Source organism: Callospermophilus lateralis, chromosome 4, assembly GCF_048772815.1.
Source record: "Callospermophilus lateralis isolate mCalLat2 chromosome 4, mCalLat2.hap1, whole genome shotgun sequence".
Classification (NCBI taxonomy): domain Eukaryota; kingdom Metazoa; phylum Chordata; class Mammalia; order Rodentia; family Sciuridae; genus Callospermophilus; species Callospermophilus lateralis.
This window is the reverse complement of record NC_135308.1, coordinates 63,091,553-63,163,641: the sequence shown is the minus strand read 5'-3', so window position 1 is coordinate 63,163,641 and position 72,089 is coordinate 63,091,553. Positions and strand designations below refer to the sequence as shown.

The following is a 72,089-nucleotide window of genomic DNA, read 5'->3' as shown; positions in this document are numbered from 1 at the left end:
AGAGGTATCTCCATTTTCACTTTTTTGGTACTATTATTCACAATAATAAAGACATGGAAACAATTTATGTGTCTTCATGTCTGCCAGTGATTGTGTGGATTAAAAAAATGTGGTATATACACACACACATACACATACACACTGAAATATTACTTGGTTCATAATAAAGGGATTCTATGTTTTTCTTCTTTATTTATTTATATATAACAGCAGAATGCATTACAATTCTTATTACCTCTATAGAGCATGGTTTTTATGTCTAGTTGTATAAATAGTATATTCACACAAATTCATGTCTTCATACATGTACTTTGGATAATAATGATTATCATATTCAACCATCATTAATTCCCTCTCTCTTTTCCTCACACACCTCTGCCTTATCTAGAGTTCATCTATTCCTCCCAGGCCCCACCACCCTATCACACTGTGAATCAGCCTCCTTATATCAAAGAAAATATTCAACATTTATTTTCTTTTTTTGGAGGGGGGGTGGGGATTGGCTAACTTCACTTAGCATTATCTTCTCTAACTCTACCCATTTACCTGCAAAAGCCATGTTTTTATTCTCTTTTATTGCTGACTAATATTTCATTTTGTATATATGCCACATTTTTTTTATCCATCATAGCCTGGAGGACATTTTGCTAAGTAAAACAAGACAGACACAGAAAGTCATATGCTGTACAATCTAATTTATATATGGAATTAAGTATTGTCAACTTTACAAAAGGGAAAGTATATAGCAGTTGCTATATACAAGAATAGTGAAGTGAAAATAGGAAAACATCAATTAAGATTGTAAAATTTTAGTTATGAAAAAATAATTTCTGAAAGTTTAATACACAGCATAGTGACTACAGTTAACAGTACTATATTATACACTTGCAGTTTGCCAAGATGGAATATCCTAGATGTTATTACCCTGGAAGAATGAAAGAAGAATGTATAGAAGACAGGAAAAAAGAGGTAAATATGTAAGGTGATGGACATGTTTATTAGCTTGATTGTGGTGATTATTTCACAATGGATACATATACAAAATGATCAAATTTGTACACTGCAAATACAAACTATTTGTCAATATATGTCATTAAGTTCAGGGAAAATAAAATATTTCAAATAGGATTATACTGAAAATAGAAACCTGAGAGTAAATAAAACCTGCCAAATAACAAGTAATTGGGAAATATAGAATAGAGAGCTGAATTTGCCCAAATTGTTTTTGTTCACATAAAAAAGTATTATATTATCAATAATAAAAAGCATAGTTGTTTATAGGTAATTATAATACTTTGAAGAGGCCTTCCATTGTCAGTATTAAATAATTATTTAAGAAAAAATTCTTATGGAAAATTCCTTTGCAAAACTAAATATTCAAATCCTGTTGATAAAAAAGAACAGAAATCATATTTTCTTCAATAATATAAAATCCATCTCCAAGGAGGACATTTAACTTTGCTAGAAGTGGGACTTACCTGAACAGATGCTCTGATACTTTTATTTGAAGTAGCAAATGAGGTCACATGTATTTGTAGAATTAGCACATGTAACAGATGAAAATTGGATGCTGTGCCTATTTTCACTGTCATAGGGTTATGCTATGAGAAACCCCAGATGCTACTCTTTGGCAGACAGTTTTTATTTTTGTTGGGAGCTCAGAAGAATATTGTATGAATTTGGATATGTCCCAAACTTACTTTCCAAGTGTCTGGTCTAATTTAGTGAAGCAGATAATGCAAATAGACTTTCTTACTAGCAAGGTTATGTGTAAGATGACAGTTCACATGGTTTGGGAATACTTCATGAATAATGCTGCCTTCTCCATGCAGGGTGATGTTCTTCACTGTTTAATGAATGACATCTGTTTGTTGAACAGAAGTTTCCACATTTGACCTAGAAACAATTTTTTTATCTTTCTTTCTTTCTTTCTTTTTGGTACTAATTTTTAAGCATAGGAGCTTAACCAATGAACCACATCCTCAGTTCCTTTTATTTTTTATTTTAAGGCATGGTCTCACTAAGTTGTTCAGAGCTTTGCTAAATTGCTGGGGATAGCTTTGAACTTGTGATTCTCCTGACTCAAGTCACGAGATTTACAGTCAGGGGTCACCATGCCAGGTTACAAGTTTCTTAATCTACACTCTATGTTTTGCCTTCTAGTGGGCTCTGCTTGCTCTCATTTTGTATAAGATTATAGTAGTTGTTGAAAAACGGGTTGATGTTTACCCAATGATATTACTTGATTAATTTTGTTTCTTTTTAAGAGTTTATGATGCTACATTTCTTTCTATAAATTTAATGTGTTTTGAGGTGTTTTAATTTTTTTCATTTATTCACCTAAGATTAAACTGTTCTTTTAAATCTTAAAAGTAAATTAGGTTTCATAAGTACATTAGTGTTCCATTATTCTTCCATTTTTGTTGTATTATGAAGTTGGCTTTGTCTAGCCAAAATATGTCAAATACAAATACTTTAATTTCTGTCATCACTCATATTCTAAGAGATGAGGTTCAAGTTTTCATATTCTCATGGCTACAGAAAAAAACAGAAGTAATAGTATAAGTCTCTTAATAGATTCTCATGTCATACAAAATAAAACAATTTTTTGACTGAAATAGTCTCTTTTTTCTCAGTGAACATTTCCTTCAATAATGAAAGAAACACTCTTAATATAGTCCTGTGTGATGATGTGAGAGACTGATGTTTGGACAAGAAAATGAAGATGAATCTTTGACTTCTGACAGATCAAACTATTTTGCTTCATGGGGAGATCAGGTCTTCACTTCTGGAAAAAATTACTGGGAGCTGGATGTGAGTGACTCTTGGTTCTGGGCTATGGGAATCTGTAGGATAAGGAAGAGCCACATACTGATTAAATTTGAGTTCATGTTTCTCCATTTATGTATAAAGAAGGATAAACAATTCACTCTCTTGACCACCTCCCCAATATTTTCTCACTATATAGAGAGATCTCTTGGTCTTGTTGGTGTGTTCTTTAATTTTCAATGTAAAAGTGTGAGTTTTTCTTCAATGTTGCCAAGAGTTTCCATATATAGAGTTATCCTGCTGGGTCCCTGAATTTCCCTGTCAGGCCATTTTTCTCTTACAAAATTAGGGATGATTCAGATACCTAACATTTTTTTTTGTCTAGGACCTCCATATTTGAGGGACTGCTTCTCCATTGAAGCAAAGCAATAATACTGTGGCTGTCTTTTTTCCTCTCTTACTGTAGCCTCATTTTATTAAATATGAAGATATGATACAATGTAAAATTTTGTTGGCTTAATTTTTCTTTAATAAAAGCCATCATTAGTGACCCATTATGTATAATATAGGCTGTGGTTAATTCAATGTTTTGTGACCTTTGTGTGATTACAAAAACATAGATTTGTGATTCCAAATAAAGATCTAAGAGAGGATCACAAGAGTTGGCACATATAGAAAGATATGGCTATCCACAATGCAACCATCAGTTTGAAATCTCATTCTGGATCTGATAAGTCCTATTAATCAGTTCATGCTAATGGAGGAAAAGTAGTATAGTTGTGTGTGTGTGTGTGTGTGTGTGTACGCACGTGTAAGTGTATGTTAATATCATAGTAGGCACACATAATTCTCTATGTTAATTTAAAGGCTATAGCCCAATAATCAAACACAATAATGCAGTGTTTGATTTCTAGCAGGAGTGGCTGTGTGTTGTGCAGTTTAAAATTTATATTCAACTCCAGGGCATGAGACACGAGTTGGGAAGATAGCACAAAATAAAGTAAGTCATCAAGAATACAGACTTGTACTTTCTACTGACTTTTCCATCTCACCATCACACAATACTTTGATTTTTAATTGTTGTCATGTCATACTTAATCACATAATCATCAATGTATTTCTGCCATCAAATATTCTTCCTGAATGTATCGTAGAAAAAAATTTGTTTTGTTTTTTTAATGAAAAAAATAAAAATTTAAAGCTTGCTAGACATTGCTGTCTGACATACCTGATAATGAGTGTTCAGTATGTAGCCGTGAAGTTACCTACATTCAAATTGCCAGTTCAATTATTTATTAGTCCTGGTGGAAAGACTTATTTATTAATCATTTATTGTGTGGCCTACATAACAATATACTCTGTATGATTGAAATACAGAAACACATATACTTTTGGGCTTGGTGGAGTAATTCCAGTGAATTGGGAACCTGAGGAAGCAAAGTTGCTAGCTCAAGAACAGCTCTATCAATTTAGTGAGGTTCTAAGTAGCTTAGCAAGACCCTGTCTCTAAAGTAAGTAAAAATTGGGGGTGTAGTTTAATGGTTAAGTGCCCTTGGTTCAATACTTAGTACCAAACAAAACATAAAGCAACATGAAACAGAAAACACCACCTATACTGCAATTATTATAAAGAAGATGAGACAGGAGGGATGAAAGAGATTTCAAGTAATGTGATGGTCTCCAAATGAACTTTAACTGTGAGTTCCCTCTCAAGTGAATCAGCTGTGTGTTCCCTCTCAAGTGAATCAGCTTAATTGACAGACAAATATTCATTCCAATGACTTCAAGTTCAAATAATGTAATGCAAGTGGAGTTTACCTGAGTTTTCTAACAGAGTATAAAATTGGCTGCAAATATTAAAATATTATTAGTAGAAAAAATTCACTATTTTAATTTTTTGATATGCATTTTCTTCAATACTTCCTACTATGAGCTAATCTACAATGTCAAGTGCTATCAGCAAGCACAGTCTACCTTCTTTATTCTCAGTAGATAAACTTGCAGCCTACCAGGATAACAAGATTTATGCAGTGTCTTACATTCATCTTCATATGTGATATTCTTAATTTGACAGTAATTTCAGTGCTGCATTTCAATTGTGTGCAAAAAAGTAACTTAAATTTAGTTTATATTTTTCATATGGAGTACATATTAATTAAAATGCCTTCCTTAGGCTTAACATGAATTGTTATGTCCTAGATCTATATAGTATTTAGTATGCCCCTTCTCACATTAGAATGCCCTAATATAAGCACATATTATGCTAGATAGAGAAAAGTTTCCAATGTGCTGCTAACATAATAGGCTAGAAAAATATTAAAGGATAATGTCAATGAAAAGCAAGAAAGAGAAAGATTTTCAGATTTACATGTTAAAGAGGGTGCAATATTTTAAAATTAGAAATTATTATCTTATTTTATGCTGTAAGGTCGATGTTGAAATTTCCCTGGGTATAAAAATATGGAGCAGTGTAATATGAAGATCTCTATTGATAAGTAAGCATAAAATTGAACTTAGGCTGATGGAGACAATCAACATTTAAATGGACATATTATTAAATCACGTACTAAGCTAAAAGTGCTATAAATTTCCTTAAGTGACAAATGCAAAATACTTTTCCATTTTAAAGATTAATGCATATGAATAAGAACATATATTTTCATAACAAATGAGACATATATATCTATTTAAAAAAGAAAGAGATTGTGGGGTATATCCATGAGAAAAGTAATGGTGTTAAGAAATTATATCATTTGTAATATGTTCAATTCAACCAAACTGTGGGTTCATTTATCTCTTACTCTCTGTTGGTATTGGGAATTGATCTTAGTGGATTCTTGACCCCTGAGTCATCTCCTTAGTCTACTTATTTATTTATTTATTTATTTATTTATTTATTTAGTTATTCATTTATTTATTTATTTATTTATTTATTTATTTATTTATACTTTGAGACATGGTCTCAAGTTGCTTAGATCTTGTTAAGATGCTGAGGCCGACCTTCAACTTGTGCTCCTCCTGCCTGAGTCCCCAAAGTCACTGAGCATGTGGCCTGAGGGTTTGTTTCTCACAGATACTCAGTGTAAAGTAAAGGCTTTTATGGGATCTTTTAGGGCACAGGCCAATCTGCCTTAACACATGTGCAAATTGTGAAAAACTAGTGTTTTCTTCTCACCTGTTTCTCTAAATACAGGAGATAATCAAACAGAAAATTTTCAACAACTGGACTTTTATCTTTGTATGCAAAAAAAGGCAACTGAGGTTTTATTATAAACATAAGGTAAACTAATATTAATCATTCAATATGGTTTTGACACTTAAACAACTTGCAAAGGTACATAAAATCTCAAGATTCTTTTTTTTATTGGTTGCCCATGACAATACAATGATCTTTACATATCATATATTTGAATCAAATGGGGTAATTTCTCATTTTTCCAAGTGTACAGGTGGCAGAATAACATTGGTTATACAGACACATATATACATACAGCAATACTAGTGTCTATTATATTCTGCTGCCCTTCCTATCCCTCTTCCCCCTCCCCTTCCCTCCCATCACTACTCTTTACCCAAACTAATGTGACACATTTCTTTTTTCTTTTTTGCCTCACATCATCATACATGTATTTTGTATAATGATGAAGGTCTCCTTCCATCTTCCCTGCAATTCGGCTTCTCTCTCCCATTCTCTCCCACCTCTATTCCCTATTTAGTGGTAATCTTCTTCTCATGTTCTTCCTCCCTATCCCATTTTGAATAACCCCTTATATCAGAGAAGATATTTGGCATTTGTTTTTTAGGGATTGGCTAAATTCACTTAGCATAATCTGCTCTAATGCAATCCATTTCCCTGCAAATGCCATGAATGAATAAAAAAAATGTGGCATTTATACACAATGGAATATTATGCAGCACTAAAAAATAACAAGATTATGACATTTGCAGCTTTCTTGTTTTTAATCTTCTAAATGGATCTCTTAAACAGGATAAATTCTCCAAATTATGAAAATACTTTTCAGAAATATTTCCTTATTTTTTCTGTCTGTACCAATTAGATTCCATAGTTGACACGCTCCTCCTCCTGTTCATTTTACACAGTCCTTTATTAGCTAAGTATATTATTAAAGTTTTTTTTTCTCACTGAGACCCAAATACCTGACAAGAACAACTTAGAAGAAGAAAAGTTTATTTGAGGCTCATAGTTTGGTTTTAGAGGTCTTAATTTATAGATGGATGACTCCATTTCTCTGGTTAAGAGTGAAGCAGCTTTTTTGGGGGAAAGAGCCCATCAAAGGAAAGCTGCCCCACTTGTAGTGGCAATAAGAAAAGAGACAGGGGAAAGAATAGTATACAATGTAGATAAACCCCAGGAAAAAAATTACACATCTATTTGCCAACGTTTTTTCAACCATTGTAAAAAGAACTTCTTTCTTTAATGATGCTTCTGAAAATATTTAATTTTATTTATTTTTAACATTTTTGGGATATTGGAGATTAACCCAAAAGCACTAGCATCTCACTGCAGCATCTCACTATTCCACTGAGGTTGGCCTTAATTTTGCAATCCTTCTGCTGCAGACATTCAAATCATTGGCATCACAGGGGTACTCCACTGAGACTAGCTTGTTACATTTACTTACTGTATCTTTCAGCTTTGAAGATCTGTATGAGAGTTATTATTACACGGGAAATACAATAGAGGACTGAAAAAGGTGAGAACAGTGGAATACTTGCCAGTTATATTAATGATGTTGTTTATTCATTAGCTTCTTTTTTTTGGCAAAAGTATACTTTTTTATAGAAATAAGAATAAAAACTTATGTGGAGAACATGGGACATTTTGAGGGTTTTTTTTTTAAACTTGGTTTTAGAGATATTAGTTCATAGATGGATGACTCCATTGATCTGGTTAAGAGTGAAGCACCTTTTTAATTAATTAACTAATTAATTATGCATGACAGCAGAATGCATTTCCATTCATGTACACAAATGCAGTACAATTTTTATTTCTCTGGTAATACACAATTTATGTTTTGTGTTCTAACAAAGCAGATGAAATGGTAAAGAAGTCAAGGAATACCTTAGAAAGATGGAATGGAATCTTTAAGAGGACATGAGACAGCAAATTCAAACAATGGAAGTACACATTGAAAATGAATTACATAAACAGATAAAAGAAGCAAATAAGCATCTTTATCAGGAGATAGAGATTATAAAAAAATTCAAACAATAATCCTAGAAATGAAGGAACTATAAACCAAATTAAAACTCAAATGAGAGTACTACTAACAGAGTGGGGCAAGTAGAAGCCAGAACATCAGATAATGAAGACAAAATATATCATCTTGAAAAGAGTCTAGCCAACTCAGAAAGGCTAGTAAAAAAATCATGAGAAAAACATCCAAGAGATATGAAATAACATAAAAAAACAAACTTAAGAGTCATCAGGATAGAGGAAGGTATAGAGGTTCAAACAAAGGGAATGAGAAATCTGTTGAATGAAATAATTATGGAAAACTTTCCAGAGATAAAAAAGGAAACGGATGTACACATTGTAGATGCATACAGGACACCGAGCATACAAAATCACAGTAGATCAACACCACGACACATTGTTATGAAGATATCCAAAATACAGAACATAGAGAAAATATTAAAAGCTACAAGAGAAAGGAGGCAAATTACATTCAGGGGTAAACCAATAAGGTTACCAACTGATTTTTCATCACAGACGCTGAAGGCAAGAAGATCCTGGAACAATGTATTTCAAACACTGAAAGACAATGGATGCCAACCAAGAATTTTGTATCCAGCAAAATTAAGCTTCAGGTATGACAATGAAATAAAATTTTTTCATGATAAACAAATTTAAAAGAATTTTCAGCCAGAAAACAAGCATTGGAAAGCATCTTGAGCAAAACACTACACAAGGAAGAAATGAAAAACAATAACCAAAACCAACAGTGGGAAGTACCTCAGTAAATCAAGAGGGCAGGGGAAAAGCTAATCATGCAGATACAAACCAAATTAAAAAAGAAAAAAAGATAAATAATCAAACATGGCTGGAAGTACAAACCACATATCAATAGTAACTCTAAACGTTAATGTCTTAAACTCACCAATGAAGTGACATAGGCTGGTAACATGGATTAAAAAAACAAATCCAACAATATGCTGCCTCCAGGAGACACATCTGATTTGAAAATCATACACAGGCTGAAAGTGAAAGGTTGGGAAAAAACATACCGAGCACATGGTCCTCGTAAGCAAGCATGGGTGGCCATCCTCATATCAAATAAAATCGACTTCAAGACTAAATTAATCAAAAGGGATAAGGAAGGTCATTATGTACTGTTAAAAGGAACCATTCACCAACAAGACATAAGAATTTTCAATATTTATGGACCAAAGAATGGTGCCATGATGTTCATAAAACAAACTCTCCTCAAGTTCAAGAATCAAATAGACCACAACACAATAATTATGGGTGACTTCAACACACCTCTCTCACAATTGGACAGATCCTCCAAACAAAAGTTGAATTAAGAAACTATAGAACTCAATAACACAATTAATAAGCTAGACTTAACTAACATATATAGAATATATCAACCATCATCAAGTGGATATACTTTTTTATCAGTAGCACATGGATCAATCTCAAAAATAGACCATATATTATGCCATAGGGCAACCCTCAGTAAATATAAAGGGGTGGAGATAATACCATGCATTTTATCTGATCATAGTGGAATGAAACTGAATATAAATGATAAAAGAAGGAAGGAAAAATCCTACATCACATGAAAAATGAACAATATATAACTGAATGATCAATGGGTTACAGAAGACATAAAGGAGGAAATCAAAAAATTCTTAGAGATAAATGAAAATACAGACACAACATATTGGAATCTATGGGACACAATGAAAGCAGTTTTAGAGGGAAATTCTTTGCCTGGAGGTCATTCCTCAAAAAAAAGAAAAAAACCAACAAATAAATGAGCTCACACTTCATCTCAAAGCCCTAGAAAAGGAAGAGCAAAACAACAGCAAATGTAGCAGAAGGCAAGAAATAATTAAAATAAGAGCAGAAATCAAAAAAATTGAAAGAAAAAAAAACATGGAAAAAATTGACAAAACTAAAAGTTGCTTCTTCGAAAAAATAAATCAGATCAACAGACCCTTAGCCATGCTAATGAAGAGAAGATGAGAGAAAATTCAAATTACTAACATATGGGATGAAAAAGGTAATATAACAACAGATGGTACAGAAATACAGAAGACAATTAGAAATTATTATGAAACCCTATATTTCAAAAAAATAGAAGATAGTGAAGACATCAATAAATTTCTTAAGTCATATGATTTGCCCAGACTGAGTCAGGAGGATAAACACAATTTGAACAGACCAATATCAATGGATGAAATAGAAGAAGCCATAAAAAGACTACCAACCAAGAAAAGTCCAGGACCAGATGGAAATAAAGCAGAGTTTTACAAAACCTTTAAAGAAGAATTAATACCAATACTTTCAAGTTATTTCAGGAAATAGAAAAAAAGGGAGCTCTTCCAAATTCATTCTATGAGGCCAACATCACCCTGATTCCGAAACCAAACAAAGACACCTCAAAGAAAGAAATCTACAGACCAATATCTCTAATGAGCCTAGATGCAAAAATCCTCAATAAAATTCTGGTGAATCAGATACAAAAACATATCAAAAAAATTGTGCACCATGGTCAAGTAGGATTCATCCCTGGGATGCAAGAATGTTTCAATATGTGTAAATCAATAAATGTTATTCACCACATCAATAGATTTAAAGATAAGAACCATATGATTATCTCTATAAATGCAGAAAAAGCATTTGACAAAGTAGAGCATCGCTTTATGTTCAAAACACTAGAAAAACTAGGAATAACAGGAACTTACCTCAACATTGTAAAAGCTATCTATGCTAAGCCTCAGGCTAGCATCATTCTGAATGGAGAAAAATTGAAGGCATTCCCTCTAAAATCTGGAACAAGACAGGGATGCCCTCTATCAACACTTCTATTCAATATAGTTCTCGAAATACTGGCCACTGCAATTAGACAGACAAAAGAAATTAAAGTGATAAAAATAGGAAAAGAATAACTTAAATTATCACTATTTGTGGATGACATGATTCTATACCTAGAAGACCCAAAAGGGTCTACAAAGAAACTACTAGAACTAATAAATGAACTCAGCAAAGTGGCAGGATATAAAATCAACATGCATAAATCAAAGGCATTCCTGGATATCAGCGACAAAACTTCTGATATGGAAATGAGGAAAAACACCCATTCACAATATCCTAAAAAAAAAAATAAAATATTTGGGAATCAACCTAACAATATAGGTAAAAGAGTTATACAATGAAAACTACAGAACCCTAAAGAGAGAAATAGAAAAAGATTTTAGAAGATGGAAAAATATACACTGTTCATGGATAGGCAGAACTAACATCTTCAAAATGGCGATATTACCAAAAGTTCTCTATAGGTTCAATGCAATGCCAATCAAACTCCCAATGGCATTTCTTGTAGAAATAGTTAAAGCAATCATGAATTTCATATGAAATAATAAAAGACCCAGAATAGCAAAAGCAACTCTAAGCAGGAAGTGTGAATCAGGCGGTATATCGATACCAGATTTCAAACTATACTACAGAGTAATAGTAACAAAAACAGCATGGTACTGGTACCAAAACAGGCGGGTGGACCAATGGTACAGAATAGAGGACACAGAGACCAATCCACAAAGTTACAACTATCTTATATTTGATAAAGGGGCTAAAAGCATGCAATGGAGGAAGGACAGCATCTTCAAAAAATGGTTCTGGAAAACTGGAAATCCATATGCAACAAAATGAAACAGAATCCCCTTCTCTCAGCATGCAAAAAAGTTAACTCAAAATGGATCAAGGAGCTTGATATCATATCAGAGACTCTGTGTCTGATAGAAGAAAAAGTTGGCTCTGATCTACATATTGTGGGGTCGGGCTCCAAATTCCTTAATAGGACACTCATAGCACAAGAGTTAATAATATGAATCAACAAATGGGACTTACTTAAACTAAAAAGTTTTTTCTCAGCAAGAGAAATGATAAGAGAGGTAAATAGGGAGCCTACATCCTGGGAACAAATTTTTATTCCTCACACTTCAGATAGAGCCCTAATATCCAGAGAATACAAAGAACTCAAAAAATTAAACAATAAGATTACAAATAACCCAATCAACAAATGGGCCACGGACCTGAACAGACACTTCTCAGAGGAGGACTTACAATTAATCAACAAATACATGAAAAAATGCTCGCCATCTCTAGCAGTCAGAGAAATGTAAATCAAAACCACTCTAAGATACCATCTCACTCCAGTAACATTCACAGCCATTATGAAGTCCAACAGCAACAAGTGCTGGCAAGGATGTGGGGAAAAGGGTACACTTGTACATTGCTGGTGGGACTGCAAATTGGTGCCGCCAATTTGGAAAGCAGTAAGGATATTCCTTGGAAAGCTGGGAATGGAACCACCATTTGACCCAGCTATTCCCCTTCTTGGACTATTCCCTAAAGATCTTAAAAGAGCGTACTATAGGGATACTGCTACAAAGATGTTCATAGCAGCACAATTCACAATAGCTAAGCTATGGAACCAACCTAGATGCCCTTCAATAGATGAATGGATAAAAAAATGTACAATGTAGTACTACTCAGCACTAAAAAAATGACAAAATCATGGCATTTGCAGGGAAATGGATGGCATTAGTTCAGATTATGCTAAGTGAAGCTAGCCAATCCCTAAAAAACAAATGCCAAATGTCATCTTTGATATAAGGAGAGTAACTAAGAAGAGAGCAGGGAGGAAGAGCATGAGAAGATCACCATTAAACAGGGATGAGAGTTGGGGAGGAAAAGGGAGAGAGCAGGGAAATCGCATGGTAAAGGAAGAAGACCCTCATTGTCATACAAAATTACATATAAGAGGAAGTGAGGTGGAAAGGGAAAAAAACAAGAGAGAGAAATGAATTACAGTAGATGGGATAGAGAGAGAAGATGGGAGGGGAGGGGAGGGGAGGAGAGGGGGGATATTAGAGGATAGGAAATGTAGCAGAATACAACATACACTAGTATGGCAGTATGTAAAAAAGTGGATGTGTACCCAATGTGAATCTGCAATTTGTATATGGGGTAAAAATGGAAGTTCATAATCCGCGTGAATCAAATATATGAAAGAGCTTTGTCAAGAGCTTTGTAATGTTTTGAACAACTAATAATTAAAAAAAATTAAAAAATGAAAAAAGAAGTCAGTTATGTATTGAAAAAGAACATCATTGATGATAAAAATGAGGATAAAGTCATAATATGAAGCATACACTGAAAAACAGATAGTCAAGATACTAATTGAGTTGGCAAATATTGTATGTATAAGAAAAGAGTGTGTAGCAAAATTAAACAAAGGAATGATAATAGCATGAATGGTGTTCTTGTCCTGAGACCTCAATGTTACCAGCAGCATCCAGTTTATTGCCCCAACTATTACTGAGGATACTGTGAACTTGGAGGGGACATCTTCCCATTGCTTTTCTGTCATGTTCACTTTGATTCATTGTTCATGACCAGTGATTCAGGACTAAGTTTCAAAGCCATTATATGATGGAAACTCTACCACATTTAAATCATAAAATATTATTTTGGCTTCCACCTAAACTACTGGTTGTCTGTGTAACTGGGATCCAAATTCATATCTCTCTCTCTCTCTCTCTCTCTCTCTCTCTCTCTCTTTATCACTCTTTCTCTCTCTCTCTCTGTTTTATTATTTATCTGGATATGTCTGTTAAATAAAATTTATTGGAGGACATTGATTTGGACTGAGGTTCCAAAGTAAGCCTAACATACCAAGCCTGGGGCTGTGGTGAATGCTGGTAATTCCGTTGGGTTGAGAGTGCTTCAATTTTCAAGAACAACAACAACAACAAAAAAGACTAACAGACTAACTTGTTATGGAGTTTAACCACAGTATCAGAGCTTCTATTAATCACAGAAGGCTCTGTAAACCATTAACCAATTCAGTTGTCTCTAACCTTACTTCCATATTCTATAAATTCTGTTAGATCAAGTCCTGGGCTGGGCTTCCCTGAATTTGTCTTATTTCTGGTGATTGTCTTATTTGAGATCTGCTTTTGTTTTATTTTGCATTTCTCTTTTTTTATATATAATTGCTGAAAAAATACTTTGTATTTAATTACTATTTTTGATTCATTGAAGGACTTTTATTTTCAACTCATGAATATCTTCTCATCTAAAAATAAAATATTTGGGAATCAACTTAATGAAAGTGGTGAAAGATCTATATAATGAAAATTACACAACCCTAAAGAAAGAAATCAGAGAAGACCTTAGAAGATGGAAAGGTCCATTTTTCTCTTGAATAGGCAGAATTGATATTATCAAAATGATCATAGTACCAAAATCACTATAGAGATTTAATGAAATTTCTATCAAAATCCCAATGACATTCCTCATAAAAATAAAAAAAGAGAGATTATGAAACTAATATGGAAAAATAAGTAACCCATGATAGCTAAAGCAATTCTTAGCAGGAAGAGTGAAGCATCTGGAATCACTGTACAACATTTTAAACTATACTACAGAGCAATAGTAACAAAACCAGCATGGCATTGGCACCAAAACAGACTTGTAGACCAATGGTACAGAATAGAAGACACAGAGACTAACCCAAAAAATTGCAATCATCTTATATTAGACAAAGTCACCAAAAAATATATTTGATAAAACATAGCCTCTTCAACAAATGGTGATAGGAAAACTGAAAATCCATTTGCAACAAAATGAAATTAAAGCCCTATCTCTTACCAGGCACAAAACTCAACTCAAAATGGATCAAGGATTTAGGAATAAAACCAGAGACATCATTATCCAACACATGTATGAAGACACAAATTGGTGTCAACATACTTTATATACAACCAAAGATATAGAAAATTGTGCTGTATATGTCTAATAAAAATTGAAATGCATTCCACTGTCATATAGTTTTTTAAAAATCAATTAAAAAGAGACCATGTGTCTAATAAAAGAAAAAGTAATGTCAATCATGTGGGATTAAGCCCTAAATTCCTTAATAAGACTTGTGTAGCTCAAGAAATAAAATCAAGAATCAATAAAAAGGATGGACTCAAATTAAAAAGTTTCATCTCAGCAAAAGTAAAAATCTTTGAGGTCAATAGAGAGCCTACATCTTGGGAACAAATTTTTACCCCTCATAGGTAGAGCACTAGTCATATAGAACACTAATCTCTAGCGTGTATAAAGAACTCAAAAATGTAAGCACAAAAAAATAAATGGGCCAAGGATCTGAACAGACACTACTCAGAAGATGCTATAAAATCAATTAACAAATATATGAATAAAAGTTCATAATCTCTAACAATTAGAGAAATGCAAATCAAAATATTCTAACATTTCATCTCACTCCAGTCAGAATTACAGCTATTATGAAGACAAACAGCAATAAATATTAGTGAGAATGTGGAAAAAAATGTACATTCATACACTGCTGGTGTACCTGTAAATTGGTGCAGCCAATATGGAAAGAATTATAGAGATTCCTTGGAAAAAAATTGGAATGGAACCACCATTTGACCAAGCTATCCCACTTTTTGGTCTATACCCAAATGACTTAAAAAGAGCATACTACAAGGGCACAGCCACATCAATGTTTATTGTAGCACAATTCACAATAGTTAAACTGTGGATCCAACCTACATGCCCTTCAGTAGATAAAATGATAAAAAATGTGGCATATATAGACAATGGAATATTGCTAAGCAATAAAAGAGAATAAAATCATGGCGTTTGCAGGTAAACGGATCGAGTTAGAGAAGGTAATACTAAGTGAAGTTAGATAATCCCCCAAAATCAAATGCTGTATGTTTTCTCTAATGTAACAAGGCTGATTCATAGTGGGGTAGAAAGGGGGAGCATTAGAATAATAGAGAAACTCTAGATATGGCAGAGGGGTGGGATTTGAAGTGAGGGGGCATGAGGTTAAAAATGATGGAGGAATGTGATGGACATTATTATCCAAAATACATACATGAAGACACAAATTGGTGTGAATGTACTTTGTATACAACCAGAGATATGAAAAATTGTGCTCTCTATGTGAAATAAGAATTGTAATGCATTCCACTATTGTATATAAATAAATAAATATAAATAAAAATTACAAATAGAGATACACAAAAAGCAAACACAAAAATAGACAGGCATTATACCAGTTTTTATAAGGTAGTTTGAACAGAAGCTGGGGAAGGGCATAAGACAAAGCAGACTGGTTAATATCACCTTACTTTCCTCATAAGGATTAACACACAGAACATTCTCTTACTGTGTTGGCAAAAACCGGTCTGTTTAGGTGATTGGCCATTCTCCAGAGTTTCTCAAAAGGTCAAATAAACTATTTGGTTTTTGTTTAGTTGTGAGGAACATTTGTACAAGTGGTTCTATTTTGGTTTGGACTCTTGAGGACAAGTTCAAATTAGTGAACACCTATTTATTTTAGTTAACAGAATATACATTTTTAAAAAGCATTTAACTATATACAACTATAGTGAACAAATTAAAATTTGAGAACATATTTAAGTGTCCATTTTCTTTAATGAGATTCAATTTCCCATTTTCAATTTTTCTGATCATAACTTGTAAAGGTTGTGGGGGGAAAATAAGGTTGAGGCCAGTCACCTAATGCATATAAAGTTTGAGACCTCAAAACCTTTCAATTGAGAACTCAGAAATTTACAAGGATGTCTTTGGTTTAAGGTGGGAGTTTAAATTCAGCATTTCCTTAATTGAAAAATTCTAAGTAAGTTCAATTTTGAAAAACAGAAAATTTAGAGAAAAGTGGAACTGGAAGGAAATGTAAAATGAAAAAGAGATCAATGATAATTATTTTCTTCAATTATTATTATTATAATAATTTTATATTATGATTATAATAATTTTTTTGTATCAGGAATTGAACCCAGAGGCACTTAACCACTAATCTATAGTCCTAGACCTTTTTCTTTTTCTTTTTTATTTTGATACAGAGTCATGCAAAATTGCTTAGGCTGACTTTGAAATTCCAATTCTCCTGCTTCAGACTCCTTAGCAGCTGGATTTACAGGCACACACCACTGCTCCCAGCTCCTTCAATTTAATCTTGAAGATCAATTTTTCACTCATGTGTTCCCTTAGCCCCATACACTTAGATATCCTTCATCTTCTTTCTGCATCTCTAGTGCATTTCCAAAGGAATTTGGGAAACATCCATAAGTAACTTTATATTACTGTAATTCTATTAAAAATGAAAAATAGAATCCAGTCCCAGTGGTGAATGCCTGTAATCTCATTGACTCAAGGCTGAGACATGAAGATCACAGATTTTAAGGACAGCCTTGGCAATTTAGAGAGGCCCTCAGCAATTAAGTGAGACCCTATTTCAGAAACAAAATAAAAATGTCTGGGGTAGATCAAGGGTAAAATGCCTCTGGGTATAATCCCCAGGACCAAAAAACAAAACAATCAAACCAACAAAATAATTGAAAAAGCATTTGCAAAGGGTTAGAATAGGATTATAATGAAAAATTTCTGTGGTTTTTATACACCTGTTCTTTGAAGATCCACTTTGTTTTTAGAGACCTGGAGTAGTTCAATTCTTCAGTGAAGTTTTTTTCTTGTTTTGTGGTACTGGGGGAAAAACTCAGTATGGTTAACCCTAAGCTACATCTCCAGTCCTTAATATTTTATATTTTGTGATAATCACTCCCTAAGTTGCTAATGCTGCCCTCACACTTTGGATCCTCTGGTCTCAACTTCCTGAGTTGATGGGATTACAAGTGTGACTCACCTCACCCAGCCAGGGAAGATTCCACTATGGAGTGAAGGAGGCACTGCTTCAGTCAAAGTTCAGAACAATCTGACATCTTTTCTGTCATATCTGTACTGACATCCTTGGAAAGTCAGGTAAGAACAAACTCTAGAGGTTGTTACTTTACCCATCATACTTTTCTTCCATACTTACCTGTAATTCTACATACTATGTATCAACAATTTTTTTCCTAGAAAATATGTTGCTAAGAGGTAAGTAAATAATGTTAATTATTTTTTTGACAATTATGTATGTTTATTTTGTGTAAGCAAAGCTTGTACTGACAATTCTACACTGTGAGGAAATCTATGGACTATCTTATGTGTTACTGTCTTACCTGTTCATCTAGATTTGAATAAAGAGGTCACATGTCTAAACTTTAAAAAAAATCTTATACATGTCTCATATTTATATTTTTTCCCAATAGGCAGCAGAACTCTTTTAATTAGAATGACATTTCTTTTTCTAGGGAACATTTGTAGATGTCTGAAACTATTTATGATTTTTACACTATGGTGCTTTCCACTGGTATTTAATGAGTAGAGACCAGAAATAATGGTGAACATGACACAAGGTATCCGACAGCCCCCTCAACAAAGAATGGTACCTTGCTATGCTGTTGAAAAGTTGTAAACTAGTGAATCTTAACATAGGTTAATAAGAATACTTAAATTAAAGGGCTTGAGGTGTAGCTCAGTAATGGAGCACTGGTCCTGTATGCATAAGGTCCTGAGTATTTTCCCCAGGTCTGTAACTAATAATAATTCTAAAAACCAAATAATAAATAATACTTAGTCAGCAATTGGAGAGAACATGCAATTAGTAGAAGTCCTACATAAATTGCAAACTAATGTTATGAGCAAAAATTACAGCAATTTAATTTATTAACCAAATACTTCATTTGATAAAACATAGAATAAGTATTCCAGAGGGTTGAGCAGAAGAGTTTAGTATTTTGGATAGAAAAAGCCCCAAAGAAAGCAGAAACAAAAATCATATGGATGTCTTTGAATATACATACCTTGTAAGGTGGGGCAGAGAGATGGAGTGATAGAAAAACAAATTATTGTTTAATGTTCAATTACTTTAATATTACATTTGTGTGTGTGTGTGTGTGTGTGTGTGTGTGTGTGTGTGTGTGTTTGAGTATCTGTAAGAATTAAGACAGAGGAAGCTTCATTATCACACCCAAGAAATTGGCCTGTGATGGTAATTTGGCCTTTTTCTCATCATCTTTTAAGAAGTTTAGATGTGACCAGGGATTGAACATAGTGATACTTAACCACTGAGCAACATCCCTAGTTCTTTGTAGTATTTATTTTGAGACAGGGTCTGACTAGGTTGCTTAGGCCTCACTAGATTGCTAAAGCTGCCCTTGAAATTGTAGTCCTTCTGCCTTAGCCTACAGAGGCACTAAAATTACAGGCTTGTGTCATAAAGCCCAGCTCCTTTGGTCCTTATTTCTACCAAAATCAGATTAGGCAATTTAGTCTTACCTTGATGAGATGAGGCTCCATTTTGTTTTTGGTTTGCTCTGTTGAAGAGCTAATCCAGGAAGTGACACCCTCCAGCACTGAGCTACTTACCCAGGCCCTCCATTTTCACTTTTATCCTGGTCCCTGGGATCTTAGTGCAGAAGCTTAGTCCAAAAAGTGATGGCCTTTCATAATTTCTGTTTAATACTTTGAGTGGGAATAAAATGCTTGTGGCCTAAGATTCATGTGATATTCTCTGAAATCACTAAAGATAATATTCTAAATTCATATATATTTAAAAATGACACTTTAACTTGTGATCATTGCTACTATAATTTTACACTCTGATTTTCAATTTGTAAATATGTTTTCACAATTGTGAATAATAATTATTAGTGTATTAGTGAATTTTTTATTGCTTATTTGTTACAACTTTCTTCATACCAAGAAGCAAGTCTTCATTAAAGCTAATGTCAAGTCTCATCAAGAAACAAGGCATTAGATATGGGAAAATTAAGGAAATACATACAACAAATATAAATTTAAATCAGAATAAGAATTTGAAGATAGACTTAAAAGATGGTTAAGGCATGGTGGATGGGGATTCCAAGGTGAGAATAACTTCAAGTGTCAGAAAAAGCCATTGAATTAGAAGGGTGGGAAAATCACAAGTGGGAAGAAGTACCAGAACATTTGAGGTTTCATACATCTCAAAAATTCCTTCTTTTCCAGATTCCTTTTTTTACTGACATAATATTTCTACATATTTATGGGTAGATTATTGTATTTTGAGACATGTATATGATGTGTGATTTAAATCTTGTCAAATATAAGCATTTTTTGTGTGTTGGCAATGTTCAAATTCCTTTTATTTATTATAAAATGTATAACTAATATTTCAAACATTTTCTTAACTGTTTTCTATTTTTTCAATTCACAATAGCTAAACTGTGGAACCAAACTAGATGTGTTTCAGTAAATGAATGCAAAAAGAAAATGTGGTATATATACACAATGAAATATTACTCAGCAATAAACAGAATGTAATTATGGCATTTGCAAGTAATTGGATGGAGTTGGAGAATACAATGCTAAGTGAAGTAAGCCTATCCAAAAAAAAAAAATGACAAATATTTTCTTTGATATAAGGAGGCTGATTCATAGGGGGGCTGGGAGGGGGAGAATGGGAGAATTAGACAAACTCTGGATAGGGCAAAGGGGTAGGAGGGAAAGGGAGGGATCATGGGAGTAGAAAAGATGGTGGAATGAGTTGGACATCATCATCCTAACTACGTGTTTGAAGACAAGAATGGTGTGAGTATATTTTGTATAAAACCACATATAAAAATGTTTACTTTATATGTGTAATATGAGTTGTAATGCATTCTGCTGTCATATATAACAAATTAAAATAAAAATATATAAAAAACATCAAAAAATGTGCATTCTTTAGCTATCTCCTATACTTTTTTTTTCCTGTCTTCAAACTGAAAACTGAGTTTTTTAACCTAAGAGAAGTTATGTTGGACTGTATGTCTTAGTAATAAATTAAACCCATATCTTACTAACTCATAATGCATTTTCAAAATGAGACAAATCTGTATTGTAAGCAAAAATAACTGAAATTAGAGCAGATATCATGGGCAGTAATTCTGTTCATTGTTCTGTGTAGTCAATCAGTCAGGCACTGGAGGTGCACAATTTCATGGTGGAAAATGGACACTGGGTACAAGTGGAGTCTGTGTTTTATATGTTACAATGAGGGTGACTTAGTTTCTGGAAACTTAAGCAGAACCTGTCAGTTTGGGGAGTCAGGAAAACACTTATAAAAGTGTGAAAACCATTGTTACCAGCAAGGAATAAAAATGCAGAGCCTGGAGCTCACTATTTTATTTTTTACACTGGGACTCATTGTTATCCAGAGCTCATTGTCTGCTCTCTCCCTCCAGGACCCATCCTCACTGGGACAAGGTGAAAGTCCAGAGCCCAGGCTCACTATTTTACTCCTCCCTTCAGGATCCATTGTCCTCTTTTTTCCTTGGGTGTTGTTATTTTTCATATGTTTAATCTATCAAAATACATTTTCTCTGGGAAACATAACCAAGTGGATCTATGAAAGGTAAACATTAACTTTGGCAGGTGTCAGTGTAGGAAATTCTATAACAAGCATATTTTCCCTTATTCCCTCAGAGCTGCTTAACTTTCAATTTAAGATATTTAAATGTTACAAATTTTAAAAATCTTTTGGACATTTTATGATGTCAACATTTGTTTCTCTTTACACACAATTATCAACCATGCTCTAGCACTTAAAATTCTCTGACTAGTCTTTGGGTGCTTAATTCCCAGAATCTGGAACACCTGTGGTGGCAGCATTTGCTGTTAATACAGGCAACAACTTCTGCTGTTCATACACAGCAATTGCATTTTGATGGTCTGCAGCTTTCTCAAGTTTTCCTTGGCTTATTAACTCTTTACTAAGCTCTATTTCTTCAGGGAAGAATTGGTGAACAGCTTCAGCTTTATTAATATCCTGTAACTTGGAAAACCTCCTCTCTCCCCTTGACAAACTTCTGCTTTTCTCTTCCTCCCCAAAGTGTGCTCTTGAATTTGGGGTTTCTCAACCTGTTGCCATTGAATAAAGTGCAAAAGTGGATGATGAGCCCTGAATTTTCCTGCAGCCAGGGTGCAGCTTACCTTTTTTCCCTAGGGGCATGGAGTGGTGCTTCCTTGCCCATGGAGTAGTAGTTGGTGGAGCCTAGAGAGAGTGGAATTTTAATAAAGTATTTAAAATAAATTTTACATATTGGTTGTCTTCTCTTCATCAGTGTTTTCTCTGCTTTAAATACAATGAACTGCATTTTCCTGACATGGCCTTCTTAGTCTCCCTTGCTGCTTTTTCTGTTATATGAATATGTGTGTTTTCTTGTCCTAAGTCACCATAGCTTGTGCTTTAATCTATCATTATTATATTATATTAAGACCAAAATTGTTTTCTAGATGTGTCAAAAACTCCAAATTCATCCTACTTCTAAACCCTTGTCATTTTTTGTTCATGTTCTCTTCTTCCTTGTTAACTAAGTACCCAACAGTCCACATCCTTCCCCTTCTTACTCAGTTTGTTCTCCTTGCTTCTCCATTGATACACAATCTTAAATGAGAGGCCAAGGAAGAGTGTCAGAGTACTTTGGCAATAGCATAACTGCCTGGGGATTGTGCTCATGTGCATGATCTTCAAATAATTCACTGCCAGTCACTACCCTGCTGCACTATCAAGAGGCCAGTGTTGATTAAAGGACTAACCCACCTAGCAACTAGCTGGTGATCTTGGCTACTTCTTCAGTTTTACCATCATGAAATACTGGCCAGTACCATAAGCATCATTGCTCCTGAAGCTATTGGGGCATCTTACATAATTACATTTACAAAGCATTTCCCAAACTTGGAAAATGACTCGCTTAGCCAAAACATAAAAACAAAACAAATATTACGTTCTAAACATGTATCAGCACATGCATTTATTCTGTAAATATATCATTCTATATTGTAGAAAGGGATAGTTGGGGCTCACTTACCCACAACACTCAAATAGAAAGTCACATGTAGGAAAATAAGTATACGTACATTTCCTCTAATGCTCATGTTATTTTGAATGATGTTTTCTCAGAAGGAATTGTCCACAATCATGAAAGGGAAGTGGGCCTCATTTCAATGATATTTTTCCTATTGTCTCCTTAAGGAGTAAGATATAGACCTTGCACTGGAGTCATTATCTAATTGAATATATTTATACATGTTTTTACTTTTTCATTAGCCTATAGGCATCAAAGTGAAAATGACAACACATAAAGGGAAATGTCTTGTACTAAATTCATACATGTCAACAATGCTATTTTTCTGATTAATGTCATTAGAGGCACGGGTCACATAGCCTGGCTGCATATTCAGTGTGCTGAGTGCAACAACTGGAGACACAAGAAGCAATATGGAGTAAAGGTGGTCAGCTGCCATATATTTCCCAACCCAAAAGAATGAAAAAAAACCAATACATTTACATCTTGAAGGTTAATGCTAAGATGAAAACTAAAAATATATACATTCTTTTTCTGAGTATGTCATGTTTTACATGAGACAAAGGGAGAAATTATTGAATTAAGATTTTATACTTGCTAAAAGCTGCTTAATGAATTCTTCTCATTTGCTAGGACTAGAATTTCTGGGCTATGGCCCAGCAGATTTTAAGAGTTTTAAGGCACATTTTTGTTTTGTTTTGTTTTTGCAATCCCCAACAAAGTCATACAAACATATCTAATAATATATGAAGGTACTCACTTCATATTATTACAATATTGGTGGCTATAATTTCTTAATAATCTCTAATTTCATAATTTAATAATGGTAATTTGCTTTCCAGAGAAATTGAATGCCTTACTATAATGTACTTAAAGCCCATGATTTTTAGTAAGTGAATATGCTAAAATTATTCAAATATTTTATTAAATTCATAAACATATAATATTTATTTATTGGATCAATAAATGTATAGTTGACCAAATAGCATAGACAAAATATTGCCTTATTTAAAATTAATTATAACTGCATACACCTAAATAAATTTTTATGTGATTTTATGGAAGATGTGCATATTATAATAGTTATTATTTTTATGAGTAGTTTATTCTTTTGCAGCATTTATTTTTATTAGTAAAAATCATAACACATAAAAAAGAAAACAACAAAAGTATTTAAAAAATCACAGGAATTATTACAGTGATTAACTCACCCAGCTCCTGCTTCAGCCTCCTGAAACCCACTGTGATTTCAGGCATATGCCACCATGCCAGGAGAAAGTATGTTATTTTAAGTGTCAGTGGATTTACAACTTGTTCAATGTCAATGAAAATTTGTCAAACTAACAAAAAACATTAATTCATTACTTTTTAGTTTTTTTTTCCTTTCAGCCTTCCAGAGGTTCTTCTGTACATAGCTGTTGCTATGCCCATTTCTATCCATCATTTTATCAAATCCACACTTTAAGTCAGATTTATGTATTGATTTGTAAAGATAACAATACATTTAAGCAGTAAATTAATTTACTCTTTTATACTTTATTTCCTGTTGTTGTACTCTTCAGTGAATTACTTGTTTGAATTCAGATGTAGTTCAACATTATTTTTCAAATTATCATTTGTTTCCATCAAGAGATCCTTTCATGTCATTTGAGTTTGATCAAATTGTGCTTTTAACCAAATCATCTGGAATTTTAGAAAATCTATTACTCATATTTCTTTTCCCAAGCTCAAAGTTAATGGATCCAGAATGACAGGCATTTAACCCATTAACACTCATTCTTCTAAAGCCACCAGAATCAGTTACATTTTGAGGTCAAATGCCACCTTAACAATAGAGTTTATAGAAATTGACCAGCCACCCCAAGGATAAAGACAATATTAAATCCTAGGCCATAGTGAAGAGAAGGCAGAAATTATCAAGGAAGGAAAGGACGCATATTCAAGTATAATGTTCAAACATAGTCATAGGTGGGGCAAGAAATGGGATTCAAATATGGGATCCCTGAAACAGAGAGGAATAGCCATTTGCATGTGCCCTGTGTGAAAGTCAATTACAAGATTAAATCCCTACTATAGGCTATTTGTAGTGAGTTATTTATGGAAATCAGGAAACAATCTAGAAAATATTCAAAGGCACACATTTCCTGAGCATTTCCAAATGCCAAGATCTAATCTGAGTGGGGCTGCAAGCATCTTGATAAGGCTTTCTTAAAATAACAGTCTCTCTGTTAGAAAGCATTTAGGGTCTCCTGAACTGTGGAGAACTGAATGTTTCAGCTGTTTTCCAGAGAGCCCAGAAAACACAGAATCTATTATTGGATTTGCTGTTTGTCATGTAAATTTGTTGAGATTGATTATAGAATCTTCAGGTGAGTACAGAATTTCTCAGATATAACTCATATTGCTTTAACTGAAAAGTTAAAAAGAAAACAAAACTATATATATATTTTTTTTTTGGGGGGGGGTGGTTATGGGGGATTGTATTTAGGGGCACTCGACCACTGAGCCACATCCCCTGTCCAGTTTTGCATTTTATTTAGAGACAGGACTTAACTGAGTTTCTTAGTGCCTTAGAGTTTAGCTTTGAACTCACAAGCCTTCTGCTTCAGCCTCCTGAAAGCCACTGGGATTACAGATATATGCCACCATGCCAGGAGAGAGAAAGTTATTTTAAGTCTCAGTGGAGTTACATCTTTTTCAATGTCAATGACAATTTGTCAAATTAACAAAAAAAATCAATTAATTACTTCTAGGTTTTTTCCTAAAGTATAGAACATAATTCCTATTATTGATTTGAATTTTATAGGTTTAATAGGGCTTTTAAAATTTGTGGTGTCATGTGTAGAAATTTCCTAAATTTATAAAGACATTTCTCTTCAAAAAAATGTTGTAGACCTTGAGACTTCAGTTTGTAGTCTTCTTTTTTAATAGTGATCTTAAACATCTAAAACTCCAGGATGGTGGAGAAAGGTGACAATGAGTAACACAATGAAGTTTCAAGGTGAGAGTTTCTGAATTCTTTTTGATCTACAAATCAGGAGCTGATTAACTTCACCTTTCTAAAAATATTGCTAAAAAAAGGATCCCCTTTATTAAAAGTCTTGTACTATCTATCTATCTATCTATCTATATATATACACATACATATATATATATATATATATATATATGTATATATATATATATATATAATGCCTTGTACCACCTCATATGTGAAATTTAATTTAATTTTGCTCTAAAAGTTTACAGTATATATATATATATATATATATATATATATATATATATATATATGCCTTGTACCACGTGTGTGTGTGTGTGTGTGTGTGTGTGTGTGTGTGTGTGTGTATGTAATATTTGGACACATTCCTTTTGTTTTGTTCATTTTTATATGGTGCTGAGGATCAAACCCAGGGCATCACATGTGCTAGGTGAGCAATCTACTGCTGAGCCCCAGCTGCAGCCCTTGGCTTTATTTCCTGTTTACCAGAGAGATAACAGCTTTTTTTCATTTTTTAACTTTACTATACTTTATCATTCTTCAATCTTCTACTGAAATTTTTATTTCTGCTCCTTTTAAAAACCTAAGGTCCCTTTTATTCTCTGAATGTTTCTTTTAAGAATTTCTTGAATTTTTTTTGGCAACTTACAAATTAATGATGCAAAATCAATACTATAGCTCTGAACACATATTTTGAAAATACACAAAAGATTAATGTGTGGAGTGAACAAAGACTATCTTATTTAATACATCTAAATTTTGCCATCTCCATCACTTTGGCACATTATATATTCTCTTTCATTTTACTTGATTTCTTCATCTATGCAGTGAGGAAATAATAGCAAACCTACCAGGCAGTGCTGTAATGATAAACATGGGAAAATGAGTGTAAAGCCCTGTGGAGGGAACCTGGGTCATGAAAGTGCCACATGGGAACAACACTACATTTATGTGGCTCCACTCACATCCTAACACTGTAGGAAAATGGAAGAAGAACCGTTCTTCCTCATTGGAATCACATTCCAAATATTCCACATGACATTTGGAAAGTAAATTTTATTTAATTTATAGTTTTTCTTAGATTATGTCTGTTATTTAATTTAGTCATAAAAATTTTGAAAAAGTTGGAGGTGGAAGGTAAAACTTTTCTTCTGAAACTTTTGAGTTAATGTCATACCCCATAATAACAGATAGGTTTATTTATTAATCTTGTCCTTTTTTGTTTTTTCATGAGAAAAAAAAATCTGTCTCAATTATTACTTCTATCACTTTATTAAGATTCATTTTTCTTTCCTAAGGACATTAAAAAAGTTGTGTTTTTTTTATTTTTTAAAACTAAAACTTCAGTGACTTTGAATTTTATTCTCTCTTCTCAGAGAAATCCCCATATTTTAATATTTTCATTTTTTATTCATAATTTTAAAATCTTCTCTTATGAAGGATTATTTTTAATTATTTTTTGGGGATGGTGAACCACACTTGAGCCCCTTTTTATTTTTTATTTAGAGACAGGATGTCACTAAGTTGCTTATGACCACACTAAATTGTGAAGGCTGGTCTTGAACTTGTGATCTTTCTGCCTCAGCATTGCAAATTGCTGGTATTACAGACATGTGCCACAGCATCCTGTTTGTTTAATCTGTTTTACACCAGACATGGTGGTGAACACCTGTAATTCCAGTGGCTTGGGTGTCTGAGGTAGGAGGACTGCATGTTCAAGGTCAGCTTTGGCAACTTAGTGAGATCTGTTCCTCCCACCCCCCCAAAAAAAATTAAAAAATAATATAAAAAGGCTGGGTAGGTGCTCAGTGTGAGAAAGCTTGCATAGCATGTGTGAGATCCTATATTTAGTGTTCAGTACTTAAAAAAACACTTTTCTGAATGGTAAATATTTTTTAATCAAATTTGTTGTTCTTCCAAAGAGTAACAGTAAAATTATTTTAAAAATATCTTTACATAGTGGAGTACAATATGCTGGATGATAATTCTTTTTTTTCCACCTCATATGTGAAATTTAACTTTTCTCTAAAGTGTTTACAGCATTTTGATTTTTTCTTTTTTTTAATGCATTCTTTACTATTTATCCCAGATTTATTATAATACAGTCATCTCTTAGTATTAGTAACCTGTAAATAAAAAAAATCTGTATTTTCTCGAGTCCTTTATATGAAATGGTGAAATATTTACACATAATCTACACACTTCAAATATCTCGGGGTTACTTATGCAATCTAATAAATGAATGTAAAAGTTATGTTATACTGTATTGTTCAGGAAATAAAAAGTCTGAACAATATATATATATATATGCTGAAATCATAAATGCAGAACCCACAGATATAGAGGGCCTACTGTAACTACTACTGTATTAATATTTGCACCTTGAGTGTATTTAAAAATTTTATTTTTAAATGATATAAATGCTGTCCCTTTATAGCTTGAACTTTTGAACTTAATTTTAAATGACTAAGACAGCGATGAGAACTGCAAACAGTGGCAATAGGGGCACTGAAAATTTTCCCTGAAATATCCAACACCAAGAGTCAGAACCCAAGTATTTGACCAATAATTTATTTTAAGACATAGTTTTATGAGGCTGATTGTCCTTCATTTGATGCATCTTAAGTTATAAAATTTTTTCTAGTTAATAATTGTGAATTACCTCTGAAGTCTATCAGCATTACAATATTTTCCTATTTTCCTCTTAAATTCATCAGTGTTACTAAGAACTGGAAGATTAACTACTCAGCATTGCTAGAATAAAGATTTCTGTTAAGATATGATTATGCATATTTTAGATTAAAATAAGTCTTCTCAGGCTGTGGCTGTGGCTCAGTGGTAGCGCACTTGCCTGGCAAGTGTGAGGCAGGGAGTTCGATTCTTAGCACCACATATAAATAAATAAAAATAAAGATCTATTTTAAAAAAGCAAATAAGTGTTTTAAAAAAAATAAAATCAAATAAGTCTTCTCTTTTGTTTTAAAAAAATGAAGAGGAACATGTAACTTTAACTGTGCTCCAATTTTTCTGCCAGAAATCAGGATTATAATTGTTAGAGTACCCAAGAAATAAGGTTGTGATGAAAATAACATGTTGATTGTAATAAGATTATTTTTTAAAAATAATTTATCTAGTTTTTTAATCCTCAAGATTAAAAGAGAAACAAAACCAAACAAACAAAAAACTTTTTTTATTATTTCTTACCCTTACAGAAAACCTAGATTGGTTTTATTTTTTGAATTGATGTGGTTTATGTGTGCAATGGTTAAGGTGAATTGTCACCTTGGTTGGATTAAGAAATAAAGAAGATTTAGAGATTTCTGGGTGGGTCAAGAGGGTGTGTCTAGGAATGATTAGCATATGGAATAGCCAACTGAAATGAAGACTCTCCCTAACTGGGGGCAATACAGTCCAATAGGGTAATGGATTGGATGGAATAAAAGTAGAAAGAAGAAAGAAGCAACAGCAGATGCCATCTTGATTCTTTTTGAACTGTTTCTTGATTGCTGTTTTGAGCATCTGAAATTTTCTGATTCTGGCTTCTTCACTCTTCCAAAGCAGACTCTGCCAGTGATTCCCTAGGGAGTTTCCAGAAACTTGCAGTCTTTGACTTGGAATTGATCCCTCTTGTTTTGAAGCTTAAGCCTCTTGAACTGTACAGCTACTTGTTCTTCCAACTCTCCAGCCTGCAGGCATCCTTTGTGGAACACCCAACTTCTGGTCGACCTAAAAAAATACCGTTTTATAATTATACTTCCTATTGGTTTCAAATATATATATTTGATTTTGTGAGTTTTACTTTTAAAGAGCTGGGCTCTTTCTAGTGAACTTCTCATACTTCATTGGCCCAAGTAGACTTTCCTCAATAAACCTGCTTTCATTTTCCTTTTATTGAAAAGATGAATGGAAACAATTATAATTGTTTGTAGGCCCCTTATGACCCAAGTCCTACACCCACAGCCAGATGATTAATATTCAAATTTCTATTCTGGTGGGAGCAGAAACTCAGTATGGCGGGAATATGAGTTATCTAATCAGAGTTATGCCTGACATAAAGCTGAAGGCTCTCCTTGTGCATCAGTTCTTTTGTGTTATAGAATAGAGTTTGTACTACTTTAATGACCATTTTTTAAGAAAATTAAAATGTAGTTATTACTCCCCAGGTATGGGTCTGAAGAACCATTTTGCCTAATCAGGCTCAGAAATAACATGTTGCTGCTGCTTCTTCTTCTTCTTCTTCTTCTTCTTCTTCTTCTTCTTCTACTTCTACTTCAAAAATATGGATTCCAGAATCAAGCAAGCCTTCCGGAAGGAAATCATCTACCCTATCTGCATGAAGTACTTTATAGATCCAGTCACATTAGCCTGTGGGCACAGCTTTTGTAGGCCCTGTATCTACCTTGGCTGGCATGATCTCTCAGTTCTTGTTACCTTCTCTGTATGCAAGCAGATGGTACAGAAGAGAGACTTTAAAACAAATTTTTGTGTGAAGAAACTGGCAGCCCTGACCAGGAAAAAAAAATAAAAACAGTCTTTGGCAATTTCTGAGCTTGGAGTAACACATGCGTGAGGCTCATAAGGAGATGAAGAAGATTTTCTGTGAAGAAGACAAGAACTTTCTCTGTTTGCTCTGCTCTAAATCGCAGGAGCATGAAGCTCACACACATGGCCAATCGAAAGTGCTGCTGAGGAGCACAGGGAAAGTGATTTCTCTGAAGATTCATTCTTAAAAGATCAAAGAAATCAACATGGGTCTGTTTTCTTGGGGGAACAGATGATTCTATGTTTCCCATTCAGAATGCCTTCTGGGTTCCAAGTCTCAGGCTTCCCATATTTGACAAACATCTGAAAGGAACAAAGAAAACATAATGACCCTATTATTTTCAATGAGGTTAATTTATCTCTCATTTCTGATTTCTTCCCTATGTGAAGGTCTGAATGTTACACAATTTTTTTGCTGCTTCTCTAACTTATGGTTCTTGTACAGAAGAATCTGCTGAAGAAAATGCAATGTTTATGGGAAAAATATTGTGAAAGTCACAGAAACCTGGCCATAGAGATATTGACTATGGACTCATGGGAGGTTAGTGCTATACTTCTGCCTTCAACATAAACTTAGGGGTCATATATGCAATATTTAAAGTAGGAAATAGATCTGAAACTCTAGTGTTCTCTAGGATTGAACAAGAAAGGGGAGGAGTCAATAGTAAAAGTATTTCCTCAGTTTCTAGTTATACCAGTTTGGCCCTTAGATAGGGTTTCTATTTGAGACACAGATATTATCAAAATCACTCTGCTTTACTACATGTAAAGGTACACTTAGTACTTACACAACAGGTATAAAAAACTAGGCCATTTCAAAATGTCATATGTGCTGGGATGATGTAAATGGCAGGCAAAAGTGGCATTTGGTAGTTACTGAAAATTCAAATGTAGCTTCCAAAGCAGATTAAGCTGACTGCTAGTGAAAAATAAGTGGTCATAAATGGGTGCAAAATTTCAGAGAGAGGGATAAATGGTTCAAATATAAGAACAGTCTGAAATTACTCCAAAGAATTAATATTTAACAACATAATATAAAGTATGGAGGGGAAATATGATTAGTGAAGCAGCTTTGTGTTTGAGTAGAAGATTACAAATTTGAGAATAATTTTTAAATAACTAATTTTCTTTGTGGATGTTTATCCTGAGTGTCTTATAATTTAAATTAAAATTAATTTAAAAATTGTTTCATGATAACTCTATTACAATTAATAAGCTAAATAACATGCAGAAAACAAGGCTGCAAAAATCTCTTATTGGAAAGGTTAAGATACAAATCAGAAAGGAAAATGACCATCATGTAATAAGTAAAATTCTTGATATATTAGAGCACGATAACATTTTTTAGACTAATTAAGCAGGAAAGGTGAAAATGAGTAAAGGAGCACAGACTGCAAATTAGGTTTAAATTTTAAATAGTTGGTGGCAAAATTTTTAACTAAAAAAATACTTTAAGATTCAGTTCTGAAGAGGAACATAGCCATAGAATTTCAACCCAGAGAGAAGCACATGATAAATAATTGCACTGGTATATTGGGAGGGAGGTTACTGAAGTTATGGTGAAGTTGATGTCATAGATTGAAATGACTTTTGAAGAGAATTTAAGAAAATGGTCTCAGAGAGATAATAAGATCAGGTGCTAAATGACACTTCAGTATTACAGTTAGCTGGGTGAAGTGCTTGGAGATGACTATTGTACTCTGAAGTTACCGTATGTAGGTGTAAGTGACTTGGCTTAAACTCAAGAAGAGTGAAAGGATTTCAATCTATTCATTGTAGTCTGAAGTCCTTAAGTATGAAATGGGTCATGTTTCCTCACATATGGGTTGGAAAGGATAAAACAAATTTTTTTTGTGTGTGGATTGTTTTAGAAAACTCTTTATCATGAATTAAGTGAATGTAACCTGTTGATTAAAACTGTTGGCCATGATGCAGAGAAAAGGACATGATAGTGCAGTCTTGTAATCTCAGCTGATTGGGAGGCTAAGGCAGAAAGATTACAAGTTTGAGTCTAGCCTCAGCAAATTAATTAGAAAGAAAGAAACGAGCCATGAGTATTTGTAAAAAAGGAAAGGAATAAAAATTTGTGGATTCTGAAAGTTTGACAAGATGAAGGCTTAAATATGATTGTTAATAATACAAATAAGAATCTGGGAGTTTATTTTATTTTTTGTTTGTCCTTTTAAAATACACATGACAGTAGAATGTACTTTGACCTATTATTCATACTTAGATTATAACTTATTCTGATTAGAATCCCATTCTTGTGATAGTACATGATGTGGAATTCCAATGGTGGTATATTGATATATAAACATAGGAAAGTGAAGTCCTAGAATTAGGGAGTTTCAACAGGATTTAGAGGGATAGGTTCATATTTTGATGAATTTAATTTTACTGCAGAACTACATAAATTTAAGAAGAGAAGCAATCAGAATTGAATATGGGAAGATGCCTCCATTTTACTATGAGGAAGAATGGCATCATTCAGACAGGATGCAGAAAGAGAGGAAAGACATTTTTGAGCAGCTCAAAGAGAGTAAAACCAGAATGATTCATATGACAGAGATCTCAAGAGAAACTGAAGGAAATATGCCACAGACAAGATGTGGAGTCACTCCAGGTAACTACTGATACATGGGAATATAGGACAGGCATGTATAGCTATTGCATTTCACAACTGAAATCCACTTCCCTTGTTGCTTCAAATTTGGTTGTACAAACATATTTCTCCACAACTGTGATTACTTTGCTACGAGATCACTTCTTCCAAGAAATTCTAAAAACAAGGATCCCTCCTATGTTATCTGTAAGTAACAAAAATGTATGGAATGATTAATGGATAGTCCCCTTCTGAAAATCAACAACATATTTGGGACTTTTAGAAATTCACCAAGTAGTAAGCTGCACATGGGTATTCTTGTTAATTCACAGACATAACAAGATGGGGTGATTCAGGAATATTGACCTTATTGCTACTGCTTTGTTTCTGCTCACCTGAGACACAGGGTCTTTAGACAATTGCTGCAATTTATTTATGGTTGCAGCAGAACCCAGACTCCACAGCATCATCCCCTCCCACACACACAGAATATTGCAGAACCACACTTTACCAGGATTCTATAGTGGACTGTGTTCTATTGAGTAGAAAAGAAGTTGGAAATGCACCCTAGGATGGAAGACAGAACTTCTTGGAAACTAGTAGCTTCTGGAGCTGATTCAAAAATTTCACACTGTACTTAATGGTAGAGGGATCTTGTAAAAATCACTCAGAATTTTTATTTTTCTTTTCCGAGGTCATTGGAGACACAATGTACAGGTGAATGTTTACATGCCTCCCAACAGATCCTTTTGCAGTTTTTATAGTACTTGTCAGGACTATTACAGCACATGATTCATTGGAATACTCAGTCCCTCTTGTCATTGATCTACGTTTTTCTTCCCCCACCTAATTTGACATCTCTCTTAGTTCTCATTCTCAGTAATTTTAGGAGTAGCTTCAATAAAAATGTTGCAAAAGAGAAATTATTTCAAAATCCTTCCATTCCTGGTTTTATTTCCAGTTCTGGAAAGCCTATGCAGATGAAGGAGAAATACTAAGTGTACACAAGGCTGATGAAATCAAACACCTCACAGAGCTAATAGTGGGAACACAGGCTAACAGGAGAGGTAGAGTGCTCCAATGTGTGAAACCTCTAGAGATTTGTTAATTTTGTATGTATAAGTTGACAGTTTAAAATGATAGTTGAAATAAATTTAAAGCATTAGAACTCTGTGGGTCCTCCAGGCTAGCTCAGCTCCAGAAACCAGATATCACTGCCTAGAATTCTTCTGACAGTCTCCCTGTGAAGGAGGCAATAGCCAGTTCTAGTTCTTAGAGATGCTTTTGACTGCAGATAGGGAGATTTCAGTGCAGACTGGAAATGGACACCAGATTTTTACTCTTATATATATGCAAGTGAACAGAAAACTAAGCATATTTACAGAATTTGAGGAGAAACAGAAAGGATTAAAATGGATTTCAACAGCATTTAAAATATATTTAAATATTTAGGAACTGTGAATAAGAATTAATTTCACAAAGTGATGATTTCTGTATTTCCACACCTGTGTGTTGCTAGAATTCTTATAAAGGGTCATATCAAGAAAAGTCATGATTTTCTGACTTCACTGCATCTTCCTTATTGCAGGATTGAATCTATGCAGCTGTATATAGCCCAGTCTCTGAATCCAGAACTCAGTGCAGGGCCCATCACTGGGTTAATCCACAGCTCAATTGCTTTCAAGGTAAACATAAGTGCTTTGTCAGTATTCTCATATGTATTATTTGTTCTTAGGACCACATGGGTGGTATTTCCCTTTTATTAAATATCTTACTTATTTTTATAAATAAATAATATGACTGCAAATCCTTGAGTATGTATCTATAGTCAAATTTACAGTATAAAGAGTGAAAAATTAAAAAAACTACATAAATATAATCCAGGCTCATATGTCCTGAGGTATATATAAAATAAGCAATATAAAAATTGGTAATTTTAATAAACAGAGCTATACTCAGACTTAAGTTTCATTATTCAATTTCACAAACAAATTTATGCAGTTGTTCAGTACGTTCAGTATTTTAAAAAAATGGCCCTGGCATTTTAACTTGGGGCCTCCCACATATTAGGCAAGCACTCTACCAGTTAGCCAGATATGCAGCCCCCAGTATTTTTTGTAACAGAGTCTCATGAATTTGCCCAAGCTGGCATTGAACTTTTCATTGCTTATCCCAGTCTTCTGGGATTTCAGACATAAGCCACCTTACTCTGCTAAATTTGAATTGTTAGGAGAAGCTTTGGGGGGTAAATAGTTGAATAGTACTTTATGTTGTTTGTACCATGGGTATATATGATTTATATGACATAAAATTTTGAATAGCTATAGAAAATCTAAGAAAATAAATCAACTTTATCACCAAGAAAGGAAAATAAAAATAAAAATGATTTCAGTTTGCTCAATATAAAAAGCTACATGTTAAATCTCATAAATTCAGGGCAGTGCAGAACATGCAGAAAACTTAGGGATAGTGAAAAGATTTGCATAAATAAATATTAAATTATTCTTTCTAAAATTACAAGATTTGAGGAATAACAGAAAGGATTGAAGTGGATTCCAGCAGCATGTACAATATATTTGAATATTTAGAAAATGTGAATAAGAATTAATTTCATAAAGTGATACTTTCTAAAATATATAAATAGATTTTTATACAGTTGCTTATAAAAGCTTACAATAGAGTAAATCTTCACCTCTCGTCCAAAGAATGACACCTTTTTTTTTGAAATAGGAATATTTTTCTGATACTTATTTTTTATGTCTCCAGAGGGTTCAGGACATCCTCTCTGTAGCTATTTTGAAACAAAAATAAAATTAAAAGATATTGGTTTCATATTCGACTCAATATTTGATTTTTCACATTGTCAACAAATTTATGAGTCTGTGGTAAGGAATTTATTTGTTCTGTAGAATTACTATTCATGCCCATAATTTATTAGATTTTCACATTCAAAATCATTGTTGCTGTTACAATATCACATTTCTCAGTAATATCATTTCTTCACAGGAAGACTTTTTTTAAAGACTTTAACTTCTTATTTTTTACATTCATATCTGCAGTATTTTTCTTACAGTTGCTATTACTCTGTGTCCTGAAAGAGCCAACTGCCACATCTTCCTGTAAAGAGAGTTGAGAAGCATGAATGTTGGATGTGATCCACAAGGTGCCTCCTGGATCAACTTAACATCAGAATGCTTTCTTGCGTGGGGTACTCAGACTTTTACCATTGGCAGATATTACTGGGAGGTGAAGTGGGAGACCCTTGAAACTGGGCAACTCTTGGAACTAGGCTTTTGGAGTCTGTAATGATTATTGGAAAAAGAACAGAAATTACAAGATGGATGAGGTGGAGGGGCTCTTACTTCTTGGATGTGTTAAGGAAGGTTTCTATTGAACTCTCTTTACCACCTCCCCAATTGTACTTCAATATGTACCAAGGCCCATTAGCCAAATAGGAGTATTTCTGGGTTATGAAGTTAGAACTGTGAGCTTTATTAATGTTGCTCAAATTTGCTGATATACAGGATTCATTCCTGTACCTTTTCTCCCTATCTTTAGCTTGTTTTCTGCTGTAGTCACTTCTGACCAGACATAGATAAGGACTATGCCCCAATGTATGGGACATTCAATATCTAAGGAAGCCCTCCACCTTGGGTCTTATCAAACATGACAAACAGGTTGCATTTTGTTAACTTTACATTCCTTCTAATGTTGTGAAAACCTATTTAATGTGTTATTAAATATGGTGATAATATTAAAAGCCCATATATTCCTAAAATTTATGTTTTTAAAAAATTTATTCATTTGAGGAATATAATTGCCTATGGTACATGAAACAGAATATACTTTCTGGTTTTACTTTATTCCTGAACTGTCACAAATGAAAGAATAGATAAAGTATGATTTAATAAAGTTAAAATTCAACCTAAGAGAACATGTCTTTTTCTCTAACCAAACAAGCATAACCATAAAGACTCAATGGTTGTAAGAACATAATTTTCTCCCTTCTTTTTTATCTAACTTTAATTTACTCATCTTGGTCCATTTTCTGTTGTTTTCACACAAAATCTGCAACTGAGTAAATTATAAAGAAAAGATTTACTTACCTCACAGTTCTGAAAACAGGTAAGTTCTAGGTCATGGTGCCTCAGTTTCTGGTGTGTTTCATGATAAATCTGCTCATAGCAGAGAAGCAGAAGGAGAAATCTTTCAGTGCAGAATGTTGGAGGACAGGGGTGGCATCCTTCATAACAATGCACTTTCTTAAAAATAACTCTCCAAGGGCCCAGAATTCACTCTTTTATTTAGGTTCAGTCCCAGGAGAAAGGCACTGATCATTTTTCATGACTTAAAGGCCCCATCCCCAAACACCACTGCTCTATGAAATTACACTTTAACTTGGTTTTTATTGAGGACAAAGCATATTCAAACCATATTACTGTATATTTATCCGGTCCATAATACTGAGTAATCATGCCTAATTGTCTGTGTGATGATTTCTTTTATAAAATTATAATCATACATGTGAATATTTACAATTATTAGTATTCTCCTTTGCATTGGCAACCACAAGACAATCAATCTAGTGCTGAATCTAAAAGTTATACAAGTGGACAAAAAGAAACCTGAGCCCTACCTATGCATAGTCCTTTACAGATTGACTTAAGTCTCATAGAGAAATTGCCCAGACAAGACATAAAAACAATAATCATTGAGGAAAAATTTAATTGGTCTGCATTGAAATTAATGACTTTTTGCTTAAAAATACTATTCCTCAAGAGTAAACATACAAAACTGGAGTTGGAAAATTGCCATGCACTATAAGCTGTGCCTGTAGCTACTTGGAAGCCTGAATAAGTGGTTGGCTTGATTCCAGGTGTTCAGAGCAATAAAGTAAGATCTTCTCTCAAAAAAATATAACTAGAACCAGGCATGATTGTAGATGCCTTTAATCAGAGCCACTTGGAAGGCTATGGCAGTATGGTCAGAGGTTTACCAAGGCTCTAAGCAACTTAGTGGGATACTTTCTCAAAAAATAGAAGTGACATGGTATGTGATTCAGTGATAAAGCTTCCCTGGGTTCAATTCCCAGTGCCCCTCCCTTCAAAAGAATATATTTACCAAGTATGTATGAAAGATACAATATATATGCATCATAGATACTATGTTGGTGGTTCTGAATTGTCAGTTTGGATTAAAGTATGCTTAAGTTTAGGATGCTTCTGGGAATGTCAATGAGAGTGTTTCTAAAATGATTGTCATATGGGACAGCAAACTGAAATACAGACTCACCCTATGGCAGCCATAGGTTGAGGCCCTGGATGGAATAAAAGTTGGAAAAATGAGGCATCAATGCCCTCTAGCTTGATTTTTCTTGAGGGGTTCTAGATTGCTGCTGCAAAATTCTGAGAGCATCAGACTCCACCTCCTTTACTCTTCCAAAGTGGACTCTGACCAGTGACTATCAGGTTGTTTCCAGGTCTTTGATCCCACTGGGGCTACATCATTAATCCCTCTTGTTCTGAAGCGTCAGTACCTTAGACTCAGCAGCTATTGGTTTCTCCAGAACTCCAGCCTGAAGATAGCCATTGTGGGATTGTACAGCTTCTGATTCTGTAAGCCAATGTAATAATCCCTTTTCAATAATTATATATACCCTGTTGGTTCTGTTCCTCTAGAGAGCCCTGACTAATACAGATGCATAAAGTTTGGTAAAAAAAGAAAAGTAAATCTGCTAAAAAATTAAATAACTTTTCTTGAATGGTAACATCACAAAACAGAAAACACATTTGTAATCAGTGAAATATGAAAAAATACTCACTTTTATGAGACATTAGATTATTGCAAATTCAAACCATAAATTGAATCACTAGACCTTGACAAGAATAAATCAAATTTAAAGATGAATAATATGTGTTGACAAAAATGTTGAACAAAAGAAGTTTACTCAAGGCTAGAGAAAATATTAATTGAAAAAATAAATTTTGTCTTACTTACTGACAGCATTTCCTAAGGCTTAGATATTCCAGAATGGATAAATATATATTATCAGCAATTTCTACATATACTTGTTAGGTAAAACTTATACGCAATGTTGCTCCTTTCAGCACTTCAAATAATGTCCTAAAATTTGTAGCCAAAAATACTTACCAAAAGTAAAATAGATAAATAAATAGTTATAAACTCATGCAAAGCAATTCTATGAAGCAATGAAAATGAACAAACTCTCATTTTGACAATGTGAATGAATCTCAAAAGCATAAACTGAAAAAAATACTCAGTTTTTTCACTGTGTGTATCTAAGGAAAGATATATTGGATATTTACTAAGAGAATATGTTTTAGATAATTTTACCACACACACATGCACACACACAACACACACACACACACACACACACACACACAATATCAATGGGGGATTACTTAAATAAATTGCAGACTCCATGAAGTAACATTAAAACAAAAAAATTTTTGGCAGGGTACTGGGGATTGAACCCAGGGCCTTGTGCATACAAGGTAAACACTCTACCAACTGAGCTGTATCCCAAGCTCCAAACTTAAAATAGTAAATAACTTCATAAGAAAATACATCTACAGGTCAGAAATAACTGGGAATAAAATATAGGACAAATTGCAATTGAGGGGAAGATCATTTCTTTATCAGGAGAATGATTATCTCTCCTGTTTTACAAAACTTTAAGCCACAAAGAGAAGAGCAAAATATATTATTGCCTTTGGGGAATTACAATTTTGGAAAGGAGAAATAAAGATATATAAAAATCAGTGAAAAACTTTAAAGCAGACACAAATATGTGATTAGTTAGACCTATAGGTAAAGGTGGACATGATCACTGATAAAGCCCCTCCTAAGACTCAGGGTCATAGAATGTGCTTAAGATCTTGGCTTTATTAGAATCACAAAAATGCTCCTATATCCTTCATATTTCCATTGCCCAATGAGACTAGCAAGTGATGAGTAACATGTAAAAGCAGTTTGTGTGAGAGCCTGAAAAAAGTTTATAGGGAGAAATAGAGTGTGGAGCAGTTATTGAGACAAACTGGTGAACCAGTCCAATGGTAAAAACAAAGTAATGCTAGGTGAATATGCAGCCCAAAAGCACTGAAATAATGACATCAATAATGAATTCCAAACCAACTCAACTTCCCACCAGATTGATTCAGACATTATACACAAAGGTAAAGTCTAGTATGAGAGAAAGCCTGTCAGTTTACATTCTACATTATCACAGAATTGTTAGATTTTATAAGAAAATCATAGCACATAAAAATAAACAAGAACAAAGTAAAACAAACACCACTCAGACACCAAGCAAACAACCGTACTACATTGAGATGTGGCACAGGTGCTGGAACTCTTTACAGTTAGATCAGTTGGCACAGTTCTATAAAAGGTGGGTAAGGTGTCCTTACAATTTGTGACTTTGTTATCTTTTGTTTGAACTTTTAGGATTACTTATACAGGATGGAAAGGGAAAGGAAATAATTTTCTTTTTGCATATGTGTGGTAATGGGAATTGAACTTAGTGGTCCTCTATCATTGATCTAAATCTCCAGGCCTACTCATTTTTTTTTTTTAATTTTGAGCCAGGTCCTTGATAAATTGCCCAACCTATAAACAAACATGTGATTCTACTGCCTCAGTCTCCTTAGTAGCTGAGTTTACAGGAGTGTATTACCATTCTAGCTACAAAAATGACCTTTTATACAATGTTTTTGTAGATAGATCAGATTTATTACTTTTCTACAGATCACTCATTTATTTCAAGTTTGGTAAAGTCTTTTATTTATTATTCTGTTTGATATTAAAAGGCAAATTTTAAAAGTTAAGCTATTGATATAAACCTTTAAAAATAAAAATAATGAGAAAGAAACATAGAGATTGAATTGTGTTCTAAAGGTTCATGATGTTGGCTACATGCAAAAGGATTAACAGTGTGCCACTCTGGCTGTCTGTGCAGAATGTCTGGGTCTTTAGCTTGTAGCTTCCACCTCCTGCCTGTACCATGCCTCCACCAGCATAAGAGATAGAAGCAGTAAGTAGCTCAGAGGTTAAGTATCTTGATGTCACAGACTCACAGAGTATTTGGCAGGTTTTTTCTCTCCCCTATAATACTCCCAAACACTTCAACAGGAAGTAGTGAATGCTTTGCTGGTTCCCAGGTAAACTCAAGTTCATTGCTAAATTTTTAGCGGCATTAACATTGTCTGAAACCAGTCCTCCCAACCATTTTTTTTTTTTTTTTTAGATCGTCTTGCTCATTTTCACATTCTGGCCTTAAATTCTTTATCGTTCCAAATAGCCTCAACCTCCTGAGTACCTGGAATTATTGACATAAACCCCTGTGGACAGCAGCTGTCTCAAAATTTTTGCCTGAGCTAGACCTTTTATATAACTGCTTTATCCAAGGTGTCAGAAATTACTGTGACCACATTGTGCCTTCCAGATGGAAAGTATGGCTGCCCAAGCCAGTGTTCTAGAGCTTGTATCTCCTTGATTTATCTTTTAGGGAAGAAATTTAGCAAATGTAAACATTTGAGATCTCTAGAAATGAGGAGCTTTCCTCATCTAACACTTTGAAAATCTGGGGAAAAAAACAGGGCCTCTTGGGAAGCCTAATGCCTTTGTAGCTCAGGAAATTTCAGGGAAGCTACTTCTTCTGAACACTCTCCCTTAAAGCCCAACATTCTTGTATTAGAAATCAAAGCTTGTGTTTTCATACCATATGGTATTTTTAAAAGTCTTGATTTTACATCCTAAGATCATAATTAGTAACAACTGAACAAATTCATTCTTGATACTAATCTGTGTACAAGGGAAGTTCTAGGAAAGTCCATCCAGTTTATAAAGAGTCTGTAGAGGCTTCGTGGTGGCACCTTTTGCATTCCAAACAGGATGGGTTGAAGGATGTGGCCGCATCCGGTCTTGCAGTTTACACTGAAAATCTGCCATTCCTTAAGAAGCCATTGCAAGGCAAGTCCTTAGGTCTCTTACTGGAAAGCATTAGATTGAAGTGAGAAAAACAAAATTATTTTCTTTATTTCTTGTGTGTGTGTGTGTGTGTGTGTGTGTGTGTGCCTGTGTGTGTGTGTGTGTGTGTGTGTGTGTGTGTGTGTGTCTGTGTGTACCAGGGATTGAACCCAGGGGCACTTAACCACTGAGCAACATCCCAGCCCTTTTTCACATTTTAGTTAGAGATAGGTCCTTTCTGATTTGCTTAGGACCTTACTAATTGCTGAGGCTGGGGTTTGAACTGCTGAGCCACCTGCCTCAGCTTCCCCAGCTAGGAATATAGGCATGCACCCCCACATCTGGTGAGTAAAATAAAATTTCTAAACTAAATCCCTCTCATAGTGACAGAATAAAACTAAAATCAATCTTAGGCAAAATATTTATAAATGATCAAATATATTTACTAAAAATCATATATTGATGACATCCTCTTTCTATGTTTTTAAAAGCTGAAAATTAAAAGAACACAACTAAAAAAATAGAGATACAATCTGAAACGGAGGATTTACTTTTTTTTTTTTAATCAGTGACTGTTGGTGAGCCTGTGGGGCTTTATTTATGAAGATTAGATAAGGTGATACATCAATATTCTGTATTTGAAATCTAATCAACCTCATACTTAAGCACCCACACTGATCCAATCACCCACACTAACCCAATAACTTACTCTAGCATTGATTAGAAGGATCTTGAAAAGCAATCAAGAAAAAACTGGATGTGGTCTTCAGCACTCAGTAAAAGGGCACTCCTGGAGACAAGCTCATCTTCTCCAGAGCACATTTTGAAACTCACCTTTCAAAGAGATATTTTAATCTATGTCCTCTACAATTTGAGCATGTGATCCTCCAGCTGACTTCATATTTTCCCTTCTGCAACAAGCACTGGTGAAACCATGGACCCACTGGTTAGGTAAGTACACTGGTTTATAGTGGAACTGTAGCTACTTTCCCAAGCCAAATCAAGTCAAATTTCATATTTTAAATGATCATCAAATTAGGTTATTTCTATGAAATGATGCTGTTTCTCTACTTAGTAAAAAAAATCATTCTTTTTCTTTCTTTGCTTGGATATAATTTGGAATTAAAGTGATAATTAATTTAATTTTGTTAGTTGTGTATCCCCTAGTTGGTCCTCTGTATTTTATAAGGACTCAGAAATTAGTTTCCAGATAACTTGTAATTTTGCACTTGTAAACCTAAAAATATATTTAGGAATATTCCTTTCCTCATATTTCTAGAAATTCAACCACTGTAGAAATGAGAACCCAAATCTTTAGCTAAATGAACTTATAAATGATGCCTTGTTTTCTGGAACAGATTAAAATAATTTCATATTTTCACAGTGTGAAGTGCTGCTTTGTAATAGTTTAGACTATGTAGAGAGTGATATTCTCTTGAATGCATAATTTATTTGTGTTATCTGTTTATTTATTAATTTTTGTATTTGGTCATATATAAAAAGGAAGTCTATTTTGCCATAGGTAGAAATGTGCTATGCAGTAAGAACTTGAGTAAAATCTTATTCAGGACATTTTCTCTTCAAAGATAGATGAATAAAATCTATTGATATTCTTCCCTCAGAAAATGGACTTAGAAATCTCACATGCCTTCAAGAAAGAATGCACCTGCTCCATCTGCCTGAACTACTTGATGGAACCAGCCACCATAGGCAATGGGCACAGCTTTTGTTGGCCCTTTCTCTGCCTTTCCAGGGAACAAGTCCAAACTCCTGCCTATTGTCTAGTGTGCAGAGAGCCATAAAAATAGAAATATGTCAAAACAATATTCTTCTGAAGAATTTGATGTCCAATTCCAGAAAAGCCAGTCTCAGAAAATTCCTGAGCTCTGAAGAAGATGTGCATGATCCACAAAGAGACAAAGAAGATCTTCTGTGAAGAGGAAACCCCCCTGCTGTATTTGCTCTGCTCCAGCTCTGAGAAGCACAGGGCTCAGGAACTTCCTTCAGTAGTAGGGGCTACTGAGGAGTACCAGGTAAGTGAGTGAGGGAGCTCAGGTATTATAACAAACATGAGGATCCTGATGATGATTGCCCTATTCTTTACTGCATGCTACCTAATATTCTAAGTATCAAGGAAGAAGCTAAGTACCAAATGTGTAAGCAATAAATAAAGTATAATAATATACCTGCCTTAGTGGAGCTTGCTTCTACAGGGCTAGCAATAAGGTACATGGCTATTTTAACTTTGAGTTTAACACTAAGGCATTTGAAAGTTCTCATTTCAAATGAGTTACATGTTACTAAAATAATAAATATAAAATATTTCTATATAGCATGCATATATACTAACACAAGGAAATAAATAGCATAAAGTGCTTTGCAATTATTGGGGGGGAGCACCAGAAAAATCCCAATTTTTATGCCAATTGCCCCACTATCTGAAAGCTATATATCAATATTCCTGGATATATTACATTTTATACTTTTTTAGCCTGAAATCTTTTAAAATTCATAATCATCAATGGATAAAAAAAAGTAGTATAATTTTTTTCCTACTAAACTACTTATATATTACTTGTTTATTCTATCCTTGTGAGATAGAAACAAATGCATTTTCTTCTCAACTTTATATATATATATATATATATATATATATATATATATATATATATATATATATATATATAAAGGAGAAGCTGCTAACGCAAAAAATATCATTATGGGAAAAGATCCATGTAAATCAGAAAAATCTAAATGAAATGAACAAAATTATTAATCCATGGATGGTAAGTGTAAGTCTATTTTCCTAACATTCAGCTTGAAAAAATAAACATACTAGAATCACTTTAGCATCATAGTGTAAGGATATTTGGCATAGCTTTTCTGATGGGTTCTAATACTGAAAGTAAAATTTAACTATGCTAGTCAAACAAATCACCAAGCAGTGTTGTAGGGAGGTTTGAGATTAAAATTTATTTACTAACCATAGATGAGACTATTACACTATTGCAAATAATGACGGTGAGACTCATCTATAAATTCTAATTGCTTGCATAGATGATTTTATATGTGGGAGGATAAATTATCAATCAAAACTTTTTCTTTGGATATTTTACACACTGATGAAGCAGATAAAAGTGGATAAAAGCAGATAAAAGGATGGCTTGATAACTTCTATCATTATAAAGAAGAGAAAAATAATCAAGATCAAAGAGGAGTGAAATTGCAATTTCTGAGAAATGGGTAGATATGAATTCATGGTGTATGTAACATACTGATAAAATGTACTGGCCAAAAAGAGAGGTTTAAGTGGAGGAAGATAAAGTCATGCTGGAAAGGTGATCTAGACAACCTATCCATACAGTGCTACGTGTAACTACAGAAAGAGATGATGAGGGCTGAATACAAGTCACTGTGTCCCATTCTTCTTGAGGAAGAAAAACTACATGTAGATTCTTAAAAAGGAAAGCAAATGAATTTTAGAGCATCTCAAAAAAAGCAAAGCCAAAATGGTTCAAAAGAAGAAACAACTCAGAGAAGTACATAAGAAGCTAATGAAAAATTCCCAAAAACTCTATGTTGAGCTACTTCAGGTAAGCACTGAGATGGAGGTGACAGTGTTTTATATAATCTGAAATTCTCAATTTTGACCACATTATTTGTTGCCACATCTAGATTTTTACATCTCCTGCATCAATGATCAGGGTTCTTTCCTCTTTTGATATAATCTAGGTAAAATTTAACCTCTATTCTGACTACAAATAAGCAAAATTTATAGAATTTTGTGAGTAGCTGTCCTAGCAAATGTTTACTTCATAAATTGTTGTTTTGAAGCTTGCTTTCCTAAGAACCAGAAAATAACCATTTATTCATGAACATTTCATTTTTGCCTACCACTGGATAATATGGAGAAATTTTGTAAAAGTTAATGGTTCCTTAATTCTGTTTAGAAGTTGTGGGTTTGAAATGCCCTCATTAGAGACATTATCTACTCTGTGCTACCGAGGTCCTTCCTACTCACTATTTTCTCACCCTCTGGGCACTGAATTCTTCAAGAATTCAGTTTCGTCAAATACGCTATACCAGTATTGTTCTGAGAGATGAAAATGAAAATGAATTTATAACAAAGGTTGCTGTGATGATATTTGATACTTACCTGAACTTTCCAAAAAACAAAATACCATCCTATTTATTAAGAAATCTAAGCCTTTTTTCTTGGCAAGACTTGGGAGATCTATTGACAAAGTTAGTTTCGTCTTTAGTGCAACTAGGGCACCATGTGATTATGAAAAGAATCAAGCCGTTTCTAACAAAGTGAAGAAATACTTTTTGTAGATAATAATCAACTGTGTGTGCATATGTTTGTGCAAATATGATTTCCTGTTCCCTTTATCAGAAGTTAGCTTCTCTTCTGAGGTTAAGGGATGCATATTTTGCTGGGCTGAATGCTGGCATTCATAAATACAACTCTATATGATTTTCTATTGTATATTAGAAACACTGAGGTGCATGGGATAGTTTTTCCTACTTAGGAAATGAGACTGGCACCTCTGAGAATGAGTAGTTAAAAGGCAAATAAAGTAATAAAGACTCCTAGGAAGAGTCCCTTCTCATGACCATAGAGGTACACTCTGTTCTGAAAATGTTTTCAAGAAATATTTTCAATGGAATGGTAATGTAGTTCCTTTAAAACTGTGATGACATCTTTTACACGAGAAGATTCATGTCCTCTTCCTCTTTACAGAAGTGAGTCAGTGCAGCTTCACATGCCTCAGCTTATAAAGCCAGCACTTCCTGCCCAGACCATCACTGGACTGATAGACAGGCTCAACTGCAGCCAAGGTGAGCATCAACCCACTGATGGGAACACAGTATAGTGCTCTTCAGTAATAACTTTCTGTGGGAAATATTTAACTTTATTAACCTTTAATATCCCCCCCCCAAAAAATGGCCTGTCACTTGGTATCTATAATCACATTTAGTAATCTGGTTGCCATGATTAAATAAGAAAAAAATAAGTGCAGGGTGGTATAATAATAAATGTAATTCAGGGCATAGATGCAAAATCATTTAAATAAGTCAGACAATTATAAATTACTTTATAATTTATATATATATATATATATATATATATATATATATATATATAAAGTTACAATTATAAATTACTTTATTATATATTATATATATATATATATATATATATATATGTTAAAGTGAATGTTCTCACTTTAAATTAAGTGCAGTTAGTGATGGACATTATTTAAATATTTTCACTTAAAATATCTTAGTATTTGAATATTTCACAAGTATTATATTAAATGTAACATATAAAAGTGTATTAAATTTAATATATTAAAATGCATGAACAAACATAAAATACCTGAATTCACAGAGCAATACTTCACGAGCAACAAAAATAAAATGAGTTGGTGAATGTTGATGCCATATATCGATTTCCATAGTAAACCTAAATCGGAACGAAAGCAAATAGTTAATTATTTGGACTTAGTGGAAATGCAGACCTCCAGTTCTCAGATAAAATGAAAAGCAATGAGGAAGAAGTAGGCATGACCACCCTTTTTGTTACAGTGTCCATAATTTTAGCTGTGTTTTCACTGTGATTGGGCTCTTGTTTCTGCTGCAGGTGTTCTGGAACACTTGTAATATACTCCAGACAAAATTATGCCTTTACTTCTGCCTTCTAAACCAATTCTCCTCCCAAAAGTTTCAAAGGTATAACTTCTCATATAACAGGAATTTAAAAGATAATTTTGACAGAAGATTCTCTTCTTTCCACAGTGAAATTTTTCTTTAAAAATGCAGTAACTGATGATAACATCAAGCTATTTGATGATGTGAGAAGTTTGAGATTTGAACATAGCCATCCAGACTCATATTTGAATTCTGATAATTCTAACTATTTTGCTGTGTGGGGAACAAAGAGTTCCCTGTGAAATATTATTGGAAATTGGATATGAAGGACTCTTTGCACAGGGATCTAGGAATCTGTTAGGATTCCTGGGTAAGGAAGAATGGCACACTGATTGACTCCAAAGGCAGGTTTCTTCTTCTCTTTGTGAAGGAGGATGATCACCACAGTCTCTTGAACACCTCCCCAATGTTTCCTCACTACACAGAGAAACTTCAGGGCTAAGTTGGTGTGTTTATAAATTTTTGAGCATGGAAGTGTGATTTTTGTGAATGTTACCAATTGTTCTCTTATATGGCAGTACCCTGCTGTCACTTTGAATTTCCCAGTCAGAACTTTTGTTCATACTGGCTACAAATGATCAGGGATATGTCAGGAAACTCTATGCCTAGGAATTCTGTAATTCAGGTAGCCCTTCCCAGTAAAAGTCAACAACATTATACTTTAGTATTTCTTCAATATTTTTGACTTGAGCCAGGCATGATGGTACATGCTTATTAATTCCAGCAATTGTAGTAATTCAGGAGTCTGAGGTTGGAGAACCTCAAATTTGAGGCCAGCCTTAGAAACTTAGCAAGACCTCGTCTCAAAAGAAAATAGAAAGGATTAGAAGGGGCTCAGATACACCTCAGTTGATAGAGTGGTTCCCTCACTTGCACATGCTCTGGGTTCAATTCCCAGCACCATGCAGAACTGAACCTCTAAATCTGCTGAGCCTGAACCACTTGTCTTCTTAGTTTGCTGATTACTCTATTTGAGAGTTGAGATAGCAGTTGTGGTTGCCAATTCAGGTCAGCATTTTACGTTTTACCTCAATGGAATTTTGTGATAATTTCTTTCTCAGTTTCTTGCCTCTTTTCTGTTTAAATCAAGACCTCTGAGGAATCTCAGGCTATCTCATTATGATGTCTCTTTGGGGTTCTTAATGCATTATTTTATCTGAATTATTTTACCTCTTTTATATGAATCTTCTTTCTTTTCTTTTATTCCTTTGTTTGATTCTTCTGACGATTTTTAAGTAATTATATAACACTGTATTTTACATTAAAAAAACAACTCATCTTTGCCATAGTTAAAAATCTATATTTCTCCTCTCTTTCAAACTAAGTAGTTCAGTACTCTCTTATACTCGGTGTCTGGGCAGATTTATCCAAACCTCCATAGTTGGACAAGGAATAGCAGTCATGAATCACTCACCCCACATATTAGTAGTATTTTTCACATTAGCTTGTGTTCACCTGTCAATTTGTAATATTACCAGAATGCCTGTTTCTTCTGAGAGGAAAATGCTATCCTCCAATGATAACTCAAATGAGCTGACAGCATCATTTTAGTCTGCATTTAAAAATAGAAAATATTTTTATATTTACCAGGAAGAAATGAGTTTTGCATTTCTTCCCATTTAGATTATCTTGCATCTCTTGACTCATTTTCCATAATGGATCCATTTTCTTTAAAATGTTTTTCTGCAATAAAATCATAGTCTTTAGTGTTAGGAAAGACAGGCTTGTAGGTTTCATCCTTTGTGTATTTTTTTTTAAAAAAACAGTGTTTTGGAGAAGAGCAATTTGAGTTAAAAGAAAGTCAGATTTTTACAAATATAGTATAAATTAATTTTGTTATTTGGGATATCATCAGAAGCAAATCATCATCATCATCATCATCATCATCATCATCATCATCATCATCATAGGTCTGGCCTATCTGGCAAGGAAAGCCAGCTTCTTGAGGACAATGTTGGTCCTGAAGTCTACTTTCTCTGCTATTTCTCTACACTCAGGGCAGCACATTGGTGTTTGGGCTTCCTCCCAGCAAAGGCAAAGGCAGGGTTGGCAAAAAGTATGCCCACAATCTATGGTTACAGGTTTTAAGAAGTAATTCATGCAAATGGAGCATGTAAATGCACACTGGAAGTCTTGCAAGGCCTTTGAAACCATATTTCTGAAATTGAAAATATAGGGGAAGTGGGTAAGAGGAAAAGGAAAAATAAAAGAGACTTATCCTTCTGTCTTTATGAGGGAATAAAAAAATATAAAAGAGTTTTGGACAGCCATGCTTATTCAGTTGAGTTGTGCCAAAATTTTCTATTAACTTCAAATATAGAAAAGATAAAGAGTCTGGGTTTGTTCTGACACAAATTAACAAAATGAGATGAGCATGATCTTTATTTTTTAAAAAAGGATCTTTCTCAATCATTTGGAAAAGTTCAATATTTGGACAAAGAAGAATGTTTAGGATGATTCCAGACTTACCTACATTAGCTGATCACTCTGAGTGCTCATCTAAAATATTTCTCTCTCTCATTTTGTCTCTGTGACTCCATAACTGTAATAAACACAGAGACAGTCTTTATGCCAAATTTCTATGCTCTATGCCTCTCAAATCATAGTTGTGCTTCTGTAAAGACAATTAACACTGAGTTTAATTCATTTGAAGATGGCTTGATTTAATCACTGTTGGGTTCAGCTTTGAACTCATGAAACTTCAAATAGTTGAATTTATACCTGTAACATTAATTAAACAATTTCTTTCAAAAAATAAAATGTAAGCTGGGTGTATTGATGTACACCTCTCATTCAACTACTTGAGAAGCTGAGGCAAATTGATTAAAGATATGAGGCCAACTGCAACAATTTATTGAGATCATGTCTCAGAATAAAAACTAAGAAAGGGTTGATTATGCAACTCAGTTTAGAAAAACACTCTGTCCAATACCCAGTACCAATAAAAAATGAATTACTGGGGATGTAATCAGTGGTAGAGCACTTACTTGCCCAACACATGTAAGGTCTTGAGATTTAGCCCCAGGACTGAAGAGAAAATAAAAAAGATTTTTTTTCTATTACTTTTCATTACAGAAAATAATTTTCCCCATAATCAGTTCTGACCATCAGAGTGCCTTCCTATGTATGAATGCTGAAGTAATAATCAGCAATAATTAATCTATTGTTGTTTTAAACCAAATCAACTGGAGAGCCCAGTGTAATGGTGCATGCCTACTATCCTAGATCCTGGGAAGACTGAGTCACAAACTGAGTCACAAGGAAACTAAGTTTATGGCCAGCCTTGGAACCTTAGTGAGACTGTTTCAAAATGGGTTGTAATACAATGGTAGATTAGCCCTGAGTACAATAAAAAGAAAGAAAGAAAAATTAGTGCGAGATGGAGAGCATAAATTAACAATGGTAACAATGGTGCATTCCTCTCTATACTAGAGTTGAGAAACTTCACTTTAGTTTAGAGATGCAGTTGATGAAGTATGATAAATTCATGTTAATTTCTAGTATTTTTCTGTAGTGATCAATTTTTCCACTTGGAAATTTCTGCAGTTTGGTAGCAAGTAATGGAAATCATATCAACTATTTTGGGAAATGAAGGTTGTAAAAAGACAACATGTAGGACTTTTACATCAAGGGTTTTACTATCAAAACTATACATTATAATTTGAAACCAAGGGTGGTGGAACACATCTATAATTCCAGATGCTCTGGGGGCTAAGGCAGAAGGTCTTGAGATCAAAGTTTGCCTCTGTAGAAGTGAGGTAATAAGGAACTGAGTCAGACCCTCAATAAAATACAAAATAAGACTGGAAATGTGGCTTAGTGGTTGAGTGCCTTTGAGTTCACTCCCTGGTACCCACACTACCCCCCCAAAATTTAAATTTATATGCATAAAGACTATTGCATACATTCAATATACTGAATATATAAGTAATTTATGGGTTACAAAATTGATAAAACTGCAGAAATATTTCATTTAAAACCTGCAAAATCTAATAAAGCACAAGGGAAGAGAATGAAAATTACTCATGTCACTTATTAAAATTGCTGTAATTATATATGTATTTACTCCAAGAAAAAATAAGTAGATTTTTACTTGGACAAAAACTCAAGTAGGTTGAAAAGTAAATTTAAAGAATTTTTAGGAGCGAATACAGCTTGAAAGTATTTACTCTGAATTTCCAAGTCACCAGAGTTAGCAATGGGAAACCCCTGGTGTGGAAGTTTTGGAAAATTTGTCAGCATTACCATGAGCAGTAACTCTCAGTTATCCAAAGCTCAGCAGCTGAGAATTCAGTTTGCTCCTTAGAGGTACCTCAAAGGTAAAGGCATTTTGCAGACAAGTGCCCTCCTTAAATACTTGGGATTCACCTAAGACCATAGCCTCTGTTGGTTACCTCTTCTGAAAATGGTGGGAGGGACTTATAAAATCATACTGATTAGGGTTATGAAGTAGAGTAAAAAAAATTGATGAGGTGTGGAGGCAGATGCAAGAAAGTTCACATGACTTAGGTTTTGCAAAGAGACATTTTAACTGAAATAATTATTTCATTAAATAAGACTTTGCTCTACAACAACAACTTCACAATTTTAATAATTTGTTTTTATTTTCTTCTACTGTTGTTTAAATTTTGAAATACCTGATTTATTTCTACATATTTCTTTTCTTTCTTTCTTCTATTTTTCCTTTCTTATTATATTTTAATTTATGGTACTGAGAGTTGAATGCAGGAGTTCTTTAACAATGAGCTACATTCCCCACTCTTATTTATTTATTTATTATTTTGAGACAGTGGGTTGTTAAGTTGTTTAGGGCCATGCTAAATTTGTCAAATTGACCTTGAATTTGTAATTCTTCTGCCTCAGCATCCTAAATAATTAGGAGTACAAGCATGTGCCCCTACACCTGCCTATTTTTCTGGTTTAGATTTTGAATTCCTACCTCCAAAATGTTTACTGAGGAATATTTGTGGTGTGTGCGTGTGTGTGTGTGTGTGTGTGTGTGTGTGTGTGTGTGTGTATGTGTGTGTGTTAACTGCAGACAATATTCTAAGGACTGGGAATATAATTATAGTGAAAATAAACACTCCCAGTTCTACGAGAAAATAAAGACCAGTGAATGAACTCCAGTGGTGATTCATACTACTTGGGAGGCTGATGGAGGAGGGTTGCAAGTTTCAGATCAGCATGGGCAATTTAGGGGGACTCTGACTCACTATATTGCTGGGAGCCATCAGCCAAGTAGGTATGACAATCTCCTTGCCAGCTTACTCCCATGCTGTCTAGTGGAAGGACTTCTGAAAGGTGACCTTGCTCAAGGACCAGGGCAGGATCCGTGTTTAGGGTGTTCCCCCTTTAGAATAGGGCAATTTAGCATAATAGGAGAGTAGGGTGTTTCCCCTTTAGAATAGGGCGGTTTAGTAATAGGAGATTAGGGTGTTCCTCTTTTGGAATAGGGCGTATCCTGCTGCTGAGTTCCTCTTGAGTGCTTAGGGTCAGACAGTATATTTTGGGAGACAGAAGCCCATGCGGAGAGGATTTGGGCAGAGTAGTGGATTTGGGCAGGAGTGGATTTGGGCAGAGAACGTGGATTCCCCCAGAGCGTGTTTGTAGACGGCCGGTGTGAGTTCGGGAATAAAGAATTGCTGTTTGAATCTACAAGCTGTGTGGAGACTCGTGATTTGTGCCCAGCCGAGAGACTGCGGCACTATATAATGAAAAAGGCTGGAAATGTATCTCAGTGGTAAAGAATTCTTTCATAGACGAATTTAAGACCCTGCATTCAGAGACCAGTAAAAAAATTAAAAGAGAAAATAAAAAACTGCTCCCACAAAGGAATTTTAGAATATATTTTGCAACTAGAGGTCACAGGTTGAAGGCTGCAATACCTTTTCTTTCAAAGCTCTCTATTTACTGAGCTTGAAAAGGAGCTACATATGTCAGATAAAGAGATTTAAGAAAAAAGTATCAGGAGTTTTTGAATACTTTCAACATGAATTGGATATATTTTATTTTTAAAAAATCTATTTATTTTTTACATACATGACAATAGTGTAATGCATTACACTCATTATTACAATTTACATCATAATTTTTCATAACACTGTATATGAAGTAGGTTCATGCCAAATTATGCCACTATACAGATATTCTCTCTTTTTTTGGCATTACAATTCTTAATACACATATATACCTTGATTTATCATATCTCTTTTTGTATATAAGGTATGTTTACACCAAATTCTAATCTTCATACATGTATTTCATATAGTATAGTGATGACCATCACTTTCCACTATCCTTGCTATTCCCCTTCCCCCTCCCTTTTCCTCCCACCCCTCTTTCCTATATAAGAATAATCTTCCTCCCATGCTCTCCCTCTGTACCCCACTTTGAGTCACCCCACCTATATTAGAGAAAACATTCAGAATTTGTTTTGGGGGGATTTGCTAAATTCACTTACCATAATCTTTTCTAATTCCATCCATTTACCTGCAAATGCCATGATCTTTTTTTAAGTGCTGAGTAATATTCCATTGTGTACATATGCCGCATTTTTTAATCTATTCATCCACTGAAGGACATCTAGTTTGGCTTCACAGTTTAGCTATTGTGAATTGGGTTGCTATCAACATTGATGTGGCTGTGGCCCTGTAGTATGCTGTTTTTAAGTCCTTTGAGTATGCACCAAGGAGAGGAATGGCTGGGTCAAATGGTGGTTCAATTTTCAGATTTCCAAGGAATCTCCATACTGCTTTCCACATTGGCTGAACCAATTTTCAGTCCCACCAGCAATGTGTGAGTGTATCTTTTCTCTCACATCCTCAACAACACTTATTTTTGTTTGTCTTCATTATAGCTGCCATTCTGACTGGATTGAGATGATATTATACAGTAGTTTTGATATGTATTTTTCTGATTGCTAGAGATGATGAATTTTTTTCATATATTTGTTGATTGATTGTATATCCTCTTCTGAGAAGTGTCTGTTCAAGTCCTTGGCCCATGTATTGTTTTTTTAGGTGCTTTGCTTCTTAAGTTCTTTATATACCCTAGAGTTTAGTGCTTTATCTGATGTGTGAGAGGTAAAATTTTTCTCCCAGGATGTAGGCTCCCTGTTCACCTCACAGATTATTTCTTTTGCTGAGAAAAACATAGTTTGAATCCATTTCATTTATTGATTCTTGGTTTTAATTCTTGTGCTATAGGAGTTCTTAAGGAAGTTGGGGCCTAATCCCACATGATGAAGATTCAGGGATACTTTTTCTTCTATTAGATACAGAGTCTCTTGTTAATTCCTAGATCCTTGATCCATTTTAAGTTAACTCTTGTGCATGGTGAGACATAGGGATTCAATTTCATTTTGTTGCATATGGATTTCTAGTTTCCCAACATCATTTGTTGAAGATGCTATATTTTCTCCAGTGCATGTTTTTGGTACCTTTGTCTAAAATATAATAGTTGTAATTTTATGAGTTACTGTGTCCTGTATTTTGTACCACCAGCCTATCAACCTGTTTTGATGCCAGTACAATGCTGATTTTGTTAGTATTGCTCTTTTGTATAGTTTCAGGTCTGATATAGCAATACTACCTGCTTCACTCTTTCTGCTTAGAATTGTTTTAGCCATTCTGGGTCTCCTCTTTTTCCAGATAAATTTCATGATTGCTTTTTCTATTTCCAAAAGGAATTCCATTGGGATTTTCACCAGAATTGCATTAAACCTGTATAGTGCTTTTGGTAATATGGTCATTTTGATAATACTAATTCTTCCTATCCATGAGCAAGGTAGTTCATTCAATCTTCTAAGGTCTTCTTTGATTTCTCTCTTTAGGGTTCTTTAGTTTTTAATGTATAGATCCTTCACCTCTTTTGATAAGTTGATTCCCAAGTATCTTATTTTTCTTGAGGATATTGTGAATGGGGTACTTTCTCTCATTTCCTTCTCAGAGGATTTGTCAGTGATATACAAAAATGCATTTGATTTATGAGTGTTGATTTTATATCCTGTCACATTGCTGAATTCATTTACTAGTTCTAGAAATTTCCTGGTGGATTTTTATTTGTGTGTGAGTTTGTGTGTGTGTGTGTGTGTGTGTTCTAGGTATAGAATCATATCATCAGCAAATAGTGCTACTTTACATTCTTCTTTACATATAGTTATTCCTTTAATTTCTTTCATCTTTCTAATTGCTCTGTCCAGTGTTTCAAGAATGGTGTTAAATAGAAGGGGTGAGAGAGTGCATTCCTATTTGTTCCAGATTTTAGAGGGAATGCCTTCAGTTTTTCTCCATTTATAATGATGTTGGTCTGAGGCTTCGCATAGATAGCCTCTTCAATGTTGAGATATGTTCCTGTTATCCCTAGTTTTTTTAAAATGTTTTGAACATAAAAACATTTTATCAAATGCTTTTCCTGCATCTACTGAGATGATCATAAGAGTGTTATTTTTAATTCTATTGATATGATGCATTACATTTATTGATTTCTATATGTTTTACCAACCTTGCATCCCTGGGATGAATCCCACTTGATCAAAGTGCACAATCTTTTTGATGTTTTTTTATTCAATTTGCCAGAATTATATTGAGAATTTTTGCCTCTATGTACATTAGAGATATTGTACTAAAGTTTTCTTTCTTTGAAATGTCTTTGGTTTTGAAATCAGGGAGATATTGGCCGCATAGAATAAATTTGGAAGCACTTTCTCTTATTCTATTTCCTAAAATAGATTGAAGAGTATTGGTATTAGTTCTTCTTTAAAGGTCTTGTAAAACTCGGCTATATACCTGTCTGGTCCTGGACTTTTCTCGGTTGGTAGTCTTTTGATGCTTCTTCTATTTTCTCATTTGATATTAGTCTGTTTAAATTGTGTATATCTTTCTGACTCAATCTGGGCAGATCATATAACCTAAGGAATATATCAATCCTTCACTATCTTCTATTTTATTGGAGTATAAGGCCTCAAAATAATTTCTAATTATCTTCTGTATTTCTGAAGTATCTGTTGTTATATTGTCTTTCTCATCATGTATGATAGTAATTTGAGTTCTCTCTCTCTTTCTCTTCATTAGCATGGCTAAGGGTCTGACATTTTTATTTATTTTTTCAAAGAACCAACTTTTTTCTTTGTCAATTTTTTCAATTGTTTCTTTTGTTTCAATTTCATTGATTTAAGCTCTGATTTTAATTATTTATTGGCTTCTACTGCTTTTGCTGCTGATTTGTTTTTCTTTTTCTTGGGCTTTGAGATGTAGTGTGAGGTCATTTATTAGTTGACATTTTCTTCTTTTAAGGAATGAACTCCATGCAATGAATTTTCCTCTTAGTACCTCTTTCATAGTGTCCCATAGATTTTGATATGTTATGTCTGTGTTCTCATTTACCTCTAAGAATTTTTTAATCTCCTCCTTTATGTGTTCTGTAACCCATTGTTCATTCAGTAACATATTGTTCAGTCTCCATGTGATGCAGACATTTTTATTCTTTGTTTTGTTGTTGATTTCTAATTTCATTCCATTATGATATGATACAATGCACAGACCACATCAATGTTTATTGCAGCACAATTCACAATATTTAAACTGTGAAGCCAATCTAGATGTCATTCAGTGGATGAATGGATGAAAAATGTGGCATTTATACATGAGGGAATATTATTCAGCATTAAAAATCATGGCATTTGCAGGTAAATAGATGACATTGGAAAACATAATGCTAATAGAAGTGAGCCAATCCCCCAAAAAACCAAATACCAAATGTTTTCTCTGATATAAGGGGGTGATTCATAGTGGGGTGAAGAAAGAGAACATGGTAGTATTAGATTAATTCTAGATAGGAAAGAAGGGTGGGAGGGAAAGGGATGGGTAAGGGGATGAGCAAGGATGGTAGAATGTGATGGTCATAATTATATAAAATACATGTATGAGGACTTGAAATGGGTGTCAACATAACTCATATAAAGAAGATATTTAAAATTGTGATATATATGTACATTAAGAATTGTAATGCAAAAAAGTACATGTATAATGGCATAAATTGATGTGAATGTACTTTATATACAGAGATACAAAAATTGGACTCTATATTCCACTGTTGTTGTGTATGTATAAAAAATAATAAAATCAATTAAAAATAAAAAGTAGCATCAAAATATTTACATATTAATGATGGTCATTGAATTCATTTTGTTGTATTTTGCCAAATAGGAAAAAAAATGATTAATTGGATGTTTAAAATAATAAGAAAATAAAATATTTTTTAACAAAAAAAGATAGATTACTAATCTCTAGGGTATGTAAAGAACTCAAAAAACTAAGTACCAAAAAACCCCCCAAATAACCCAATCATCAAATGGGCCAAGGACCTGAACAGACAATTCTCAGAAGAGGATATACAATTAATCAACAAATATATGAAAAAAGCTTAATCATCTTTAGCAATTATAGAAACACAAATCAAAACTACTCAAAGATTTCATCTCCAGTCAAAATGGCAGATATTACAAAGACAAACAATAAGTGATGGCGAAGATGTGGGGGGGAAAGGTACACTCATACATTGCTGTTGGGAGGGCAAGTTGGTGCAGCCAATGTGAAAAGCAGTATGGAGATTCCTTGGAAAACTGGTAATGGAACCACCATTTGACCCAGCCATTCCTCTCCTTGGTGTATACTCAAAGGACTTAAAAACAGCATACTACAGAGCCACAGCCACATGAATGTTTATAGCAGCCCAAGTCACAATAGCTAAACTGTGAAACCAACCTTGATGCCCTTCAGTAGATGAATGGATAAAAAATGTGGTGTATATACACAATGGATTATTACTCAGTATAAAAGAGAATAAACTCATAGCATTTTCAGGTAAATGGAACATAATGAAAATAATGCTAAGTGAAGATAGCCAATCCACAAAAATCAAATGCTGATGTTTTCTCTGATATAAGGAGGCTAATTCTTAGTGGGTTAGGGAGGAAGGGCAAGGGAAGAATAGATGAACTCTAGATAGGCTAGAACTGAGGAAGGGAAGGGTAAAGGCAAGGCTTCAGCAAGAATGTTGAAATGTGATGGATATCATTATCCAAAGTACGTGTACATTTATATACAACCAGAGATATGAAAATTTGTGCTGGATATGTGTAACAAGAATTGTGATGCATTCCACTGTCAATTATTTTTGAAATATCAATTTGAAAAAATCAAAAAAAATTGTTAATGTTTAGGCATGACAGCCACTGGTGACTATAATTCAGCTACTATGGGAGTTGAGCTGGAGGATCTCACATTCCATGCCAGCTTCAGCAACTTAACCATGCCCTATGTAATTTAGAAGACCCTGCCTCAAAAGAAAAAAATAAAATTCTGGGAATGTAACTCTTTGGTTAAGTGCACTTGAGTTCAATTCACAGGGTGAAAAATAAATGAAATATATATATATATATATTGTGTTTATTCAAAAAATATGTATCACCCCCTGAAATTACATGACTAAATCCATATGTATTGGAGATTGATATAATTCAATGTGGGCTGCTTTCACTGAAATTGAAGATTTTTTGTTGGTTAGTATGTATTTTATTCAGTGACTCATGAATACAGATGCATTCTTTCATTCCTTATTTATTAACAATATGTGCTAGCCTCAAGAAAAGACCAGAAAGAAAGCAAATTACTACACTATGGAAAGCTTACTGTTCTCATGAAAGCAAACTTGTACTTCTAGAGCAAGGTTTTGAAGAAATAGGTGTAAGAGTAATCACTTACTTTCAAATAATATTGAATGTTATGAAGGAAACTACTAGTCACTGTGGCCATTAGTGCTGAAAAAGTGTACTCAGATGACTGTAAGAAAGAAAAATCTGACCTTAGAGATAAAACATGATTCGAGTGTTTGGCAGGGATAATTAAGTGGGAGAAAGTATAAGTTTTAATGACTAATGAAAACCATTGAGTCTGGAGTGAGCCTGACACAAGAGTGAAATAAAGAAGGATATAAAATTAGGCACCAGCCAGAATATTCAGGATAATGGAGGGTCCAGAAAGCCTTTTTTGTTTCTTTTCTTTATTTCTTTTTTGTTTGTTTGTTTATTTGTTTGTTTTGGGGAAGGGGTGATTCAAGGACTGAACTCAGTGGCACTTGAACACGGAGTCAAATTCCCAGCCCTACTTTATATTTTATTTAGAGACAGTCCCTGAGTTGCTTAGTGAATTGATGTTCCTGGGGTTGGCTTTGACCTCAAAAACCTCATGTTTCAGCCAAACCAGTCACTGAGATTACAGGTGTGTTCCACCATGATAGTTCAGAAAGTCTTTTTATTTTCAGTACATTTACATTTATATATAATTTCTTTATATAATCACAGACTAGAAAACAAAAAAGCGTATTAGAGGTTGAGATTCTTTAACATTTAAAGAATTCATACAAAGCAAAAAGTTAATTGAAATGGGCAAAGAATATGAAAAAATTTTCAAATACCTAAAAAGATGTTCCATCTAATTTGGGAAAGGAATCAGAATTTGCAAACACACAGAACAGAGTAGCGAAAGGAGGACGGTGTGCGCAGATCATGGGCAGAAATCATGTCCTTCTGATGGACCACTTTATTTGGTGCACTTTATCCAAAAAGCTGAGATGGCTCCCCAGTCATTGCTCTGAGGGCCCAGTGGAGCCCATGGGCAGTAAGCTTCTGGTGGGAGTCCCAGAAGAGCTCCCTGCAGGAGAGTAGTGCTTCTGGACTGCTCTTCATAGTTAGAACTGTGGAAGAAAATTCTTTAAGAAGCAGTGCCAAATTAGGTCCCTGTTCTGTTTGGAAATATGCACAGGACTTGATAAAAATGAAGTTGCCAAACCAAATTGTTGTCCATTGTTGGCTTTTACCATCCACCCATCCATGACTTCTAAACAATCTTGATTTTAGGTTTCTGGTTGTAAGATTTAGCAAGGGAAAAAATAGTAATAATAATAATAATACAGGTAAAGGTTTGACAAGAGCATTGCCACATAACAATCCAATATTATTCTCCCATTCTTGTGCTGGCAGTAGGTACCAGTGAAGTGTTCAAAGGAAAGTGAAACAAACCTGAAACTTTTCTCTCAATCTGTAATCAGCTTTCAGACCCATCTTGGAAGGATCTTGGGAAGATTTTCTCAGGGAAAGTTGGTCCTTATTTCTCCAGAAAAATGAAAAGTTAACTTTAAAAGCTTGGAAAACTTAAAGTTGTTGTTTATATGTTTATATGTTTCTGCATTGTTTTTTCCCAAACAATGAAGAAACATATTTAGATTCTACCTGCATTTTTTAACCTGCATTTACACAAGAACCAGACATGAGTTATCAGGATTTTGTAAAATACCAAAACAACAACAAACAAACAAGGAAACAAAAAAGCCCAGAAACTAACAAAATTAAATCATTTCATTCTCAACACCCTCAACAACCCTACAGCACATTTATAAATACTTTGGGAAAATATATAGTAATTTCTCTCTCTCTCTTTCTCCCTCTCTCTCTTTTTTTCTTTGAATCCAGGGGTGCCTTACCACTGAACTACATCCCCAGCCCTTTATTATTTTATTATGTTGAAATTCAATTTAATCTTTTTTAAAAAAATTTTTTGGTACTGGGAATTGGACACAGGGACAATTTAGCACTGAGGTACATCCCCAGGATTTTTTATTTATGTATTTTCTTATTTCTAAATTTTAAGATGGGATATAGCTAAATTTCTTAGGTCCTCACTAAATTGCAGAGTCTGGCTTCAAACTTATGGTTCTCCTGTCTCAGCATCATGTGCCTCAATGCCTGCTCAGATTTTCTTAATAAATATCATTTTTTTTTACTTTACTAAAGAGAGGATGGTGTTGAAAATTTGATTTAGTGCTAGAAAGCCCTTAGTTTTACAAATTATGGGTCCACTGAGTGCAGCTGTAATTTTAGAATCCAAGACAATTTCTAAAAAGCAATGTTGTAAAAATTTACCAGACAATGAATTGTATGCATACATTGAAAGACTAAAAGATCAGGTAAGAATTCTTGTTCCTTTTAAAACCCTTACATTACCAAAACAGAATATTGGTGTGAAGTATGCCAGAAAAGGGAGGTACCCAAATTAAACAATCAAGTTTGGGAATATGATTTATTCTTTTTAAAACGCTATTTATAAAATTCAGTAAATAAAGAAACTATTTCACATTTTTCCATTTTTCTTTACTTTTTGTAATAATAAGTAAATTGGAGCTATCACAGTGGTGTACACCAGTAATTCAGCCACTCAGAAGATGAAGGCAGGAGGATTTCAAGTTGAAGGCCAGCCTGGGCAATTTAAAGTTTGTCAAAAAAATAGGGGCTGGGGTTATAGCTTAGTAGTTGAGCACATGCCTTGCATGTGTGAGGAACTGGGTTCAATCATTAACACCAAATAAAATAAAGATATTTTTAAAATATATAACTATAATATAAATTATAAAGTAAGTTGCCCACAAAGTTCCCTGAGCTAGGAATTCTTGACCTTTTCCCCTTGTATTCTTCAGATGGGTCAGGCAGAGCCAAACTAAATTACTGCCTTTGCTGGTGACCTTGGGAAATGTGATCTAAAATGTGAAGCCTGGATAAATTTCCAGTGTAGAGTTGGATCAAAGATATTCTTAGATTAAAATAAAAAAAAATAAATAAATAACTGCATCACTCTATAAAGGACAGGAAAGAATTAAAGCCAATCTGAAGCAAAACAGTTTATCTTTGAAGCTGGTAAGATAACTACACAGGCACAATATCTAGTTTCTATGCTGTTGTCCTTGTAGAAAAGGGCTCTGTGTTTTAATTAGAATGGATTTGATCTCAGTTGTTTAGCACTTGGGATTAAAGGAATATTATACCATAATGTAGTTATTGTATTAATGAACTATATAACTTTTGATACAAATAAACACAGCTGCTTGTAGAGACAGCCACACTTTCTTTCCCTTTCCTGCCTCTGCATCTTGTCTCTATATCTCCTTTGATTTTCTTTTAATAATGTTAATGATAATAATAATAATAATAATAATAATAATGTCCAATATTTAAACAAAATAACTAAGTTAAATATTCAATGGCAATGCTGTTTCTTTCTTTTTTTTTTACTTTATTTGTTTATTTTTATAATTCTGGGAACAAAACCCAGGGCCTCTACCATGGTGGGCCAGATTCTACCACTGAGCTACATCCCTAGACCTCACATGCCCTTTTAGTCTTGCAAAGTTGTTTACTGTTTACTTTGAGATTGCAATTCTCCTGCTTCTGCCTCCTTAGCAACTGCAATTGCAGGCATCAATCACTGCTCCCAGCTTCTTCAAGTCAATCTTAGAGAAAGATCATTTCTTCACTCATTTTTTCCCTTACACTCATGCACTTAGATATCATCTTCTTCCCACATCACTAGTCCATTTTCAAAGAAATTTGGGAATCTTCCATTTCCAAAGGTATTTGGAAAACCCCCATAAGTAAATTTGCATTATTGTAATTCTATTAAGAAATAAAATAAAAATTATCTGGTACAAGTGGCTCACACCTATAATCCCAGTGACTCAAGGCTCAGACAGGATGATTTCAAGTATAGTATTGGCAATTTGTAGGAGCACTCATAAATTTGTAAGACCATATTAAAGAAAGGTGTGGAGATGTAGCTAATTGGTTAACTGCCCCTGGGTATAATCCTGAGTACCCCCCCAAAAAAAGAAAAAGAAAAAAAGTAAAGAAAGAAAGAAAGAAAGAAAGGAAAGAAGGCAATTTAGAAGGGGTTAGAATAGGAGTATAAAGAAAAAAAATTCTGTGATTTTTTAGGCCTGTTCTTTTAAGATCCACTTTGTTTATAGAGAGCTAGAGTAGTTCAAAAGTTCCATGAAGTTTTTTCTTCTTTTGTGGTACTGGGGATTGAACTCAGTATAGAAAACCCTGAGCTATATCTCCAGTCCTTTTTTATTTGTATTTTGTAAAAATCTCACCCTAAATTGCTGAAGCTGGCTTCACACTTGTGATCCTCTTGTCCCAGTCTATGGAGTTGATGGGATTACAAGTATGACTCACCTCCCCAGACCAGGGAATACTCTTCTATGGAGTGAAGGAAGCACTGCTTCAGTAGAAGTTCAGAGCAATCTGACATCATTTCTGATAAATCTTTACTAACATCTGTCATGGAATGTCCGGTAAAAACGAACCTCAATTCCTCAACATCTTTTTCTTAAATATTTATCTGTAATTATGCATACTGTGTATCAACAGATTATTTTTTCCTACAAAATGGGTTACTAAGTTGTAAGTAAATAATGTTTAATATTTTTCATTGACAATTATGCTTATTCACTGGTATGCTTATATTGTATAAAAAATTGTTGAAGTCAACAATATGGATACTTTAAAATACTAAGAGCACAATTTAGTTCTGAGTTACCTAAAAAATAGTTAGGTTATTTAGTTTTTAGTTAATAGTTAGTTACTTAGTTTCACTATATCACATACAAAAATATAGATGTTAAATGAACTAATCTGAAAGAAAATACTTACCAATTTCAGGAATATTTTTAAAAAAGGAGTTATAAAATAGTAACCCATAGAATAGCCATAAAACTGTGTGTTTTGTGATCCAATTAATGTTCCTCTCATTATTTTCAACATATCTAAGACTATCATAATAGGAATGGAGATTAGTTCAACTGATCTTTAATCTGAAATTGATAAAATTTTACTCTAAAATAATTTTGTATTTTTTTCCCTAAACCGAGTTATATATTGGGATCTGGTAATGACTTTGAGGTGTTCTTCCAAAGACTTAAAATTGCTTCAGACAGAGCACAAAATATTAAAGATTGGGTAATTCTCTTTCATCAATTTCTTCAAGATTATTTATACATCTATTTTAACCAAACAAATAATTTTTATTTCAAAAAGGGCTCAAGCACTAGAGGAGGTGAAGAATATAAAGGCACAAAAAAGATGTCACAGGGCTTGGCAGTGCTGGTCCTAAATGGGGTGACTCCTGTATCTTATGTCCTGAGTCCTTGTTCACTGCCACCTGGCCTCAGTACACCTGACTGCAAACTTACTTGTGTTCTATAAAATACATTTTCTCATTTATTTGGTGGTAATGCATCCATTAAGTCATTTAAATCATGTAGTAATTGTCTCTTTAACATTTTGATATAGTCATAGAGCATAGAATATATGCCTTCCTCCCTCCCCCTGTTCCCCTTCATCTATTCTACACATCTTCCATATATTTCCATATATTTAAATTGGTGTTTTGTATACATACCTAAAAGTGGAATTCACCTATCTGCACATAGCATAATGTTTTTGACACTCATTGTCATTTAAAATTTATCCATATAAATAGCTACATAAATAATCTATTTTTATCTCTTATACATCCAATTCTTAAATAAATGATAGCTCTTTAAAAAGTGACATAATACACAGTGAAGATACAAAAGTCATTTTCCATTCCTATTGTTGTTTCTGCTACTATGATAAACTTTTATTTTCATTTTTAGCAAAGTAATATATATATATATATATATATATATATATATATATATATATATATATATATATTTGTTCATAAAATCTCAAGTACTTTATAAAACTGCATAACTAAAACCAGTAACTTCTTATCTGAGTTCTGTAATTGTCCCATCTGGTATCTATTTGTCAGGTGAAAAGTCTTTCAACTTTTCTGTATTTCTATTATCTACCTCCATTTTCATAAATGATCAAAAACAAATGATCAATAACAAAAATTCAAGCACCTTGAGAAATTATCAAAAGTCATAAATCAACATTTTTTAAATTAATTAATTAATTTATTTTTTTTCTGAGGGATAAAACCCAGGGGACTTTACCACTGAACTGCATCCCCAGTCTACTTTTATATAATTTTTAAAATTGAGACAGGATCTCCCTAAGTTGTCCAGGCTGGCCTTGAACTTGTAATCCCATTGTCTCAGACTTCCAAGTTGCTGAGATTACAGAAGTCCACCACTGTGCCTAGATGAAAAGTAATTCCTTTATGGGTTTTTCTTTTGCTCTTAATTTTCTTTATACTGGTCTGACCATCCTTCCCTGTCCTTAGTGAGATTTTGTGTTTACTTCTGAACCCTTCATTGCTTGGAATCTCCACTTGTTCTTACACTGTCCATCAGAGAATTATTTTTCCATAGAATGTCAGTGTTTAAAAAATTCTGCATACTTCTCTATATAATACTGTCAGCTTTATTTATTGCCTCTAATAGATCTGTAATCTTAAATTATTTTTATAAAAAGCAACACTTGACTTTTCTTTGGTTTCTTAAAACATTTTCACATCTCCCCTATTGTTAAAGGCAAATGGGTATGATGACTCCAAAGAATGTTTTATAATATTGTCTATACCACACATACATTTATTTTACTTGTTAGAAACCTATAGTGAGTATAATACTGTGATGTTATACCCAATAAATTAGTATATTGAGGTATTTAACTACTTCCTTTTGTATATTAGTAATCAAACATTCTGACTATTATTAACAGTAAATACAGTGCTATGTATTTTATTATAAGCTATGGGAGATTTGTGGTTCTTTTGAAGAAAACACACAAATTGAGCACTGTCCGCTGTATCAGAGCATCTATAAAACATATGAGTTTGTAGAAATTTTTTTTCATCCAACATTTAAATATCATCTTATCATGTCCCAGTTTCAAGAAGGGATGATATTTTAATTGGCCAATTACATAGTTCTTCCTTTTGACTGTGAAGATTATGCTGTAGTTGTTTTTTTTAAGTATGCTTATGAAATCTACAATGTAAAATGAAGCCTAGAATGTATCAACATTAAAATGAAAATATACAGCAAAAAATTCGGTATTTTGCATGTCCCCTATCCAATGTCATTATTTATACTGTTCCAGTAATTTTTGAAATGCAATGACCTCCCTTAGGTCATTTATTCTTTATTTTTGTTCTGCATGATCAAACATTCTGTTTAGTTGTGCACATGTACTTCCCATGTCATGGCTGCTCACATACCTTGTAAGACACAAAAGAAGATGAACATCTATATTCTCATTTCTTTACCTATGGAAGAACATCATTAGAAATTCTATTTGTAAAGATTCTGATGATTCCAACTTCTATTTCAGATGTTCTGTTTTCTGTAGTAAAGAATTTTACAGAAATTACTTCTAAGTTCATAGAATATATTATGCAAGTTTCAACAGCCAGAACTGAGTTTTTATGTTTGACTTGGCCTTTTCATTTCATGTTTTTTCTTAAGAATGTAATCTCAAGTTTGGATAAAAAGAAACTACATAGAGAAAGATATGAATTACAAAGTATAATGTCAAATAATTAAAACAACATAAATGCCCAATAGGGGAAAAATTATGGAAAGATAACTATCAATTTGACATTTTATAAACACTAAAATGGATTATTATAAATATCATATATACAAATATAATAGCACATTAGTTAAGCCAAAAAATATAAGAAATTAAATAACTTTATGTTTTACCAAAAAGTAATGTAAGGGGAATAAAGCAATTAGTGTAATAATTATAGTATATTGACATTACTATGGAGGAAGTTTCTTTATTCTTTATATTTTTCTCTAAGTATTTTATGCATGAAAAAAAACAAGAAATGCCTTTTTATAGAGATCCCAAACACCATTTATTCTACCTTTAGATTTTCTACCTTTTTCAAATTGATATTATTTTTTAAATACATGGCAATGAAATGCATTACAATTATTATTACACATATAGAGCACAATTTTTCATATCTCTCTTTGTATATAAAGTATGTTCACACCAATTAATGTGTTTATACATGTACTTTGGATAATGATGTCCATCACATTCCACTGTCATTGCTAACCCCCTGCTCCCTCTTTTCCCCTCTCACCCCTCTGCCCTACCTAGAGTTCCTCTATTCCTCCCATGCTCTCCCTTCCTACCCCACTATGAGTCAGTCACCTTATGTCAGAGAAAACACTCACCATTTGTCTTTTTGGAATTAGCTAACTTTACTTAGCATTATCTTCTCTAATTGCATCCATTTACCTACAAATGCCATGATTTTATTCTCTTTTATTGCCGAGTAATATTCCATTGTGTATATATGCCAGGTTTTTTTATCCATTCATCTACTGAAATGTAGGAATAACTCTTGGTTTGCAGCTATCAGCTACAAGCAGCTCAGAGTGCTTGCGAAACCTACACTCATACAGGTCTGACAGGAACACATGCAGGATGGGGCTCTATGTTCTAACAAGCAGTCTGATAAACCACATCCTCTGTGATTTAGTTCAGCATTGCCAGGAAACCAAGAGACAGGGGCCTCAGGGCATAATTCCCCGAACTCATATGGCCCCATTTTCATAGGGACCATGATCCTACCAGTCTGCCTTCCACTGCACAGCAATATTTAGAGCTTCCTCAAAGTGTGGTTACTTTGATTATAAGATGATTGTTTTCTAAGTGTTATATAACCTGCTTGCTTAGGTATGATTGGAGGATATGCCCTATATCAATTGTAATCACTTCTGCATTAAATGAGCCTGCTGGAGGTCAACTAAGGCTGCCACCTGCCAGATGTCAACAGCTCTCAGTGTCTATGTGTTGCCTCCAGATCCCCCCACAACCACTGTGACTGAGGTAGATGAGTGGCCCAAAGCAACACTGAAGAACATCTAGGCTGGTTCCACAGTTTAGATATTGTGAATTGTGCTGCTTTAAACATTGATGTGGCTGTGTACCTATAGTATGCTGTTTTCCATTAGGTATAGACTTAGAAGTGGGATAGCTGTGTGAAATGGTGGTTCCATTCCCAGTTTCCCAAGGAATCTTCATACTGCTTTCCACATTGGCTGCACCAATTTACAATTCGACCAGTAATATATGAGTGTACTATTTCAACATATTCTTGCCAACACTTATTGTTGTTTTTTATGCATAATAGCTGCCATTCTGACTTCAGGGAGATGATATCTTAGAGTAGCTTTGATTTGCATTTCTCTAATTGCTAGAGATGATTAACATTTTTTCATATATTTGTTGATTGATTGTATATACTCTTCTGAGAAGTGTCTGTTCAGGTCATTGGCCCATTTATTAATTTGGTTTTTGTGTTTTTTGGTGCTTAGCTTGTTGAGTTCTTTATATACCCTAGAGATAAGTGTTCTATCTGATGTGTGAGGGTTAAAGATTTGCTCCCAGGATGTAGGCTTTCTATTCACCTCACAGATTGTTTCTTTTGCTGGAAAGAAACTTTTTAGTTTTAGTCCATCTTATTTATTGATTCTTGGTTTCAATTATTGCCCAACAGGACTCTTATTAAGGAAGTTGGGGCCTAATCCCACATGATGAAGATTAGGGCCTATTTTTTTTCTTCTATTAGATGCAGATTCTCCGGTTTAATTTCTAGGTCCTTGATTCATTTTGAGTTGAGTTTTGTGCCTGGTAAGAGATAGGGATTGAATTTCATTTTCCTGCACATGGATTTCTAGTTTTCCCAGCATCATTTGTGGAAAAGGCTATATTTTCTCCAATGCATGTTTTTGGCACCTTTGTCTAATATAAGATAATTGTAATTTTGTGGGTTAGTCTCTGTGTCCTCTTTTCTGTACTGTCGGTCTACTAGTGTGTTTTGATGCCAATAACACGCTGTTTTTGTTACTATCGCTCTGTAGTATAATTTTAGATATAGTGCAGTGATGCTACCTGCTTCACTCTTTCTGCCAATTATTGCTTTAGTTGTTATGGGTCTATTATTTTTCCAGATAAATTTCATGATTTTTCTTCTTTTATGAGGTAGATTTTTTTCTTTAAAACAAAATCGTGTTTACTCCTTTCTCTAACAGAATGCCTGATGTGATTTATATTAGGTTTTCTGAGAGCACTCAGCTTAAACTTTTGTATGTGCCTTATTCTCTCTAAATGATATTTAAGATATAGTTTTTGTCTTTCTTTGATATTTAGGCATCCTGAAACACCTGTGTGTTTCACAAAATAACAGTAAACATTACATAGAAAATTAAACTGCATGTTGAGTTTCTCAATTAAAACTTTCAAATATAAAGGGACAGTTCTCATCCTGCTTTTCTTACATCAGTATTTTTGCTCATCAGAGAATATGAGTTCTTGAGTCTTTACTACCTTCCGGGTTGCATAATAATCAACATTAAAATCTATAATCCTCTTGTCCTCCCTGGAGAGAATGGAATGCTCCAAGAATGAAAAGTTTTCTTAACTGTCATAAACCGAGTATTTGAAGCCCAGTGTTGTTTCAAGTTAAACTCAGGTACTGTACAAAAGAACTTCTGAAAGCAGTTATTGGAAGCTACAAAATGAGAAATTCAATAGAAAAGTAGACATAGGGAGATAGAGATGCAGATGTAGATGGAGAAGGAGACAAAAGAGAGGGAGAAAAGAGAAATAAACCTAGGTGTATAAGAGGAAAAGAGAGACAGAGGGAAGAAGTATTAAAAAGAAGTGTGTGTGTGTGTGTGTGTGTGTGTGTGCACTTTTTTGTGTACATCCACATAGCCTCTTGTATTTACACCAATGCTTTCTAAATTTGATTCACAAACCTGTAACTTCATATTGAAATTATCTTTCATTCTTATCTTCTTTGCTTATGTGAGCTGCTAACAGGTTAAGTATATGCCTTATTTAGACTACCACAAAAACTGAATTCATTATTCTGAATAAGTAATTGTTGAAAAATAGCTCAACTCCAAATTATGGGGTCTTAGTTATATCTATTTTCCTTTTGTCTACATAGTGAAGCCAATAGAACAACACTGACTGCCTATTTCACTCTACAGCTTTCCAGTTGCAAAGTTGGGCAAATTGATAACCTATTGTGTCTTCTGTATGCCATTTATAAAGTGGAGCTATTGCTGGGTGCACAAGTACACACCTGTATTCTCCAAAACTCTGGAAGATGAGGTAAATTAGTGAGGCCCTAAACAACTGAGCGAGATCCTGTCTCAAATTTCAAATAAAGTAAAATTAAAATGTGTAAAATTTCAAATAAAGTAAAATTAAAAGTTAAAAAAAATGTGTGGGGATGTGGCTGAGTGATTAAGCACCTCTGAGATCAATTTCCTTTACCAAAAATTAATTAATTAATTAAAGTCAATAGAAAATTATATTTTTTTAGAGAGAGAGATAGAGAGAGAGAATTTTTTAATATTTATTTTTTCTAGTTTCTCAGTGGACACAACACCTTTATGTTTTATTTTTACGTGGTGCTGAGGATCTAACCTAGTGCTGCGCATACCAGGCAAGCACATTACCTCTTGAGCCAAATCCCCAGCCTGAATATAAAATTTTTAAAAATAAAGTTATTACTCTGTTGAACCTGAATGATTGGACTGAAGATTAAAAATAATATGTTAGCATTCAGAACAGTAAGTGATTATGAGACACTGTTACTATTAAAAACAACTTAAAAAATGTAAAGCAACTTAAGCCAATAAATAAAACAACTATTCCTGTTCATAATGATTATTTCTCCTTTGTTAGTTAAATTATGACACAAGTAATATATTGAATTAAAAAATTATTGTTTAATTATTCAGGTCTGTTAGATTAATTTAGATTATATTAAATCATTTTTTATAACAACAACAACCATACTACCAGCCTCCGGAATGCAAGCTCTGTGACAGTGTTGGTTGCACAGTAGGCTTTCCACTACCATTGAAAGAACAAAAAGAGGGCTGAGGATGTGGCTCAAGTGGTAGCATGCTCACCTGGCATGCATGAGGCCGGGGTTCGATCCTCAGCACCACATACAAACAAAGATGTTGTGTCTGCCGAAAACTAAGAAAAAAATATTTTAAAAATTCTCTCTCTCTCTCTCTCTTTTAAAAAAGAAACAACAAAAGACACCATCTTTTATGCTCAAGAGATTTTATCTTTAATAACAAGAAAATATCATGAGTTGTCACTTGAAAAATTTTTCTATCACCTTAAAAACATTTTAGATTATTTCATTTAAATATTGATATAACTTCCATGAGTAGATAATTAAATTCCTAAAGTGAAAAAAAAGTCTTCCTTGCATTTATACTCTTAGGGACTATAAAAGGGTCAGGGGTTTCGAGAAAAGGCATTATACAAACAAGTTAACTATTTTGGTAATGACAGCATAGTTTTGCCTCTTTGTTCTTTACCTTGTTACTTTGCAACTTATCCACTTTCAGGGCTAGCACATGACCTAGATTAGCCCCTTCAATTAAACAGTCTTCTTAGGCCTTGTAAATATCACAAAAATGATTTTTATTGGATCTTCATGCATTAACCTAAGCATTTTAACATAGAATATAACTTTTGAAAGAACAGTAAATCATTGGTTGGCCGGTTATAAATGAAACTTTAATGACTACAGCAGTGTTATAATTCCAGGAACAGTGTAATTTAGTAAAAGT

At 33.7% G+C, this 72,089-nt stretch overlaps 1 pseudogene; it reads left to right on the top strand.

The window, feature by feature from the left end:
- The first annotated feature begins 30,062 nt into the window (after nt 1-30,062).
- Nucleotides 30,063-36,512, top strand: LOC143398268 (tripartite motif-containing protein 51-like; annotated as a pseudogene).
- Nucleotides 36,513-72,089: the final 35,577 nt, after the last annotated feature.